The 72,089-nt window shown below is 46.1% G+C and overlaps 1 protein-coding gene and 1 pseudogene across 2 annotated transcripts; both read left to right on the plus strand.

Annotated features, from left to right (window-relative positions):
* The first annotated feature begins 27,551 nt into the window (after positions 1 to 27,551).
* Positions 27,552 to 49,211, plus strand: LOC309565584 (annotated as a pseudogene). The gene is made up of 3 exons: positions 27,552 to 27,621; positions 46,388 to 47,169; positions 48,599 to 49,211. The product of its transcript is annotated as an uncharacterized misc_RNA (transcript).
* Positions 49,212 to 49,774: 563 nt separating this feature from the next.
* Positions 49,775 to 51,181, plus strand: LOC309565382 (uncharacterized protein). The gene has a single exon (XM_082270310.1). It carries the CDS (start codon positions 49,790 to 49,792, stop codon positions 51,086 to 51,088), a length of 1,299 nt encoding a protein of 432 aa, XP_082126436.1. The 5' UTR covers positions 49,775 to 49,789; the 3' UTR covers positions 51,089 to 51,181.
* Positions 51,182 to 72,089: the final 20,908 nt, after the last annotated feature.

The following is a 72,089-nucleotide window of genomic DNA, read 5'->3' on the forward strand; positions in this document are numbered from 1 at the left end:
TAGATAGACAGACAAACAGACAGACAGACAGACAGACAGACAGACAGACAGACAGACAGAAAGATAGATAGATAGATAGATAGATAGATAGATAGATAGATAGATAGATAGATAGATAGATAGATAGATAGATAGATAGATAGATAGATAGATAGATAGATAGATAGATAGATAGATAGATAGATAGATAGATAGATAGATAGATAATAGAAAGATAGAAAGATAGATAGATAGATAGATAGATAGATAGATAGATAGATAGATAGATAGATAGATAGATAATAGAAAGATAGATAGATAGATAGATAGATAGATAGATAGATAGATAGATAGATAGATAGATAGATAGATAGACAGATAGATAATAGAAAGATAGATAGATAGATAGATAGATAGATAGATAGATAGATAGATAGATAGATAGATAGATAGATAATAGAAAGATAGATAGATAGATAGATAGATAGATAGATAGATAGATAGATAGATAGATAGATAGATAGATAGATAGATAGATAGATAGATAATAGAAAGATAGATAGATAGATAGATAGATAGATAGATAGATAGATAGATAGATAGACAGATAGATAATAGAAAGATAGATAGATAGATAGATAGATAGATAGATAGATAGATAGATAGATAGATAGATAGATAGATAGATAGATAGATAATAGAAAGATAGATAGATAGATAGATAGATAGATAGATAGATAGATAGATAGATAGATAGATAGATAGATAGATAGATAGATAGATAGATAGATGTTAGTAATCACTCGCGCCACTGGTGTGTGCAATGTGGATACCAATTAAATAGATAAAAATAGGAAGCTGCTAGTTCAAAACAATAGGTATTGTAAAAAAATGTGCAAATGGATAAAACTGCGCTACCTCTATGTTAAAAATGATAGTATATAATTTACTTGGTGTTAATGTGATAATAGATATGTTTTATAACAAGTTATGTGTACCATCCATAGAAAATGATTTTTAAAGTGCAATAAAGGAATCACCGGAAAAAATATCACCATACATATGTCAATTCCTTCCAAACAATAAAGTGCAATGTGCTATTCTTGATTGCTCAATAGATAAATCATGCAATTATAAACGTGAAATAATGAACCAAAATATGCACTGAAAATTCCAACATGTAAACTGAATAGAGATAAAGTGCAGAAAAACACAGCGGTGTCCCACAAATTAACCATACATTAAGTTCATAAAGTCCGTGATGCAATAGTGCCGATACAAAATAGTGCAAATAGTGCAGTAAACAAAGTCTTTTCATGTGACTGTAGAAAGTGCCGGTGCCAGTGCATACATATATGCAACAGTGATGTGACCCTCCGCTTCGGTATAGGATGGTAAGAGTTCCCACTTACCAGATCTGGTGGATTCCAGGTGGCATATGCCAGCAGGAATCTGTAAAGGCTTGGTCACAATAGTTCCGGTGTTCTGGTGAAGGATGGCGGTCCGCAGTTTGCGCCTATGTGTACTCGGGATAAAAAGGAAGAAGACTCCTCGTAGTGTAGACGGTAAAAATCCTCTTTATTTAAAAAACATCACGCCAATCACACGAAAATAATATAAATAGATATAGGATAGATAGATAGATAGATAGATAGATAGATAGATAGATAGATAGATAGATAGATAGATAGATAGATAGATAGATAGATAGATAGATAGATAGATAGATAGATAGATAGATAGGAAAAAAACATTGCTTATATAAATTACTTATATCACCTATGTGCCCTTTTTATGAGGGGACTTTGTTTGAATACTGTTTGTTTTAATGAAATGGTCTCCTTGCAGATGTTGGTTATCAGCCTGAAATTTGCTCTGTTTCCTGATGAAGTGAACGAAACGCGTTGAGAAGCAACTTAACCAGTTCTGGACCGGAAGGATTTGCCGCCTTAATGACCAGGCCATTTTTTTGCGATTCCGCACTGCGTTACTTTAACAGACAATTGCACGGTTGTGCGATGCTGTACCCAAATAAAATTTATGTCCTTTTTCTCCCCCACAAACAGAGCTTTCTTTTGGTGGTATTTGATCACCTGTGCCATTTTTATTTTTGCACTTTAAACAAAAAAAGGGCGACAATTCTGAAAAAAAAAAAACAAAAAAAAAAACAATAATTTTCGCTTTCTACTATATAACAACCCCCCCCCCCCCCCCCAAAAATTAAAAAATCTAAATTTTTTAACATTTTAGGCCAATTTGTTATCTGCTACATATTTTTGGTAAAAAAAATCCCAATAAGCGTATATTCATTGGTTTGCACAAAAGTTATCGCATCTACTATGGGAAAGATTTATGTCATTTTTATTGTTTTTGTTTTTTTTTTTACTAGTAATGGCGGCGATCTGCGATTTCTTGCAGGACTGCGACATTGCGGCGGACAGATCGGACCCCTAACTGACATTTTTGACACTTTTGGGGGGACCAGTGACATTACTACAGTAATCAGTGCTATAAATATGCACTGCGACTGTACTAATGACAATGGCAGGGAACGGGGTTAACACTGTGGGTGAGCCTAAGGGAGTGATTCTAACTGTATGGGGGCGGGGCTTGTGAGATGATCACAGAGACCTGTGATCCTATATAGAAGGATCACATGAGCTCTGTGATCATTCCAGAGAGAACAAAGGTCAGCACGGGGGCAGGCGGCTCCGATTGCCGCCTGACACCCGCGATCGTTCCCCGCTGAGAGAGAAGAACGGTTGGCTGTTGTAAACACAGCTGACGTTCTTCTCTCTGGAATGATCACAGAGCGCCTGTGATCCTTCTATATAGGATCACATGTCTCTATGATCATTTCACAAGCCCCCCCCCCCCCCCCCATACAGTTAGAATCACTCCCCTAGGGTCAAATTTAACCCCTTGATCACCTATACTGTTAACCCCTTCCCTGCCAGTGTCATTATTACAGTAATGCTCCATTCACACTACCGCGACTTGTCAGCCTGACAAGTCGCGGTCCATTGCGGTCCATGCAGTGCTACAGGACCCGTTCTAATAGGAGCGACACAAGTCGCTCAGTCTTAGAAAAAGGGTCCTGTACTACTTCGGGGCGACCTCGGAGCGACTTGCATAGACATTCATTATATGAAGTCCGTGCAAGTCGCGCCTAAGTCGCGGTGCACGGGACTTCACAGGTCGCCCCTGAAGTCGGAGCGACCTAATGTGAACCGGCACTAACAGTGTATATTTTTAGCACTGATTACTGTAGTAATGTCACTGGTCCCCCCAAAAGTGTCAAAAATATCAGTTAGGGGTCCGATCTGTCCGCTGCAGTGTCGCAGTCCCGCTAAAAATCACAGATCGCCGCCATTACTAGTAAAAAAAAAAAAAAAAAACAACAAATGGCATAAATCTGTCCGCCACAATGTCGCAGTCCCGCAAAAAAATTGCAGAACGCCGCCGTTACTAGTAAAATAATAATAAAAATGACATAAATCTTTCCCGTAGTTTGTAGACGCAGTAACTTTTGTGCAAACCAATCAAAATACGCTTATTGCAATTGTTTTTACCAAAAATATGTAGCAGAAAACAAATTGGCCTAAAATTTAAAAAAAAATTTGATTTTTAAATTGTTTTTTTTTTTTGGGAATGAAATATAGCAGAATGTAAAAAATATTGATTTTTTTTTCAGAATTGTCATTTTTTTTTGTTTATAGCGCAATAAATAAAAATCGCACAGGTGATCAAATACCCCAAAAAGAAAGCTTTATTTGTGGGAAAAAAAGAACATCAATTTTATTTGGGTACAGCATCGCACGACCGCGCAATTGTCCGTTAAAGTAATGCATTGCCGAATCGCAAAATATGGCCTGGTCATTAAGGGGGGAAAATTCTTCCGGTCTTAAAGTTAACTTACCTCCTTCAGGTCTGCGAATGATGAACCCTGATTGGCTGATATGGAACCATTACTGAATACTCCCAGCCATGTGCTCCTGCCAGTGGTTTTGTTATAATAAAATTTATCATTGCATTTTTCATGCTACACTTTCCGTTGTCACCATACATAACACTGACTGTAGCCAGCGCTCAGCCGAATCAAAGGCAACAGATACAAAAAGAAACATATTTTCCACTGTTATGGAAACACAGAACAATTATCCTGCAAATGATTAGAAGTGATACAGCAGAACGAATCCTGGAAAACGAACAGCCCACAAAGCTCTGTTCTGCTGCTGTAAGAGAGCGATGTTTGCACCATGTCCTCCACCTTCTGTAGCTGGCTTCAATTTCTTGCAGCTTCAAAAAAATACACAATAATATAAATACTGATATTATGGAATAATACAAATTGAAGAGGACTCCAAAAAAGAATTAGTCACAAAGCAAAATTCCTGTGTGAGAAACTGCAGAAGGAAGCTGTCATTCTTTGACTCCATTGACTCTTTCCCCACCCTTACATAACTTTCTTTTTACAGCACTGGGGCTCAGTGAAAACACAATAGACTCCATTCACAAAGCTATACATCAGGATAAGTATCCTTATTTTTATTAAAAGTGACAGGTATTTTCATTTTCATTCAATGAGATTTGGAAATTGCAGTCACATGACTAAACATAGACAGTGGGACTCATTAAGAGTATAGCAGTGACAGTTATTTTCATTTGAATCTAATTTGATTCAGAAATTACAGTCACTTTGCTGAGCATAGGCAATGTAAAAAGTAACAGTTATTTTCAATTGCATCCAAGGAGATTGGGAAATTGCAGTCACATGACTGAACATAGACAGTGGAATTCATAAAGAGTGTAGTAGTGACAGTTATTTTCATTTAAAGCGGAGTTCCACCCAAAAGTGGAACTTCCGCTTTAGGGAGTCCTGACCCCCCGGCATGCCACATTTGGCATGTCATTTTTTGGGGGGGGGGGGGAGCAGGTACCTAGTTTTGACAGGTACCCGCTCCCACTTCCGCTCGGAGCGCCGCGGCGCCCTGAGCGGAAGTTCTCCTCTCCCCCTCCCTCCCTGCAATCTTCTGGGACACGTCAGAGGTCCCAGAAGATTGCCGGCCAATCACGGCGCGCAGCGCGACTCGCGCGTGCGCAGTGGGTACCCAGCTGTGAAGCCGCAAACTGTAACAGCCGGGTGCCCACAGCAGTGATGCCGGCGCCGAGGGAGAGGATCGAGGCTTCGGGCGGCCGCATCGCTGGACCGTTGGACAGGTGAGTAAATGGCTGGAACTCCGCTTTAAGTCCAATGAAATTCAGAAATTACAGTCACATGACTGGCCATATGCAGTGTAATTCATTGAGTGTCTTACTGCCGGTTCACACTACGTTGCTCCGACTTCGGGGGCGACCTGTGAAGTCGGGTGCAGCGCGACTTCGGCGCGACTTGCACGGACTTCATAAAATGAATGTCTATGCAAGTCGCCTCCAGGTCGCCCCAAAGTAGTACAGGACCCTTTTTCTAAGTCGGAGCGACTTGTGTCGCTCCTATTAGAACGACTCCTGTACCGCACAATAGGAGCGTGACGGACCGCGACTTGTCAGGCTGACAAATCGCGGTCCAAGTCGGACTAATGTGAATGCGGTCTTAGTGACAGTTATTTTAATTTGCATCCAATTAAATTTGGAAATTTCAGTCACATGACTGAACATAGACAGTGTAAAAAGTGACAGTTGTTTTTATCCAATGAGATTGGAAAATTGCAGTCACATGACTGAGCATAGACAGTGGAATTCATAAAGAGTGTAATAGTAACAGTTATTTTCATTTAAGTCCAATGAAATTCAGAAATTACAGTCACATGACTGACAATAGGAAATGTAATTCATTGAGTGTCTTAGTGACAGTTATTTTCATTTGCATCCAATGAAATTTGGAAATTTCAGTCACATGACTGAACATAGACAGTGTAAAAAGTGACAGCTGTTTTTATTTCCAATCCAATGAGATTGGAAAATTGCAGTCACATGACTGAACATAGACAGTGGGACTCATAAAGAGTAAACCAGTGACAGTTATTTTCATTTGAATCCATTTAGATTTAGAAATTACACTTTACTGAGCATAGGCAGTGTAAAAGTAACAGTTGTTTTTAATTGCATCCAATGAGATTGGGAAATTGCAGTCAATGACTGAACATAGTGAAATTCATAAAGAGTATAACAGTGACAGTTTTTTTTTTATTTAAGTCCAATGAAATTCAGAAATGACAGTCACATGACTGACCATAGGCAATGTAATTCATTGAGTGTCTTAGTGACAGTTATTTTCATTTGCATCCAATGAGATTTGGACATTTTAGTCACATGACTGAACATAGACAGTGTAAAAAGTGACAGTTGTTTTTATTTCCAATCCAATGAGATTGATTACAGTCACATGACTAGCTATAGGTAGTGTAATTAAACGAGTCTCTTAGTGACAGTTATTTTCATTAGCATCCAATGAGATTCAGAAATTACAGTTACGTGACTGAACATAGGCAAAGTAATTTGTAAAAAGTCTAATAGTAACAATTATTTTTATTCAAATCCAATAAGATGTGAAAATTACAGTCACTTGACTGAACATAGACGGTGGAACTCATAAAAAGTGTAGTAGGGACAGTTATTTTCATTTGAGTCCAGGAGATTTGGAAATTACAATCACATAGCTGAACTTAGACAGAGGAATTCATCAAGAGTGTTGTAGTGACAGTTATTTAACTTCAATCCTATGAGATTTGAAAATTATAATTATGTGATTGAACATAGACAGCGGAATTATTAAAACTTTTCTTAATGATAGTTATTTTTACTCAAGTTCAATGCAATTTTAGAAATTACAGTCTCATGATTGAACATAGACAGTGAATATCATACAGAGTGTTGGAGTGACAGTTATTAAGTTATTTTCAGTCCAGTAATCTGGAAATTGTTTCATTGGAACATAGATGGTGGACTGACGGTCCTTCCTATATGCTTTGGGGGCATTCAAAAGGAGGGAGGGACCAGGAGTTCCAGCCATGGACCCGAGAAGAGGAGGATCTGGGCTGCTCTGTGCAAAACCAACTGTACAGATGAGGTAAGTGTTTGTAAATGTTTGTTGTTTTATTAGAAAGAAAAAACGAGACCTTACAATCTTTTTAAGTCTAAAATTGTATCTAATAATTCCAACAAAATTAAAAGTGAGTGCTCCATACAAAATGAAAGTGAGTGCTCCACTGTGTCAGGGAGGTGGTCGGGCATCCAAAGGAAAATACTGCACCACGGCATACAGGAAAAGTTGGCTTATCTCTTCACTTTTTCTTTCCTAACCCAATCCAGACTTTCTATGACAGCTGTGTGACATCACTAATTGGTGACCTTCCTTCCTAATGAATGGACATCAACATTTCCTAATATCAGATGCCTATTGTAGATACCAATGCCTTGTCTCTCTGGGAACATGACAACTCTGCAAACAGTACTGGATTCTAATATTAGCTGGCTTTTCTTTAGATGCTGATGTATAAAACGGCCAATAAATTTATTGTCATCTAGATTTATTTTCACTCAGGGCTTTTTTTCCTCCGAGAATAGATGCAGGTACTCCATGTCACACTTACCCCTAATGCAGGTGGCCAGACACTTCAGCTGGCTTCTGTATTCTTCCCCTATAGCAGCCTCCTTTTCCGTGAGGCAAGCGAGCCTACCAGTACTCAGTTGCCCCAAGGACTTATACACAATGTTGTAGTGCCTGGCCACCACCCCGGGGCAGGCGCAAACTGAGCAAAGCATACAGGTACTTGCGGTTGGCAGACAGGCATAGTGGTTCAATGAAAGTCCAGGTACAAGGCAGGCAAGGTTCAGAATAGTCAGGGTCAAATCTGTAGACAAAAGGCAGGCAGAATTCAGAGAGTAGTCAACGTGTGATCTGAGGTCATAGACGATGGAATCCAACCTGGCAGAGCAGGACAGACAAACAGAGAGCTTGGTTGGAGCATGTGTAATAAATGCAATATCACAAGCATGAGAGTGCAGGCTTGGCTGGCTTAAATCAGGTTTGGTCTCCACCCAGAGTCTGGCCACATCAATCACCTTGCAGGTGGACAGACAGACAAGGAGAATGCCAGAGCCAAAACCAGGATGCTGGAATGAGAAGCAGGAGCATTACACGCTCCTGGTACTCCCCTTTCTAAGTTAATCCTTGTCTCCGCCCCTACCAACCTTTGGGCACTGTCCATTGGTTCGATTCCCTACCCACCACCCAGTATCGCTCTCTGTAGAGAATACAGAACCAAGTATCATTTTGTGGTGCTAAGTAATTTAAAAGGAATTTGTTAATGATAACAAGAAAAGCAGTAAAATAGATCCCCCGCAACCAGAAAAAATAGACCACATCAGCAACAACGGACCCGTCCCTCAACAATAGACCCCCACCAGCAACAATAGACCCCTCCTTCGACAATAGACCCCACCAGCAACAACAGACCCTTCCCTCAACAATAAAACCCACCAGCAATAATTTACCCTTCCCTTAACAATAGACCTCCCACCAGCAACAATAGACCCAACCAGCAACAATAGACCTCTCCCTCAGCAGTAGACCCCACCAGCAACAATTAACCCCCCCCCATAAAGAATATATCAATAATGTGTGTTCAGCTTGAGCCCATCAGAAAAATTGCATGAGAAAGAACGGTGGGATGGGCAATAAAGGCAACTGGCAGAAGTCTCCTGTTTCACTGTTCATGGGAAGACATCTGCAGTCCATGACTATGCTAAAATAATGATAAATATATAAAAAAAAAAGATTTAATGCGAGTCTAAATCACAGACACAATGACTTTCAGAATCATCTCCTGATTTACAGTGAAAGGGGGCACACGGGAAGGGGGAGGGTCAGAAGCAGGCAGAACAGGGAGGGGGATCGGTGTCGGAGAAACAATTACAGGAATGATGCCCTGTGTCTGTGTCTCTCCCTGCAGCAGGTGAAAGTTGGCAGGAGGGGGAGAAACTGGCTTTCAGCTGCTGCAGAGAGCCGCACAGGGCATCCTTCTGTAATTGCCCCTCTGTCCCACCGCACCGATTCCCTGTGCTGTTGGGGCCCCCTTGTGTGCCTGGACCCCCTACAGGAGGACTATCGGTCCCCCCTATCAGCGGCCCTGTGTATGACTGTGAGTTAGGGACCTTCCCAGATAGCAAACAATTGTGCTGCAAGTTTGAAAATGACTTGCTAAGCTATTGCTAGACTTGCCAGGCTTCACAAGTTTGTTGCACAATTGCAGCAAGTCCGCATTTCATGACTCCACATCAACATTCTTTGCAAATATTCTGCAAGTCTGCTGCAAGTTCTGGTTCAATTATGTTGTGCAATAGTCATCCCACCACAGGGGGCACTGTGGCTGAATTTCCATGCTGTAGGCTTGCAAAGCTCTTGCTGTAGACTCACCTCTGCAACTTTGCTTTTGCTAGAGACTTGCCATGCAAATTTGCTACAAATTGGAAAAGTGTCAACTAGAACTTGTGCTTCAAGCAGGGCCGGTGCTTCCCCTAGGCAAACTAGGCAGCCGCCTAGGGCGCATTGCAACCAAGGGGCGCAGCCATGAGTTGGCACTCTCTGTCCATCATGAATGATCCTTGTGAGCTGAGGGGAGGGGGTGGCAGTGGGGGAGGAAGAATGGACAGAGGAAGATGCCAGGTGTCTGGGGCAGTGGATGAACTACCAGGCCCTGGCTTTCCACCACTGTTGGGGGGGGGGGGGGATGTCCAAGAGGCAGGAAGGGAGCCCACACAGGTGTGCTGCCTGCATGATGATCCTCTTTGGCTGGAGCTGCATGGTGTAAACCCTGGGCAGGAAGTGACTCTCTTCACTGAACTGGTGGGGAGCCGTTCATTTCCCTGGGTCGGTATTAAGCAGGGAGTGGAGGAGAGCTGAACCTGACCCCAAGCTTGGCACTGGAGGGCGGCACCTTTACTGGAGCAGAAACGACAAGGCACCGGAATGGTCTGAGGAGGTTTGGGATTAGGGACGTGCGGAGTTCTCGGACTGCTGATTCTCCCTTCACCAGGAGCCGGTTGGAGCTGTGGGGAGCACTGTGGTCCAGAAGAGGCGCAACCTAGAAGAAGGAATCAGCAGGATCACGGTGAAGGAGGGCAGAGTTCGGGCCGCTCTCTTCATACCACCCAGTAAGTGTCCCCAGAACAGGGGATCAGGGTCCCTGGGTGTGACATGGAGGTTCCCTGGTGTGAAAGGGAATTAGGGTCACCACGTGTGCCATGGGGGATAGGGGTCACTGGGTGTAACAGGGTTTCGGGGTCACCAGGTGTGCAATGAGGAATTGGGGTACCTGGGTGTGCCATGGGGGACTGAGGTCCCCAGGTGTGACATGGAGGAACATCAGGGTCCCCAGGTGTGACATGGAAAAACATTAGGGTCTCTGGGTATGACATGGAGGAACATCAGGTGCCCCTGGTGTGACATGGAGGATCATCATCGGGGTCCCTTGGTGTGGCATAGAGGGACATTAGCGTCCCCAGGTGTCACATGGAGGAATATGGGGGTCACTGGGTATGACAGCATAACATAGAGGAGCCATCAGATCAGGGTCACTGGGTATGACATAGAGGAGTTTTTAACCCCTTCCCTTTTTATTTTTTTGGGGGCGAGGGGGGGCGCAAGTAGCTGGTCTTGCCTAGGGCGTAAAATAGTCTAGCACCGGCCCTGGCTTCAAGTGCTCTGCAAGTGTACAACATGCCAGTGAAAATGTGCAGCAAGTTAACAGACTTACAATTTAATACTGCCACAAATTTTATGGCAAGTTATCCATGCCATCTGGGTTAGATTGCAAGCTCCTTGAGGGCAGGGACTGATGTGAATATAGGTAAAGAACTGCAAAAATTGATGGCACTATATATTAGTACCTATAATAAATAAATAAATGAGAAATAAATAAACTACCGGCTCGTTGTATGAGCGGTGCTCCGAATTTGTACCTTGCTGTCGGAGAAGTACAGTTTTGTTATAGCACTAAAGCAAGAAAACAGTAAAAAAAACTGACACATCCTTTACTTTTAAGCCGGCCTGACTTTATCATCCTATTCAAAAAATAGAATTCAGTCAGGCTTAAAAAAAAAATGTATTTATTTTATTTTATATTAATATATATATTTTTTTATTTATTATTATTATTATTATTATTATTATAGACGAGCCATGGACTGTAGACCTCTCCCTAAGAATGGTGAATCAGGGAGACATCTTCCATTCATCTCTCTTGCCAGTTCCTGTCATTCTTTCTCATGCCATTCATCAGAATCTGAAGCATGATGTTGATATCTGGCAATTTAAAGCAGTTGTATCCCCATAAAACAAACAAACCTGCAGGACAATGTCATAATGTGCTAGTATGCATCGTATACTAGCACATTATGAAATACTTACCTTAGAATGAAGCCCCCATACGGTCGCCCGGACACCACTGAGGGAGCTGACATGTTCCCTCGGCATCTCCCCTGGGTTCAGCGGCTCCGGCGCTGTGAGTGGCCGGAAGCCGCGATGACATCACTCCTGCGCATGCGCGTGGGAGTTCACTTTCCGGCAAGGAGCTCTGAAGGTCCAGCAAGATACGTCTTACCTTCAGAGCGCATGTGCCACTGGTGTCAACGGCTGCATGCATGGTTTAGGAGATATTAATTTCACCTACAGGTGAGTCTTATTATAGACTTACCTGTAGGTAAAAATTAAAAAGCGGAGTATACTACCGGTTTAACCACTTGCCGACTGCTCACCGCATATTTACTGCAGCAGTGTGGCTCTCCCAGGCAAACCACGTAGGTCTACGTCGGTCACTTTGTGGCAACTAGGGGGCTGCCGCGCGCTCCCGCTCGTCAGCGGGAAAGCCGATGCACGGGGCAGACGGCTTCGATTGCCACCTGACACCCGCGATCGCTCCCCGCTGAGAGAGGAGAACAGTCAGCTGTTGTAAACACAGCTGACCGTTCTTCTCCCTGGAATGATCATAAAGCCCCTGTGATCCTTCTATATAGGATTACAGGTCTCTATGGTCATTCCACAAGCCACGTCCCCCACAGTTAGAAACACGCCCCTAGGTACACATTTAACCCCTTGATCACTTATACTGTTAACCCCTTCCCGGCCAGTGTCATTATTACAGTAACAGTGCATATTTTTAGCACTGATTACTGTAGTAATGTCACTGGTCCCCCCCCCCCCCCAAAAGTGTCAAAAATGTCAGTTAGGGGTCCGATCTGTCCGCTGCAGTGTCGCAGTCCCGCTAAAAATCACAGATCGCCGCCATTACTAGTAAAAAAAAAAAAAAAACAACAAATGGCATAAATCTTTCCCGTAGTTTGTAGATGCGATAACTATTGCGCAAACCAATCAAAATACGCTTATTGCGATTTTTTTTTTTTACCAAAAATATGTAGCAGAAAACAAATTGGCCTAAAATGTTAAAAAAATTTTGATTTTTAAATTTTTTTTTTAAGATTGTCATATAGCAGAATGTGAAAAATATATAGCGCAAAAAAATAAATATCGCGCAGGTGATCAAATACCACCAAAAGAAAGCTCTATATGTTGGAAAAAAAGGACATCAATTTTATTTAGGTACATCGTCGCACGACCGCGTAATTGTCTGTTAAAGTAACGCAGTGCCGAATCGCAAAATATGGCCTGGTCATTAAGGGGGAAAATCTTCCAGTCCAGAAGTGGTTAAAATAGCTCAGTACGGCTTTTTTTTTTTCCTACAAAACTAAAATCCAGCCCATTCATTGCAATGTGTCTATGCACACAGGCGCATAAACGAGCGCCGTGCATTCTTCAGTAAAAACAAAATAGAAAAATCTGCATTTTTTGGCCAGTAATTTACGCCTCATGCGCACATATGCGTGCAAATATGCGCAATTGCGCACAAATTGGGCGGCACAGTGGTGTAGTGGTTAGCACTTTCACCTAGCAGCAAGAGGGTTGCTGGTTCAAATCCCAACCACGACACTACCTGCCTGGAGTTTGAATGTTCTCCCTGTGCCTGCGTGGGTTTCCTCCGGGTACACCGGTTTCCTCCCACACTCCAAAGACATGCTGGTAGGTTCATTGGATCCTATATAAAAAAAAAAAAATTGGCCCTACTGTGTATGTATGTGAGTTAGGGACCTTAGATTGTAAGCTCCTTGAGGGCAGGGACTGATGTGAATGTGCAATGTATATGTAAAGCGCTGTGTAAATTGACAGCGCTATATAAGTACCTGAAATAAATAAATAAATAAAAATGTGTGCAAATTAGGCATTTACATAATACACAAAATAAGAACATGAGAATACGTTTCCGCGCATTTGCACAAAAATGCGCGCAAAATTGCACGAACGCTTGTGTGTGAAAATAAGCGCAAATACATAAAAAAGAAAAAAAAACATGAAAAAGTAGATGCTCAAACAGGAGTATCGTGTGCAAGAGGCCTAAGTGCCGGTTCACACTTATGCGATGCGGGAAGGCTGCGAATTCGCCAGCCTGTTCCCGCATCGCAAACGCACCCCTGGCAGTTCACACTGCCATATGCGATACGCTGGGGGTGTCAATGTAATCTTAACGACACCCCCAGTTTGATCGCATATCGCAGTGCGATCTTGCAGTTCGCACAGGATCGGATCGCACAAGTGTGAACCGCTGTGCGATCCGATCCTGATGCGGCTGCAAAAAAGGGTCCTGTGCGTGTTTGCTGCGGGTGCGGTGCAAATTTAGCCATACAAAGTGTATGGCTAAACTCGCACCGCACAGCCGATCGCATGTAATGAAGGAGCAGTGCGCTCCGACATTACATGCGAACGCCGCACCCGCATAAGTGTGAACCGGCTCTAAGTGCCGGTTCACACTATAGCGTGTTTATTTTTGTTTTGTTTTTCATTTTTCCAGTAGCCAATAGATTTTTATTTTAACAACTTTGTTTTGTTTCACTTTTTTATTATCATTTTTAGTAGCTAATTAGTCTTTTTTTACAGCCATTTGGCTCCTTGGGTTTCTTCTTTAGCAATTTAGCCTTTTTTACAGGAGTTTTGTTCGTGCTTCGTTCACTTCGTGTTTTTTTATTTATTTCTGCAAGGGTCACTTAGTGCCGGGTCACACTTGTGCGATGCGGGAAGGCTGCGAATTCCCACATCGCAAACGCACATCTGGCAGTTCACACTGCCATATGCGATACGCTGGGGGTGTCAATGCGATCGCATGTAATATCGGAGCGCACTGCTCCTTCATGCGATCAGATGTGCAGTGCGCATTCAGCCATACACTTTGTATGGCTAAATTCGCACTGCACCCGCACAAAAGTCGCACATGACCCTTTTTTCCAGCCGCATCAGGATCGGATCGCACAGCGGTTCACACTTGTGCGATCCGATCCTGTGCGAACTGCAAGATCGCACTGCGATATGCGATCAAACTGGGGGTGTCGTTAACATTACATTGACACCCCCAGCGTATCGCATATGGCAGTGTGAACTGCGGGAATTCGCAGCCTTCCTGCATCGCACAAGTGTGACCCGGCACTAAGTGACCCTTGCAGAAATAAATAAAAAAACACAAAGTGAACGAAGCACGAACAAAACTCCTGTAAAAAAGGCTAAATTGCTAAAGAAGAAACCCAAGAAGCCAAATGGCTGTAAAAAAAGACTAATTAGCTACTAAAAATGATAATAAAAAAGTGATACAAAACAAAGTTGTTGAAATAAAAATCTATTGGCTACTGGAAAAATGAAAAACAAAACAAAAATAAACACAATGAAACAAAAAAACAAAGACTGTTTTGAAATGGACAGTCCTATTTGGTTAGCGGTGCGGCCGTTGGTTGGTTGCGGCGTGCACCACAGACAGATCTCGCTCCAGGCAGCAGCCCGATAAATGAAGTCCATATTGGTAGGAATGGCGGTCACTGTTTATGCGTAGAACATATAAACAAAGTATAACATGTCAGATCCTTTCTCCCCGCTGCTATGGATGGTGAATGTATACGTTGATGACGACCAGACTTGAAGATGCTATCAGACAGGGGGGCCCGAGACTGCCAGTGTGGGGCCCTTTTTCATGCTGACCTGACCTGCAGATCATTGATAAGATGCCATATGAAGGAAACTTCTACCACGTGTCACCTGGCTTTGCCAATCTGGGGTTCCGGTACATCTCCCTGACACCGGGCTGAACTTATACTAATAAACCGGCTGTCATCATGTCCAAAAAAGCCGCCGAAACATGGACCTGCCAGGCTGGAAGACATTAACCCCTTCAAGGCCAGCAACTGAATGTGCCTCCATGAGTTGGCTTTACATGAGTAGCTACAAATGATGATGTCTTTAAAGTGGTAGTATACTCCGCTTCTTAATTTTTACCTACAGGTAAGCCTATAATCAGAGTTGTATAAAGTACTCAAAACCCATACTTGAGTAAAAGTACAAGTGCTCGATCAAAAAGTGACTTGAGTAGAAGTGGAAGTGCTCGATCAAAAAGTGACTTGAGTAGAAGTACTAAAGTATTCAACATTTTTTGTACTTAAGTATTGCAAGTAGTTTTTTAAAAAATTTTGCTACTCAAGTACTGAAAGTAAAAGTACAAGTACTGTGTTATGTAGTTATTAAAGAAAGAAGTCAAAAGTTTGAACATCATATTGTTTTTTATTATTTCCAATGCAGCTTTTATTTATACATACAGTAGCATTTATTTTCGTATGCGCCGATAATACACATGTTTTGAGCCTCATGAAACCTGCCATCTACTGTTCTGGCAGTGGTAATTTTTATAATTGTAACGAGTAACTATGCAGCACAAAAAAAAAATACTGGAGTAGAAGTATTGAAATCATTGAAAAAATGTAGTGAAGTAAAAGTGGAAGTAGGAGAAAAAAATTCTACTCCAGGAAAGTACAGATACCGCCTTTCGGTACTTAAGTACAGTAGTGAAGTAGTTCTACTTAGTTACTATACATCTTTGCCTATAATAAGTCTTACCTGTAGGTAAAATGAATATCTCCGAAACCTGCAGGGTTTAGGAGATATTCACCCTGCATGTATCCGCTGACGCCAGCGGCGCATGCGCTCTGAAGGTCTGGCGTATCTTGCCGGACCTTCAGAGGTCCTTGCCGACTCCTTGCCGGTGACGTGACATCATCGCGGCTCCGGCCACTCACAGTGCCGGGGCCGCCGAACCCGAAAGAGACACCGAGGGAAAATGTCAGCTCCCTCAGCAGTGTCCGGGAGACCACGCGGGGGCTTCGTTCTAAGGCACAGGTGTCAAACACAAGGCCCGCGGGCCGAATGCGCCCCCCCCCCAGGCCATTTCATGTGGCCCTCGCACCTCTCCTGCAGCTGCGGCACCCCCCTTGTCTCTGTCCCCACCTTGTCTCAGTAGTCTGCAGCAGAGAGGACAGAACTCCTTTGCCAGATCCTACACTCCTCTGTGCAGCTGAAGAAAGGCTCGTCTTTGCCCACAACCCCCCTTCTCAGCAATCCACAGCAGAGAGGAGCTCAGAACTACTCCTACAGAGCCTGCACCTCTCTGTGCAACTGCAACACCACCTTGTCTCTGCCTCCCCTGGTCTCAGTATTCAGCAGCCTCTGGAAGCTGACTCCAACCCTCCTCTGGTTCTCCTCCAGACCCTGCATTTCTTCCCAGATCCACCAGCATCTTCTTCCTGGCAGCAGCACAAGGGGGTGCACTGTGATGTAAGGAAGGGTGGGTGACTCTTGACTTCTGATGGTGGGGGCTCTTGACATCTCATGTAAGGGTGTAAGGGGGGTGTGGGGTGCTCTGGACATCTAATCTTACAGATATAACCGGCTCTTTGAGGGCAACCATAATGCTGATGCGGCCCGCGATTAAATTTAATTTGACGCCCCTGTTCTAAGGTAAGTATATCATAATGTGCTAGTATGTGATGCATACTAGCACATTATGCCATTGTCCTGCAGGGTTTTTTGTTTTTCCACAGGGGATAAAACCGCTTTAATAGAACCTGATAACATATATACACTCACCGGCCACTTTATTAGGTACACCTTGCTAGTACCGGGTTGGACCCCCTTTTGCCTTCAGAACTGCCTTCATTCTTCGTGGCATAGATTCTACAAGGTGTTGGAAACATTCCTCAGAGATTTTGCTCCATAGTAACATGATAACATCACACAGTTGCTGCAGATTTGTCGGCTGCACATCCGTGATGCCAATCCCCCGTTCCACCACATCCCAAAGGTGCTTTATTGCAGGGGTCTCCAAACTTTCTAAGCAAGGGGCCAATTTACTGTCCTTCAGACTTTAGGTGGCCAATGGGGGTAGAAAATATCCTGGAGTCTTAGGGAGTAAACAATGCCACATCTTTAGTGGAGGACATAATGCCCCATCATTGGTGTCATTGGGAGGAATAGTGCCCCATCATTGGTGTCATTGGGAGGAATAGTGCCCCATCATTGGAGTCATTGGGAGGAATAGTGCCCCATCATTGGTATCAGTGGGAGGAATAGTGCCCCATCATTGGTGTCAGTGGAAGGAATAGTGCCCCATCATTGGTGTCAGTGGGAGGAATAGTGCCCCATCATTGGTGTCAGTGGGAGGAATAGTGCCCCATCATTGGTGTCATTATTGGGAGGAATAGTGCCCCATCATTGGTGTCAGTGGGAGGAATAGTGCCCCATCATTGGTGTCATTATTGGGAGGAATAGTGCCCCATCATTGGTGTCAGTGGGAGGAATAGTGCCCCATCATTGGTGTCATTGGGAGGAATAGTGCCCCATCATTGGTGTCAGCGGGAGGAATAGTGCCCCATCATTGGTGTCAATGGGAGGAATAGTGCCCCATCATTGGTGTCATTGGGAGGAATAGTACCCCATCATTGGTGTCAGTGGGAGGAATAGTGCCCCATCATTGGTATCAGTGGGAGGAATAGTCCCCCATTTTTGGTGTCAGTGGTAGGAATAGTGCCCCAAGAGCCGGATAAAGGCAAGCAAAGGGCCACATCAGGCCCCCAGAGCTGCAGTTTGGAGACCACTGCTCTATTGGATTGAGATCTGGTGACTGTGGAGGCCATTGGAGTACAGTGACCTCATTGACATGATAGCATCAGGCAGTTGCTGCAGATTTGTCGGCATGACACATCCATGATGGGAATCTCCCGTTCCACCACATCCCAAATGTGCTCTATTGGATGAGATGAAGTGTGGAGGCCATCGTAGTACAGTGACCTGATCGGGTGAGTGTGGAGGCCATTGGCGTACAGTGACCTGATCTGGTGAGTGTGGAGGCCATTGGAGTACAGTGACCTGATCTGGAGAGTGTGGAGGCCATTGGAGTACAGTGACCTGATCTGGTGAGTGTGGAGGCCATCCGAGTACAGTGACCTGATCTGGTGAGTGTGGAGGCCATCGGAGTGCAGTGACCTGATCTGGTGAGTGTGGAGGCCATTGGAGTACAGTGACCTGATCTGGTGAGTGTGGAGGCCATTGGAGTACAGTGACCTAATCTGGTGAGTGTGGAGGACATTGGAGTACAGTGACGTGATCTGGTGAGTGTGGAGGCCATCGGAGTACAGTGACCTGATCTGGTGAGTGTGGAGGCCATCGGAGTACAGTGACCTGATTCGGTGAGTGTGGAGGCCATTGGAGTGCAGTGACCTGATCTGGTGAGTGTGGAGGCCATCGGAGTACAGTGACCTGATCTGGTGATTGTGGAGGCCATTGGAGTACAGTTACCTGATCTGGTGAGTGTGGAGGCCATCGGAGTGCAGTGACCTGATCTGGTGAGCGTGGAGGCCATTGGAGTACAGTGACCTGATCTGGTGAGTGGGGAGGCCATTGAAGTACAGTGACCAGATCTGGTGAGTTTGGAGGCCATTGGAGTACAGCGACCTGATCTGGTGAGTGTGGAGGCCATCGGAGTACAGTGACCTGATCTGGTGAGTGTGGAGGCCATCAGAGTGCAGTGACCTGATCTAGTGAGTGTGGAGGCCATCGGAGTACAGTGACCTGATCTGGTGGTGTGGAGGCCATCGGAGTACAGTGACCTCATTGTCATGGTGAAGAAACCAGTGGTGAGATGATTGGAGCTTTGTGACATGGTGCATTATCCTGCTGGAAGGAGCCATCAGAAGGCCGCGGTGTTTAAACGATGCTCAATTGGTACTAAGAGGACCTAAGTGTGTCAAGAAAATATCCCCCACACCATTACACCATCACCAGCCTGACCCGTTGACAGGGCCGGACTGGCTAACCGGGATACCGGGAAATTTCCCGGTGGGCCGCCGGCCCTGGGGCCGCTGTAACATGGGGCCGCTTTAACATGGGGCCGCAGCGCCGCTTTAACATAGGGCCGCGGCGCCGCTTTAAGCATTGGGGCCGCGCCGCTGTGATGATGGCCGCCGCAGCCCCGCCCCCGGCCCCCGCTGCGCTATGCTACAGAGTGACGGACGGTCCGTCCGATATTTACTATTCCACGTCAGCCGCTGTGAGCGGCATGACGTCACGCAGCGGCTGCACGGCGGGGTGGATGATGGACCAACTGACTCTGACTGCCTGTGCCAGCAAGACTGACACGGGCGCGCCGAAGCCGATCCCTCCTCCCACACTGTCCCACACAAAACTTCTTGTGCCAGCAGCAGCAGCAGCAGCATGATGTGATTGCAGCAGGTGAGCCTGAGAGTGTGCCTTACTGCTGTCCCCTTAGATGTCCATGTCAGCTCTCTCTGTATAATGTCTGCAGCCTTTGACCTCTCCTATATTATGTCTGCAGCCTCTGACCTCTCCTGTATAATGTCTGCAGTCTCTGACCTCTCCTGTATAATGTCCACAGCCTCTGACCTCTCCTGTATAATGTCCGCACAGCCTCTGACCTCTCCTGTATAATGTCCACAGCCTCTGACCTCTCCTGTGCAATGTCCACACAGCCTCTGACCTCTCCTGTATAATGTCCACACAGCCTCTGACCTCTCCTGTATAATGTCCGCACAGCCCCTGACCTCTCCTGTATAATGTCCACACAACCTCTGACCTCTCCTGTATAATGTCCGCACAGCCCCTGACCTCTCCTGTATAATGTCCGCAGCCTCTGACCTCTCCTGTATAATGTCCACAGCCTCTGACCTCTCCTGTATAATGTCCACAGCCTCTGACCTCTCCTGTGCAATGTCCACACAGCCTCTGACCTCTCCTGTATAATGTCCACAGCCTCTGACCTCTCCTGTGCAATGTCCGCACAGCCCCTGACCTCTCCTGTATAATGTCCGCAGCCTCTGACCTCTCCTGTATAATGTCCACACAGCCTCTGACCTCTCCTGTATAATGTCCACACAACCTCTGACCTCTCCTGTATAATGTCCGCACAGCCCCTGACCTCTCCTGTATAATGTCCGCACAGCCCCTGACCTCTCCTGTATAATGTCCGCAGCCTCTGACCTCTCCTGTATAATGTCCACAGCCTCTGACCTCTCCTGTGCAATGTCCACACAGCCTCTGACCTCTCCTGTATAATGTCCACAGCCTCTGACCTCTCCTGTATAATGTCCACAGCCTCTGACCTCTCCTGTGCAATGTCCACACAGCCCCTGACCTCTCCTGTATAATGTCCGCAGCCTCTGACCTCTCCTGTATAATGTCCACAGCCTCTGACCTCTCCTGTGCAATGTCCACACAGCCTCTGACCTCTCCTGTATAATGTCCACAGCCTCTGACCTCTCCTGTATAATGTCCACAGCCTCTGACCTCTCCTGTGCAATGTCCGCACAGCCCCTGACCTCTCCTGTATAATGTCCACAGCCTCTGACCTCTCCTGTATAATGTCCACAGCCTCTGACCTCTCCTGTGCAATGTCCACACAGCCTCTGACCTCTCCTGTATAATGTCCGCACAGCCTCTGACCTCTCCTGTATAATGTCCGCACAGCCTCTGACCTCTCCTGTATAATGTCCGCACAGCCTCTGACCTCTCCTGTATAATGTCCGCACAGCCTCTGACCTCTCCTGTATAATGTCTGCAGCCTCTGACCTCTCCTGTATAATGTCTGCAGCCTCTGACCTCTCCTGTATAATGTCCACACAGCCTCTGACCTCTCCTGTATAATGTCCACACAGCCTCTGACCTCTCCTGTATAATGTCCGCACAGCCTCTGACCTCTCCTGTATAATGTCCACACAGCCTCTGACCTCTCCTGTATAATGTCCACACAGCCTCTGACCTCTCCTGTATAATGTCCACACAACCTCTGACCTCTCCTGCATAATGTCCGCACAGCCCCTGACCTCTCCTGTATAATGTCCACACAGCCTCTGACCTCTCCTGTATAATGTCCGCACAGCCTCTGACCTCTCCTGTATAATGTCCGCACAGCCTCTGACCTCTCCTGTATAATGTCCACACAGCCTCTGACCTCTCCTGTATAATGTCCGCACAGCCTCTGACCTCTCCTGTATAATGTCTGCAGCCTCTGACCTCTCCTGTATAATGTCCACACAGCCTCTGACCTCTCCTGTATAATGTCCGCACAGCCTCTGACCTCTCCTGTATAATGTCCACACAGCCTCTGACCTCTCCTGTATAATGTCCACACAGCCTCTGACCTCTCCTGTATAATGTCCACACAGCCTCTGACCTCTCCTGTATAATGTCCACACAACCTCTGACCTCTCCTGTATAATGTCTGCAGCCTCTGACCTCTCCTGTATAATGTCCGCACAGCCCCTGACCTCTCCTGTATAATGTCCACACAGCCTCTGACCTCTCCTGTATAATGTCCGCACAGCCCCTGACCTCTCCTGTATAATGTCCGCAGCCTCTGACCTCTCCTGTACAATGTCCGCACAGCCTCTGACCTCTCCTGTATAATGTCTGCACAGCCCCTGACCTCTCCTGTATAATGTCTGCACAGCCTCTCACCTCTCCTGTATAATGTCCGCACAGCCTCTGACCTCTCCTGTATAATGTCCGCACAGCCTCTGACCTCTCCTGTATAATGTCCACACAGCCTCTGACCTCTCCTGTATAATGTCCGCACAGCCTCTGACCTCTCCTGTATAATGTCCGCACAGCCTCTGACCTCTCCTGTATAATGTCTGCAGCCTCTGACCTCTCCTGTATAATGTCCGCACAGCCTCTGACCTCTCCTGTATAATGTCTGCAGCCTCTGACCTCTCCTGTATAATGTCCGCACAGCCTCTGACCTCTCCTGTATAATGTCTGCAGCCTCTGACCTCTCCTGTATAATGTCCGCACAGCCTCTGACCTCTCCTGTATAATGTCTGCAGCCTCTGACCTCTCCTGTATAATGTCCGCACAGCCTCTGACCTCTCCTGTATAATGTCTGCAGCCTCTGACCTCTCCTGTATAATGTCCACACAGCCTCTGACCTCTCCTGTATAATGTCCACACAGCCTCTGACCTCTCCTGTATAATGTCCGCACAGCCTCTGACCTCTCCTGTATAATGTCCACACAGCCTCTGACCTCTCCTGTATAATGTCCACACAGCCTCTGACCTCTCCTGTATAATGTCCACACAACCTCTGACCTCTCCTGTATAATGTCTGCACAGCCTCTGACCTCTCCTGTATAATGTCCGCACAGCCTCTGACCTCTCCTGTATAATGTCCGCACAGCCTCTGACCTCTCCTGTATAATGTCCGCACAGCCCCTGACCTCTCCTGTATAATGTCCGCAGCCTCTGACCTCTCCTGTACAATGTCCGCACAGCCTCTGACCTCTCCTGTATAATGTCCGCACAGCCCCTGACCTCTCCTGTATAATGTCCGCACAGCCCCTGACCTCTCCTGTATAATGTCCGCAGCCTCTGACCTCTCCTGTATAATGTCCACAGCCTCTGACCTCTCCTGTATAATGTCCACAGCCTCTGACCTCTCCTGTGCAATGTCCACACAGCCTCTGACCTCTCCTGTATAATGTCCGCACAGCCTCTGACCTCTCCTGTATAATGTCCGCACAGCCTCTGACCTCTCCTGTATAATGTCCGCACAGCCTCTGACCTCTCCTGTATAATGTCCGCACAGCCTCTGACCTCTCCTGTATAATGTCTGCAGCCTCTGACCTCTCCTGTATAATGTCCGCACAGCCTCTGACCTCTCCTGTATAATGTCTGCAGCCTCTGACCTCTCCTGTATAATGTCCGCACAGCCTCTGACCTCTCCTGTATAATGTCTGCAGCCTCTGACCTCTCCTGTATAATGTCCACACAGCCTCTGACCTCTCCTGTATAATGTCCACACAGCCTCTGACCTCTCCTGTATAATGTCCGCACAGCCCCTGACCTCTCCTGTATAATGTCCGCAGCCTCTGACCTCTCCTGTATAATGTCCACAGCCTCTGACCTCTCCTGTGCAATGTCCACACAGCCTCTGACCTCTCCTGTATAATGTCCGCACAGCCTCTGACCTCTCCTGTATAATGTCCGCACAGCCTCTGACCTCTCCTGTATAATGTCTGCAGCCTCTGACCTCTCCTGTATAATGTCCGCACAGCCTCTGACCTCTCCTGTATAATGTCTGCAGCCTCTGACCTCTCCTGTATAATGTCTGCAGCCTCTGACCTCTCCTGTATAATGTCCACACAGCCTCTGACCTCTCCTGTATAATGTCCACACAGCCTCTGACCTCTCCTGTATAATGTCCACACAGCCTCTGACCTCTCCTGTATAATGTCCACACAGCCTCTGACCTCTCCTGTATAATGTCCACACAACCTCTGACCTCTCCTGCATAATGTCCGCACAGCCCCTGACCTCTCCTGTATAATGTCCACACAGCCTCTGACCTCTCCTGTATAATGTCCGCACAGCCTCTGACCTCTCCTGTATAATGTCCGCACAGCCTCTGACCTCTCCTGTATAATGTCCACACAGCCTCTGACCTCTCCTGTATAATGTCCGCACAGCCTCTGACCTCTCCTGTATAATGTCTGCAGCCTCTGACCTCTCCTGTATAATGTCCACACAGCCTCTGACCTCTCCTGTATAATGTCCGCACAGCCTCTGACCTCTCCTGTATAATGTCCACACAGCCTCTGACCTCTCCTGTATAATGTCCACACAGCCTCTGACCTCTCCTGTATAATGTCCACACAACCTCTGACCTCTCCTGTATAATGTCCGCACAGCCCCTGACCTCTCCTGTATAATGTCCGCACAGCCCCTGACCTCTCCTGTATAATGTCCGCAGCCTCTGACCTCTCCTGTACAATGTCCGCACAGCCTCTGACCTCTCCTGTATAATGTCTGCACAGCCCCTGACCTCTCCTGTATAATGTCTGCACAGCCTCTCACCTCTCCTGTATAATGTCCGCACAGCCTCTGACCTCTCCTGTATAATGTCCGCACAGCCTCTGACCTCTCCTGTATAATGTCCACACAGCCTCTGACCTCTCCTGTATAATGTCCGCACAGCCTCTGACCTCTCCTGTATAATGTCCGCACAGCCTCTGACCTCTCCTGTATAATGTCTGCAGCCTCTGACCTCTCCTGTATAATGTCCGCACAGCCTCTGACCTCTCCTGTATAATGTCTGCAGCCTCTGACCTCTCCTGTATAATGTCCGCACAGCCTCTGACCTCTCCTGTATAATGTCTGCAGCCTCTGACCTCTCCTGTATAATGTCCGCACAGCCTCTGACCTCTCCTGTATAATGTCTGCAGCCTCTGACCTCTCCTGTATAATGTCCGCACAGCCTCTGACCTCTCCTGTATAATGTCTGCAGCCTCTGACCTCTCCTGTATAATGTCCACACAGCCTCTGACCTCTCCTGTATAATGTCCACACAGCCTCTGACCTCTCCTGTATAATGTCCGCACAGCCTCTGACCTCTCCTGTATAATGTCCACACAGCCTCTGACCTCTCCTGTATAATGTCCACACAGCCTCTGACCTCTCCTGTATAATGTCCACACAACCTCTGACCTCTCCTGTATAATGTCTGCACAGCCTCTGACCTCTCCTGTATAATGTCCGCACAGCCTCTGACCTCTCCTGTATAATGTCCGCACAGCCTCTGACCTCTCCTGTATAATGTCCGCACAGCCCCTGACCTCTCCTGTATAATGTCCGCAGCCTCTGACCTCTCCTGTACAATGTCCGCACAGCCTCTGACCTCTCCTGTATAATGTCCGCACAGCCTCTGACCTCTCCTGTATAATGTCCGCACAGCCTCTGACCTCTCCTGTATAATGTCCGCACAGCCTCTGACCTCTCCTGTATAATGTCCGCAGCCTCTGACCTCTCCTGTATAATGTCCGCACAGCCTCTGACCTCTCCTGTATAATGTCCACAGCCTCTGACCTCTCCTGTATAATGTCCGCACAGCCTCTGACCTCTCCTGTATAATGTCCGCACAGCCTCTGACCTCTCCTGTATAATGTCTGCAGCCTCTGACCTCTCCTGTATAATGTCCGCACAGCCTCTGACCTCTCCTGTATAATGTCCACAGCCTCTGACCTCTCCTGTATAATGTCTGCACAGCCCCTGACCTCTCCTGTATAATGTCTGCAGCCTCTGACCTCTCCTGTATAATGTCCGCACAGCCTCTGACCTCTCCTGTATAATGTCCGCAGCCTCTGACCTCTCCTGTATAATGTCTGCACAGCCTCTGACCTCTCCTGTATAATGTCCGCACAGCCTCTGACCTCTCCTGTATAATGTCCGCACAGCCTCTGACCTCTCCTGTATAATGTCCGCACAGCCTAAGATGTCTCCTGTTCCATCCAATATGCAGCCTCTAACCATCTGTCCTGTGTTGCTATGCTGTAGCATATATTGCCAGAACATATCTGTCTTATCTATATATAATACAGTTTTCAAATGTGCTTTAAAATGCATGGTTTTCCCTTTTATGAAGAAGAAAATAATGGCGCTATGCTGTTGGGCCGGTATAATAATGCTATGGGGCTGGTATGAAATTATTTCCAGGGCTGGTTTTCATTCCCAGTCCGGCCCTGCCCGTTGATACAAGGCAGGATGGATCCATGCTTTCATGCTGTTTACGCCAAATTCTGACCCTTCCATCTGAATGTCGCAGCTGTAATCGAGACTCATCAGACCAGGCAACGTTTTTCCAATCTTCTATTGTCCAATTTTGGTGATCCTGTGCAAATTGTAGCCTCAGTTTCCTGTTATTAGCTGACAGGAGTGGAACCCGGGGTGCTCCTAAGGTATGCTTTCTAACTGTGGGGGGGGGGGGGGAGACCCAATCACAGGTAGAGAGAAATCTGTGTCTCAGCGTAGCATAGCTGAGTCACAGGATCTCCCTCTGCCTGTGTGACAGCAGAGCCATCTGCCTTGTTTACATAGGCAGACGGAGCTCCTGTCTCTCTAGCCGATGATCGCGGGAGGCCGGCGACGATCGTGCCCGCCCCTCCCACGGTTCGGCTACCGCTGTGTCTAATCAAAGTGGAAGCGCGGCTCCGAGGGAGCATGCGCTCCCCCTGGAGCCTTAAAGGCATATCACATACATATACGTGAATATGCGCGGGAGGGCCGCCCTGCCGCAGTATATCTGCGTGGGGTGGCCCTTAAGTGGTTAATCTCTGTATATCGGCCAGTCACCTCTGTATATGTAAAGGTTTAGAACCACTTTATGTAACACTTACAGGTCTTGTCCTTTCCCCATCCTGTCAAAGAATAAGCAATAGACTAATAAGCTCATCTCTATGTCACTCTGCTCTCTCCTCCTATCCACATGTTTCTTGTTAGCACATGAGCACAGCATGACAACTAAGTGGCTCCTTGTACTGCTTCTCCCTCTCCAAGTCTGAGCTCTGCTACACTAGGATTGCAAAAGGCCGAAACCAAGTCATATCCAGATATTTACACTGCTTGACTTCTAAAATGTACAAAAATTGAATTATATCTTTATGCTGCAAGTGGTGCCTGGGGTTCAGCATTAAAATAAAACTGTACTTTGCCCATGCAGGACAAGTTCACTTTATTATAGACCTCCACAGGAGGATATACACATTTTATTTTCACTCACTCACTATTAATTTCAGGTGCCCGAAGCTAAAGAAAAGAAAAGTTGTAGCTTACACAGAGCTGTAGACTCCCTATGTGCTGATTGGCCCAGTATTGCCACATGCTAACCCATACCTGGAAGTACTGGCAGAGAGCAAAGAATAGAGGAGTATATGATAAGTAGGGGGACTTAAAGCAAACATGTTGCTTTGCCTTGCTTGGCTCAGTGGCGGGAGAAGATCAGCCAGTGAGTGCCCAGGGCAAAGATGCCAAATTGTGCCCCCCTCCCCTCAGTTCATTATATGTGAATCTATGAGGAAGAGAAGGAGAGAGAGCACAGCCTGCACCTCCTTCTGGCTCTCTCCTCCTCTGCTTGCTGCTTCCAGTGCTGGGCTAACAGAAGTAGGGATGCCGCTGTCACTAATGCACAGCGACAAGGGATGAAGTCCCCATCCATACAATACATGGCATACATCCCTTCTGCCCATCCCTTGTCCCCGCCCTGGCATGGCCAAAGCCCGGGTTTACTTAAAATGAGCTCATCTCGTGTCTTGTCTAGAGTCTTCTTCTCCCTGAAAATGACGGATGTGAGTCTAAGCATTGCAGGTGGATAATGACCAGCAAGTTGAAGGCTGAAGCCGGCTACCATGACAAGCCACCCCTTTGTCCCAAGTGCCCCGGAGGTACCAGTTGCTGGAGGAGCAAATTTATTGCGGTACTTAGTACAGCTTTTTATTTCAGGCCATGTAATTATCAATTACAGAAAGGGAAGCTCCTCATAATTCGAACCATGAAGCTGTCTCCTTTCCTCCAATGGAACTCCGTCTTCTGTAGTGAATTAATGGCCCTATTAATTGGCTGCATGTGACCACTTCAGGGGAAATATATGAGATTTCTGTGTGCTGGGAGCTGTAAGCCGCCTCCACTGACCCATGTCATGCGATAATGGAGGAAGGTCTGGTGCTGGGAAGCTCTGTGGGATATCTCAAACAGGAAATGGATCAGATTTTTCTATTTTTTTTTTTTTTGGAATTGTACATTTGATAAAAAAAAAAAAAAGTATGTTGTGCAATCAATGGAATATAAGAGAAACAATAGAGAAAAAGGTGGTAGAAATTAAAGGAGGTAAATTTCTAAAGCATTGAATCTGACATTCACCAAACATTCACTGCAGGTGACCTTTCTTCATGTGTTTTCCAGGCCATTTATTTTATTTATTTTTTTTTAAAGTCACTTTTTTATTTTTTTTTATTTGTTTTATTTATTTATTTTTTTTACATTGAAGTTTGGTTTATATAATTAAACTACTTTGTTTGTTGTAAACTTAAGCTCTGTCTTTCAAATTTTTTTAAAGTCACTTTTATATATTTTTTTTATTTTTTATTTTTTTTTCTCCTTTAGGCTGCATTCACATGTCAACTTATAATCGCGGGCAGAACCGCCGCGGTTCCGCCCGCGATTCGGAGATTTATTGCAAATCGCGGGACGCCTAGCGTTGCCCGTTGATTTGCAATAGCCCCCCAAACGCCGAGCGATGTTGCCGCGATTTACGCCCGCCGAATCGCGGCAACATCGCGCAAACAAAATCGCGGGACGTAATACGCTCCAAAAAAGTACAAGAGCTTCTTTGGAGCGTATTGCGTCCCGCGATTTTGTTTGCGCGATGTTGCCGCGATTCGGCGGGCGTAAATCGCGGCAACATCGCTCGGCGTTTGGGGGGCTATTGCAAATCAACGGGCAACGCTAGGCGTCCCGCGATTTGCAATAAATCTCCGAATCGCGGGCGGAACCGCTGCGGTTCTGCCCGCGATTATAAGCTGACATGTGAATGCAGCCTTAAGGCTCCATTCACACCTGGGCGTTTTCAGCTCCAAAAACGCTCAAAAGAAACACTTCCAAAACGCCCAACAAGTAAAACCCCATTCATTTAAATGGCCCCTGTTCACATCTGAGCGTTTTGCAAAAGGCCTGTAGCTGAAAAAAGTACATGAGCTTCTTTTTGGGCTGATTACCAGCGTTTTTGATAGATGTCAATGAAAAACGCCTGAAAAAATCGCGGTAAAATCGCGGTAAAAATCGCGGTAAAATCACGGTAAAAAACGCTACGCTCAAGTGTGAATGCAGCCTTACATTAAAGTTTGGTAAACAAATCCAAAATAAATAATACACACGTAGATGTGTCCCCCAATGCAATTTTGGAATATATGACTATCCAATTTTTAATTAGATTACCTGATCTCAAGTATTGAGGCAATTTTTTTTTCTATTTTTTTTTATAAAGTACTTCGGTAAAATAGAATCTTGGGAATCACTAGATATACATTGTATCTCGAATGTATGTAATTGTTTTTTTGTTTTTTTTTTAATTGAACTGCTTTGTTTATTGTAAATACTTTGTCTTTCAAAAATGTTTAAAGTCACTTTATTTTTTTATTTTTTTCTCCTTTTACATTGAAGTTTGATAAACAAATCTAATATAAATAATACACACATAGACGTGTCCCCCAATGCAATTGTGGAATATATGACTACCCTACTGCTTTGTTTATTGTAAACTTAAGCTCTGTCTTTCAAAAATTTTTAGCCCCGGTTCACACTAGGGCGACCTGTGAGGCGACCCGGTCGCCTCACAGGTCGCCGCAGGTCGCCTCCCATAGGAAAGCTGCGGACCCGTTCTAATAGGAGCGACACAAGTCGCTCCGACCTAGAAAAAGAGTCCGGAGCTTCTTTGGGGCGACCAGGAGGCGACCGCCATAGACTTCAATGTTATGAAGTCCGTGGCGGCCGCTCCGAGGTCGCGGCGCGCTGCTCGCACCGCGATCTCGGAGGTCGCCCCTGAAAGTAGCGTCGCTCCTATGTGAACCGGCGCTTAAAGTCACTTTATTATTTTTTATTGTTTTTCCTTTTACATTGAAGTTCGGTAAACAAATCCAATATATATAATACACTCGTAGATGTGTCCCCCAATGCAATTGTGGAATATATAAGCAGAGATGTATAGTAACTAAGTAGAACTACTTCACTACTGTACTTAAGTACGGAAAGGCGGTATCTGTACTTTCCTAGAGTATAATTTTTTTCTCCTACTTCCACTTTTACTTCACTACATTTTTTCAATGATTTCAATACTTCTACTCCGATATATTTTTTTTTGTGCTGCATAGTTACTCGTTACAATTATAAAAATTACCACTGCCAGAACAGTAGATGGCAGGTTTCATGAAGCTCAAACCATGTGTATTATCAGCGCATACGAAAATAAATGCTACTGTATATATAAATAAAAGCTGCATTTGAAATAATAAAAAACAATATGATGTTCAAACTTTTGACTTCTTTCCTTAATAACTACATAACACAGTACTTGTACTTTTACTTTCAGTACTTGAGTAGCATTTTTTTTTCAAAACTACTGGTACTTTTACTTTCAGTACTTGAGTAGCAAAATTTTTTAAAAAAACTACTTGCAATACTTAAGTACAAAAAATGTTGAATACTTTAGTACTTCTACTCAAGTCACTTTTTGATCGAGCACTTGTACTTTTATTCAAGTATGGGTTTTGAGTACCTTTTACAACTCTGTATATAAGTATCCAATTTTTAATTAGATTACTTGATCTCAAGTATTGAGGCAAAACTTTTTTTTTTTTTTTAAAGTACTTTTGTAAAGTATACTCTTGGTAATCACTAGATGTACATTGTAGCTCAAATGTATGTAATTGTTCTTTTATAATTGAACTGCTTTGTTTATTGTAAACTTAAGCTCTGTCTTTCAAACATGTTTAAAGTCACTTTATTTTTATTTTTTTCCTCCTTTTTACATTGAAGTTGGGTAAACAAATCCAATATAAATAATACACACGTAGATGTGCCCCCCAATGCAATTGTGGAATATATGACTATCCTATCCTATAATTGAACTGCTTTGTTTATTGTAAATTTAAGCTCTGTCTTTCAAAATTTTTTAAATGTACTTTTTAATTTTTTTTTGTTTTTTTATTTTTTTTTCTCCTTTTACATTGACGTTGGGTAAACAAATCAATATAAATAATACACACGTAGATGTGCCCCCCAATGCAGTTGTGGAATATATGAATATCCAATTTTTAATTAGATTACCTGGAATCAAGTATTGAGGCAACATTTCTTTCTCTTTTTTTTATTTTTTTATAAAGTACTTCGGTAAAGTATACTCTTAGGAATCACTAGGTATACATTGTATCTCAAATGTATGTAATTGTTTGTTTATAATTGAACTGCTTTGCTTATTGTTAACTTAAGCTCTGTCTTTCAAAAAATGTTAAAATCACTTTTTCATTTTTTTTGTATTTTTATTTTTTTTTCTACTTTTACATTGAAGTTCAGTAGACAACCCCAATATAAATAATACACACGTAGATGTATCCCCCAATTGGATATTTATACAAAAATCTTTAGCTTTAGATCAGCCATTCTCAACCAGGGTTCCTAAAAAGGCTGTTAGGGGGATCCTAGAGCTGTGTTTGATTGATCTCAAATATGACGGCTCAAGAATAGTTCAAGGGGCAATACCACATGGCAGAGCCAGCAGCATGACACCAATTATGTTTTAGCTGTCTGCATAGGCGGCTCTCTAATTAGGCAAATTAGGCGGTCGCCTAAGGCCTTGCACCTACAGGGGCCTAGCGGCCAGTGACGGAGCATCAACATTTAGAAGGGCGCAGTCAGGGAAATCTCCCAAGTAAAAGATTGCTTTAAATCCTCAGATATAAAAGTTGCAGCAGTGTGAGAATGAGAAGGAGATGGCCCCTGGGTGCCTGGGGGAAAAGGAGATAGCCCCTGGGTGGCTGGGGGAGAAGGAGATGGCCCCTGGGTGGCTGGGGGAGAAGGATTTGGCCCCTGGGTGGCTGAGGGACAAGGAGATGGCCCCTGGGTGGCTAAGGAAGAAGGAGAGGGCCCCTGGGTGGCTGGAGAAGGATAGAGCCCCTGGGTGGCTGGGGGAGAGGGCCCCTGGGTGGCTGGGGGAGAGGGAGAGGGCCCCTGGGTGGCTGGGGGAGAGGGCCCCTGGGTGGCTGGGGGAGAAGGTGAGGGCCCCTGGGTGGCTGGAGAGAAGGAGAGGGCCCCTGGTGGCTGAGGGAGAAGGAAAGGGCCCCTGGGTGGCTGAGGGAGAAGGAAAGGGCCCCTTGGTGACTGAGGGAGAAGGAGAGGGTCCCTGGGTGGCTAGGGGAAAAGAAGAGGGTCCCTGAGTGGCTAGGGGAAAAGGAGATGGCCCCTGGGTGACTGGAGGAGGAGAAGGATAGAGCCCCTGAGTGGCTGGGGGAGAGGGCCCCTGGGTGGATGGAGAGAGGAAGAGGGCCCCTGGGTGGCTGGGGGAGAAAGTGAGGGCCCCTGGGTGGCTGGTGGAGAAGGAGAGGGCCCCTGGGTGGCTGAGGGAGAATGAAAGGGCCCCTGGGTGGCTGAGGGAGAAGGAAAAGGCCCCTGGGTGGCTGAGGGAGAAGGAAAGGGCCCCTGGGTGGCTGAGGGAGATGGGGAGGTCCCCTGGGTGGCTGAGGGAGACAGAGAGGGCCCCTGGGTGGCTGTGAGAGAAGGAGATGGCCCCTGGGTGGCTGAGGTAGAAGGAGAGGGCCCCTGGGTGGCTGAGGGAGAAGGAGAGGTCCCCTGGCTGGCTGAGGGAGACAGAGAGGACCCTTGGGTGGCTGGGGGAGAAGGAGAGGGCCCCTGGGTAGCTGGGGGAGAAGGAGAGGGCTCATGGGTGGCTGGGGGAGAAGCAGAAGGCCCCTGGGTGGCTGGAGGAGAAGCATAGGGACCCTGGGTGACTGGAGGAGAAGAATGAGAGGGCCCCTGGGTGTCTGGAGGAGAAGAAGGAGAGGGACCGCGGGTGGATGGAGGAGAAGGAGAGGGCCCCTGGGTGGCTGGAGGAAGAAGGAGAGGGCCCCTGGGTGGCTGGGGAAGAAGTAGAGGGTCCCTGGGTGGCTGGGGGAGAAGGAGAGAGTCCCTGGGTGGCTGGAGGAGGAGGAGAGGGCCCCTGTGATGCCAGAGTCAGTTGCCAGGGAAGAAAGTGGAGCTGAGCCAGTCCTGCATATCTGACATCAAAGCCAAACATGGTGGAGCTGGAGCCCTTTGCCCTACACAATGACAGCACCCGAGGTGGAAGGTGAGGGGTAGTGGGGCTGTGACATTATATAGCATATTGTTAGTTTTGTTTGGAATTGTCTTTCAGATGTTTAACTCTGTGTTTTGTTTTTCCCCCCAGCTGTGAGGGACTGAGGAACGACAGCCCACTATGCTGGGACTTATACTGCCCTAGAATGTGGAGGACTGAGGAATCCTCAGTTCCACACAGAGGGCACTACAAGTTCCAGAATAGCAGGCTGCCATGCCTTAGTCCCCACAGAGGGCACTACAAGTCTTAGCATAGCAGGCAGTAGTTCCTCAGTCCCCTACAGAGAGCAGCACAAGTCCAAGCATAGCAGGCCTCCATTCCGCAGGGAGGAATGGCAGTGCACTATACTGGAATTTACAGTGCCCTCTGTGGGGACTCAGGTATGGCAGCCTTCTGCATTGGGACTTGTCGTGCCCTAGACTGTGGCGGACTGAGGAAGGGAAATGTAAGGGGGACTCTGGAAACTCTGATGCAAGGGGGAGCTTTAGTGACCACAGAGTTCCCTTTTACACCAAAGTCCCCAGCTTTCCCCCTCAAATCAGGGTTCCCAGAACTCTCCTTACATCAGAGTCTCCAGCATTCCCCCTTAAATCAGGGTTCTCAGAACTCCCCTTACTCCAGAGTCCCCAAAATTCCCCCTAAATCAGGGTTCAGAGAACTCCTCTTAGATCAGAGTCTTCAGCGTTCCCTCTTACAGTGTAAGGGGGAAACTGTGGAGACTCTGATGCAAAGGGGGCTCTGTGAAATTTGATTTAAGAGGAGGACTCGAATGTATATAGGAATTCTGTGGACTCTGATGTAAGGAGGAGATGCTGGGGGGGATCTGATTTAAAGGAGAACTCTTATGTAAGGGGGGGGGGACAAGGAACTCTGATGTAAGGAGGGACTCAGGGAATCATGACCTATAGGGAAATGCTGGGAACTGTGATGTAAGAGCAGACATATACAGTATATATATATATATATATATATATATATATATATATATATATATATATATATATATATATATATACATACATACATACATACATACCCAATGTGTAATGATCTTTGATTAAAGAAGAATTGGTTAGAGAAAATTCTAGAAACTGTGAATTCATAGTACAAAGGTTAAGGCTCTTAATATATGCAATTTATATAGTTAATTTTTATCGCTTGAATTATTTTTCCCATTATGGGCGTGAGTGGGGCCTCATGTCGAAGTTTTGCCTTAGGCCTCACAAAGCCTAGAGCCGCCTCTGGGCCTGTCTGTAATGGTGACATCCTTCCCTCTGACCACCAATGTAAGGGGCAGCCTTCACTATGACCACCAATGTAAGGGGTATTCATCCAATGACCAGAAAGTTCAGTAGATAAAACCAATATAAATAATACATATTAAGGCAACATTTTTTTCTCGTTTTTTTTTTTTTTTTTATAAAGTACTTTGGTAAAGTATACTCTTGGGAATTACTAGACATACATTGTATCTTAAATGTATGTAATTGTTTCTTTTTTTTTATAATTGAGCTGCTTTGTTTATTGTAAACTTAAGCTTTGTCTTTCAAAATTCAAAAACCTTACAAAAAAAAAAGATTGGATCATAAAGATATTTCCAAAAATAAAATCAGTTTTACCACTTTTTAAATAAACCTCCAAGTTTTAACCATAACACGGTTATATGACGACAAAGTGGCTCTCCTGTGCCAGATCACATACCTAGTACATGATCCGGCACTTTCGGGAAGGGGACACCTATGCTGTGGCTAGTCACAGACCAAGCTGATCAGCGGATATAAGGCAATGGGTGACCGCTGATCTGCGAGGAGATAGAAAGAACAGAGCTCTGCCTACAGTATGTAAACAAGGCGGAGCTCTGTCCTGTCAGCGGGGATGTGCTGGTTTTTGTTTCCCTGCAAAGCAGGGAATAAAATCCAGCATATACCTTAGTAAAAGCACCACATAGTAAACAAAAAAACACTAGTTAGGCACACATTTAACCCTTTGATCGCCCTAGATGTTTAACCCCCTTCTTAGCCAGTGTCATTAGTATGGTGACACTGCATGTTTTTAGCACTGATCACTGTATTAGTGTCACAGGTTCCCACAAAGTTCAAAAGTGTAAGTTAGTGTCCGATTGTTTGTCGCAATATCACTGTCCCACTATAAAATGCTGATCACTGCCATTTCTAGTATATAAAATAAATAAACAAATAAAAATTTCAGTATACAGTGCCTTGCGAAAGTATTCGGCCCCCTTGAACTTTTGGACCTTTTGCCACATTTCAGGCTTCAAACATAAAGATATAAAACTGTAATTTTTTGTGAAGAATCAACAACAAGTGGGACACAATCATGAAGTGGAACGAAATTTATTGGATATTTCAAACTTTTTTAACAAATAAAAAACTGAAAAATTGGGCGTGCAAAATTATTCAGCCCCTTTACTTTCAGTGCAGCAAACTCTCTCCAGAACTTCAGTGAGGATCTCTGAATGATCCAATGTTAACCTAAATGACTAATGATGATAAATAGAATCCACCTGTGTGTAATCAAGTCTCCGTATAAATGCACCTGCACTGTAATAGTCTCAGAGGTCCGTTTAAAGCGCAGAGAGCATCATGAAGAACAAGGAACACACCAGGCAGGTCCGAGATACTGTTGTGGAGAAGTTTAAAGCCAGATTTGGATACAAAAAGATTTCCCAAGCTTTAAACATCCCAAGGAGCACTGTGCAAGCGATAATATTGAAATGGAAGGAGTATCAGACCACTGCAAATCTACGAAGACCTGGCCGTCCCTCTAAACTTTCAGCTCATACAAGGAGAGGACTGATCAGAGATGCAGCCAAGAGGCCCATGATCACTCTGGATGAACTGCAGAGATCTACAGCTGAGGTGGGAGACTCTGTCCATAGGACAACAATCAGTCGTATACTGCACAAATCTGGCCTTTATGGAAGAGTGGCAAGAAGAAAGCCATTTCTTAAAGATATCCATAAAAAGTGTCGTTTAAAGTTTGCCACAAACCACCTGGGAGACACCAAACATGTGGAAGAAGGTGCGCTGGTCAGATGAAACCAAAATCAAACTTTTTGGCAACAATGCAAAACGTTATGTTTGGCGTAAAAGCAACACAGCTCATCACCCTGAACACACCATCCCCACTGTCAAACATGGTGGTGGCCGCATCATGGTTTGGGCCTGCTTTTCTTCAGCAGGGACAGGGAAGATGGTTAAAATTGATGGGAAGATGGATGGAGCCAAATACAGGACCATTCTGGAAGAAAACCTGATGGAGTCTGCAAAAGACCTGAGACTGGGACGGAGATTTGTCTTCCAACAAGACAATAATCCAAAACTTAAAGCAAAATCTACAATAGAATGGTTCACAAATAAACATATCCAGGTGTTAGAATGGCCAAGTCAAAGTCCAGACCTGAATCCAATCGAGAATCTGTGGAAAGAACTAAAAACTGCTGCTCACAAACGCTCTCCATCCAACCTCACTGAGCTCGGGCTGTTTTGCAAGGAGGAATGGGCAAAAATTTCAGTCTCTCGATGTGCAAAACTGATAGAGACATACCCCAAAGCGACTTACAGCTGTAATCCCAGCAAAAGGTGGCGCTACAAAGTATTAACTTAAGGGGGCTGAATAATTTTGCACGCCCAATTTTTCGGTTTTTTATTTGTTAAAAAAGTTTGAAATATCCAATAAATTTTGTTCCACTTCATGATTGTGTCCCACTTGTTGTTGATTCTTCACAACAAATTACAGTTTTATATCTTTATGTTTGAAGCCTGAAATGTGGCAAAAGGTCAAAAAGTTCAAGGGGGACGAATACTTTTGCAAGGCACTGTATATATATACATCTGTATATATATACACACATACACCAAGGTTTGCAAACACTATAACTTTTGCATAAACCAATCAATATACTCTTATTGGGATTTTTTTTTATCAAACACATGTAGCAGAATACATATTGACCTAAATTTATGAAGAAATTTAAGTTTTTTATTGGATATGTTTTATAGCAGAAACTAAAAAATGTTGTTTTTATTTTTAAAAAATTGTCAGTATTTGTTTGTTTATAGCGCAAAAAAATAAAAAAACCCAGTGGTGAGAAAATACCACCAAAAGAAAACTCTATTTGTGGGAATAAAATGAAATACATTTTATTTATGTGACTGCACAATTGTTAGTTAAACTAACGAAGTGCCGTATAGCAAAAAATGCTCTAGTCATAAAGGAGGGTAAATCTTCCAGGGGTCAAGTGGTTAAAGTAATCATTTATAAAAGTAATAATCAAATTGTTAAAGTGTATCTAAACCATGTTTTTTTTTTAGATTTGGATGGAGTGTGGAAGGGTTAGAACCACTGTTGGGTTTTTTTATTGCTGGAGAGATTCACCCTTTCTATCTGTGTTGTCACCAAACTGAAAATGGTAAGAAATCCAAAATCTTGAGTGGCTGACAGAATAGGAATGAAGGGGAAATCTTCCAATGGGAACACTTGACCCAATGTCAGCCTTCTAATATAGGATTTCCTTTACTTCAGGGAGATCACTTCTTACTATCTGTTGTGTCTCCGAGAACAGATGTGAAAGTAAATCTCTACAATAACGCATACACTAAAAAGAAAATGATTAGAGCTTTACCATCTCATATTCTAAACAAATTAAAAAAAAAGAAAGAAAAAAATGAAGCTTTAGATCAGCCATTCTCAACCAGGGTTCCTAAAGAGGCTGTTAGGGGATCCTAGAGCTGTGTTTGATTGATCTCAAATATGATGGCTCATGAATAGTTCAAGGGCCAATACCACGTGGCAGGGCCAGCAGCATGAAACCAATTATGTTTTAGCTGTCTGTAATGGTGACATCCTTCCCTCTGACCACCAATGTAAGGGGCATCCTTCAGCATGACCATCAATGTAAGGGACATTCTTCCCACTGACCACCAATGCAAGGGGTATTCATCCAATGACCACCAATGTAAGGGGCATCCTTCACCATGACCACCAATGTAAGGGACATTCTTCTCACTGACCACTAATGTAGGGGCTTTCTTCTCACTAACCACCAATGTAAGGGACATTCTTCCCACTGACCACCAATGTAAGGGGCATTCTTACCATTGACCACCAATGTAAGGGGCATTCTATCTGCTGACCACGATTGTGTGGAGCATTTTTTCCACTAACCTCCATTGTAAGCAGTCTTCTTTTTACTCACTCACCACCAATGTAAGGGGCATTCATCCCACTGACCACCAATGTAGGGAGGATTTTTCCCACTGAACACCAATGTAAGGAGCATTCTTCCCACTGGCCACCAATGTAAGGGGCATTCCATCCAATGACCACCAATGTAAGGGGCATTGCATCCAATGACCACCGATTTAAGGGGCATTCTTCCCACTCACCACCAATGTAAGGGACATTCTTCCCACTGACCACCAATGCAAGGGGTATTCATCCAATGACCACTGATGCAAAGGGCTTTCTTCTCAATCACCACCAATGTAAGGGGCATTCTTCTCACTGACCACTAATGTAGGGGCTTTCTTCTCACTAACCACCAATGTAAGGGACATTCCATCCAATGACCACCAATGTAAGGGGCATTGCATCCAATGACCACCGATTTAAGGGGCATTCTTACCACTGACCACCAATGTAAGGGACATTCTTCCCACTGACCACCAATTTAAGGGACATTCTTCCCACTGACCACCAATGTAAGGGGCATTCGTCCCACTCACTCACTCATTACCAGCTTAAGGGGCATTATTCCCACTCCCCACCAATGTAGGGAGGATTTTTTCCCACTGACCACCACTGAAAGGGGCATTCTTCCCACTGACCATCAATGTAAGGAGTATTCTTCCCACTGACCATCAATGTACGAAACAATCTTCCTACTGACCAACAATGGAAGGGGCACTCTTCCCTTGACCACCAGTGTAACAGGTATTCTTCTCACTGACCACTGGTCACTGGAATCTACCCAGAGTGGTCAGTTGTAAAAACTTCCATAGAATTGAAGAGTCACATCATCATGTTAAAGTCCACATGCAGATTAATTCCAATAAATAGTAACAGGGTAACTGGGCACAAAGCCAATGTGTTTTGGGGACCAAACCTTGCCCCCTTCATCAGGGTTTGAAATAAACTTTCAAGCTAGTTAACAAGGAGCCCTGATGAAAAGGGGAAGACTTGGCTCCTGAAATGTATTGATTTTCCACACACTTTTTTTAATTCTTGATAGGAGGAATTTGGCATCTACAAAAAGTTTAGGAATTTGAGCACCTACAGAGTTTGACAGTGGTCCTCTGATAAATATATAAAGCTAAATAAACAGACAAAACTATTTTATTTGTAAACCTGCTTCAATAAAAAATAATAATAAAAACAATAATAATAATGATAATAATAATATATAAACCCCAAAGCAAATATTGTATATAACTGCTTTTCCAATCCTTAACCACTTCTGGACCGGAAGATATTCCCCCTTAATGACCAGGCCCTATTTTGCGACTCTGCACTGCGTTACTTTAACGGACAACTGCGCGATCGTGCGATGCTGTACCGAAACAAAATCTACGTCCTTTTTTTCCCCCAAACAGAGCTTTCTTTTGGTGGTATTTGATCACCTGTGCGATTTTTATTTTTTGCTCTATAAACAAAAAAAAAGCGACAATTTTGAAAAAAAAAACCCAATATTTGTCACATTCTTAAATATAACATTCCCAAAAAAATAAAAAAATGTAAAAATCTAAATTTTTTAACATTTTAGGCCAATTTGTTTTCTGCTACATATTTTTGGTAAAAAAAATTGCAATAAGCGTATTTTGATTGGTTTACGCATTGATTGATTGGTTTTATTGCTTCTACTAACTACGGGAAAGATTTATGTCATTTTTATTGGGTTTTTTTTTTTTTATACTAGTAATGGCGGCAATCGGCAATTTTTTGCGGGACTGCGACATTGCGGCGGACAGATCGGACCCCTAACTGACATTTTTGACACTTTTGGGGATACCAGTGACATTACTACAGTAATCATTGCTAAAAATATGCACTGTTACTGTAAAAATGATACTGGCAGGGAAGGGGTAACTCAGGGGCGATCAAAAGGGTTAAATGTGAGCATAGAGGGTGTTTTTTAACTGTGAGGGGGAGGGGCTTGTGGAATCAACACAGATGCCTGTATTCCTAACTGTATGGGGGTAGGACTTGTGAAATGATCACAGAGATATGCGATCCTACATAGCAGGATCACATGAGCTCTGTGATCATTTCAGGGAGAAGGACGGACGGCTGTGTTTACATCAGCCGACCGTCCTTCTCTCTCAGCGGGGAGTGATCAATGGTGACAGGTGGCAATTGGAGCCACCTGACACAGGCATCGGCTTCCCCACTGATGATCGGGGGCGCACGCGCGCCCCCTAGCGGCCTTCAGGCGAGCGACGTAGGTCTACATAGTTTTGTCTACCTGAGCTACCCTGCCGCAGTAAAAAGGCGGCGGGTGGTCGGGAAGTGGTTAAATGTGATGGCTGCGTGTTTTTTTTTTTTTTTTTAAGGGTTTTTTTTTTTTTCTTAATTGAAACCTGGTAATTCAGGCAGTAAGTCAGTTACTTTTCAACTTCCTGTAACAGACCAAGCTGTCCATCAAAAAAAAAAAAAAAGCAGTTAAAGGGCTGGCCAAACCATTTACCACTGATAAGGGTGCTTACAATGTTTAGCTTTTATTGATTTATATAAAAGCTTTATCCCAAACAGGGAAAAAAAAAAAAACATGTTGCTGTAACTGAATAAAAAGTGTTAGCTGGAAATCTGACTTTGATTTGTTAATCGAGACCATCTAAATTTCCTAGTGCATCCACCACTACCTTAGCCACAGGTTGTCAATGCTGCTGTCCAAGGTTGTCTTTGTTACCCCTCCAGTGGAGTGGAGTCATCCGAGGACAGGAAGTGGGTTCCTGGCCAGATCACCAGGTGAGAATAAAGAAAAAAAAAAAGTCTAAAAAATGAATGCAGCTACCACATTTAAAGCTTGGTAAATGTTTTTTTTGCAGTTTAGATATACTTAAAGTGGAGTTCCACCCTATTTTTATACTTACCTCCATCTTCTCGCTCCGGGTCACCTGAAAAAGAAATGGATAATCGCATATTTTTTTTTTTTTTACTTACCTCGTAGCGAAGAAAATATACTTACCTTACTTCCTTCTTCCTCCTTCCTCGGCCGCGGCCCGTCGTCACTTCCTGGCTCTGCAATGATTCCTGGGAGCTGAACGTCATAGCTCCCAGGAATCATTGCGCCTGCACCGGCCCCGACGTCAGTTCCGGGTCGCGCGCGTCATCCCCTTCTAAACAGCTTCTGGGCATGCCCAGAAGCTGTGGAGGGGTGACGCGCGCGACCCGGAAGTGACGTCGGGGCCGGCGCAGAGCATCGTGGGACCACAGAAGGCGGAAGAAGACGCCGAAGAGGACGCGCTGGCTTCAAGCTGCCCACATCTGAGATGGCAGCGCTGGACAAGACGTTTGCAAGGTAAGTATTTCGTCTTGCAGGTAAGTGCAACCCGGGACAGATCAGAGGCTAGCCATTGTGGAATGCACTAGCCCTGACTGTCCCGGGGGTATTAAAAAAAAAAAAAAAAAATCCAGGGTGGAACTCCGCTTTAAGACTGATTATTCATTTTTTTAAAAAAAGAGGGGCAACAAAAATATACTTTTTAATTATCGCCCCTTTTTAAAATCACCTGGAAAACAATAATAACACCCCTCATTCTACTGTTGCTTACATTAATTTTCAGACTCTGAGCAGGAAAATACAATAATTCCCATAAATAAGCTATTTTGGGGGCTCGCTGCAGTACCAGATTTCACCAGCGGTGGTGCAGGGGAAATTGGTAACTGCATCTGTCTGTACCAAAAGAAATTGTGCCCTATGTGTTGGGGCCATGTTGCACTAGAGATCCAGTGTCGCAGAATGTTGCATGCTATACAGGGACATTCCCCTCACTATTTTGGCTTTAGTGATCCCGTCGCTGTCAAGTTGCCTCCAATGACATGATTTCTAGTGCAACATGAACTTACTTCACAGAGTATTCCAGGGTCTAGTTCATTTTTAAAATTATTTTTTTCTCAAGACCAAAGACTGTCAAGGATACGTCTTCTTGTACAATAACTTTCATTTAAATTTTTTATGTACAACTGTATATTCATTTTTATGTTACAGTCAATAAATAATACGTTATGGCAGAATTACTGTATATCTAGTATTGTCTGTTATTCATACCTTGTCTGCTTTGGCTAAAAAAAAAAAACAAACAAACCAAAATTCCACATGCTTACCTTCTTGTGCATTCCAGTGAATTCTGGCAAATCCTGGGCTGAATATTCATGCAGCCTCAGCCAATCCCCGGTCGCAAGAGTGACCAGCAGGGGGCTGAGGTGTGCATAAACATTTCTGGAGCCTGTATCAGCAGGGTCCTTTGCCCTGGTGGAGAAAGATCCAACCTGGAGGGGCTGTCTGCCCTCTTGGGCTAGTGGCTGAGGCCTGCAGGAGGTTTGAGGTCCTAGATTAGGGACAGCTGGAGGCCTACTGCTAAAGTGTGGAGAACGGTCAGGAGAAAGTCTGTTAAGTATCTGGCCTGAAGAATTATGACTCAGGGTCTGGCTGGTAATGGAAGAAGGCGTCCATGTATACAGGAGCACAGTGAGTAGCCAGAGAGTGAGAGATCCTAGAGAGACTGATGCTGCTTTACCGCTTCTGCTCCAGACTGCTGGCTCAGGGCTGTTTCCAGTGTGGGGTCACCCTAAAGCTGTATGTTCACATTTTCTGCTCTAGAAGCCTATCTGGAGAAGGTTAACTGGTACTACAAAGAGCCCTCTGTTAACCACTAAAGCCCCGGAAGATTTTACCCCCTTCCTGACCAGGGCCTATTTTGCGATTCGGCACTGCGTGACTTTAACGGACAATTGCGCGGTCGTGCGATGCTGTACCTAAACGAATCTGACGTCCTTTTTTTCCCACAAACAGAGCTTTCTTTTGGCGGTATTTGATCACCTGTGCGATTTTTTTGATCATGCGCTATAAACAAAAAAAGAGCGTCAATTTTGCAAAAATAACAATATTTTTCAAATTTTTTTATATGAAATTCCCCAAAAAAAATGTAAAAATCAAAATTTTTTAACATTTTCGGCCAATTTGTTTTATGCTACATATGTTTGCTAAACAAAATTGCAAAAAGCGTATTTTGATTGGTTTGCGCAAAAGTTATCACATTTACTAACAAAGGGAAAGATTTTTGTTGGTTTTTTTTTTAACGCGTAATGGCGGCGATCTGCGATTTTTTTTTGCAGTACTGCGACATTGTGGCAAACAGATCGGACCCTTGACTGACATTTTTGACACTTTTGGGGTTACCAGTGACATTACTACAGTAATCAGTGCTATACATATGCACTGTTACTGTAAAATGACACTGGTAGTGAAGGGGGTTAACTTTTTTTGAGAGGGAGGGGCTGTGTGTGTCCCTAGGAGCGTGATTCTAACTGTGATTGGCTGTGTCTTGAGCTGTAGGAACAGTGATCACGGTCCTACATAGTAGACATATGATCACTGTTTCTACACAGGGGAGAATCACAGGCGGCTTTGTTTACATCAGCCGCCTGCCTTTCTCCCTCTGCAGTGACAATCTCTGAGTGACCGGCGGAAATCGGGTCCACCGGTCACACGCGGGGGGGCCCGTGACCACGCGGGAGCGCGCGCTCGCTCCCTAGACCCTCACAGGCTAGCGACGTAGATCTACGTCACTCTGCCTGTGAGGGGCTGACTGCCGACGTAAATAGTCGTGCGGCAGTCGGCAAGTGGTTAAAGCTGCACTAGTCCCAGGGTATCCCAAGGCTCACCCTATACCAGTGATGGCAAACCCTGGCACCCCAGATGTTTTGGAACTACATTTCCCATGATGCTCATGCACCCTGCAGTGTAGTTGAGGATCATGGGAAATGTAGGTCCTAAACATCTGGGGTGCCAAGGTTCGCCATCACCGCCCAATACCATATCCAAGTTTTCCCGAGCAATATATTTGAGAAAGACACTTTCCTGGTTATTTGGTAGAGAGACCAAGAAACTGTTGTACGCCTGGCTGCCATGCATTAAATAGGGACAAGAACCTGGGATAATATTGCCAGTCCAGACTGGGTCTGTGCTACACATGTTTTATTTATTAGTGCTAAATCTTCAAAACCAGAGACCTGGAGCCCCAGCACAGCTGACAGCCAACCCCACTGGAGCACCAGCCAGCTTTGGAATCCTCAGACACTCACCTCTGTGATTGGGAACAATACGGCACCATTGTGGACTGTGTGATCTGCCCAGTCCTATCTGCCCCACTAATCAAGTTCACAATTTCCCAGAGCAAGGGGGCCAGAGAGCATGGGGATTCCATGAACCAGCTGGGCACACAGAAGTGCTGGTAAATAGCTGGCAGTCTTTTACACAGACTGTGTCCTCACGGGAAGGATGAAAGTAATGGGCAGCGTAACATTTTTTTCTGGTGCCTTCAAAGTGGGGCTTCTAATTGAATTATGCGGAATGGAAGTCCGTCTTCCTAAAGCCAAAGGGCTGCCAGTGACCCCAAGGTCTATTTTTAAATAGAAGAACAAGGACTCGGCTCATAGGAGATGCCCTGTCTAGCTCAGTGATGGACAGGCGCTTTGCGGTTTGTTAAGTCGATTATTAACAAAAACTGGTTGGGTTACTGAGCAATCCCCATGTTTGTTGTAGAAAAGAAAAACATATCTGTCCAACTACATACACTACCAAGTATTTGCTGGTCTGAGCATCTCTGCAGTAACTCAATATTGTTAAAGGGAACCTATGCACAAGATGGAGCCTGGCAATGCTGACCTCCGCTGTAAAGTGTACACTGGTTGGCAAAAGTTTGTGACCATCAAACCTTTACAAGCTTGTTGGATACCCAATTCCATGACCATCGGCATCAACATGGAACTGCCCTCACGCCCCTTTATGCTCCACTCTTCTGGGAAAGCTTTCCACTGAATTTTGGACAATGTCTGTGGGAATTTTCAGCCAAAAGAGCATTTGTAACGTCAAGAGTTGGTGATGTTGATGTTGAATGAGAAGATTTGGCTCGTAATCAGCATCTTAATCCTTTCCAAAGGTGTTCGGTAGGGTTGAGGTCAGTGCTCTGTGTAGGACACTCGAGTTCCTTCACACCAAACTGCTCAAACCATCACCATGTCTTTATTGAGCTGGCTTTGCTGGAACAACAAAGGGTCTTCCACAAACTATTACCACAAAGCTGAAAGGGCAAAATTGGCAAACATATCTTATTAAAAAAGTGATTGCAAAGTAAACATTTTTTTTAAATAACAAAACAAAAATTTCTTACCTGCTCTATGCAATGGTTTTGCACGGAGCAGCACCGATCCTCCTCTTCTGGGGTACCCCGATGGTGCTCTGGACTCCACCACTTCTCCGTGTGCCACCATAGGAAGTCGCTTCCTATGATGGAACACATGTGGGCTTGATCTCTAGCCACACTCTGTGTGTCCATTGACACAATGCGGCACCGCCCTCGCCCCCCCCCCCCACTTTCTTGTCACTGGAGTTAGTTGACATCAGCGGGGAGCCAAGGGCTCCAACTGCTCTCACTAAGTGGGATCCTTCTCTTCTGGGGTCCCCCGATGGCACTCTGGGCCCCACCTCTTATCCGTATGCCACCATAAAAGTCGCTTCCTATGATGGAACACGTGGGCTTGATCGCTTGATCGCTTCTCGGCCTTTTGGCTAAGATCAAGTGTAGTATCGACTTTAGCCCTTAGGGGTGTCTCTGCTTTACGGCTAGGACGTTGAGAAACATTTGTATCTATCCAAGCCATTTGGTCCTTGTGGGGTACCCTCTGCTCGGCCTTGTAGGATCGTTGATTAAATTCAGCTTCACCTACTCGCTGCTATTGGGTTAGAGGCTTAGCCCCCACAAGGAACGAGATTGCGATCTTCCCTCCTCCCCCCCCACTCTGCGCTACTACCTTCGGGCAGTAGGCGCACAAGGGCCTTTTTAAAGGCTGCGAAAGAGTGAAGACGCCGAGGAATAAGAAGGAAGCCGCCAAAGTTCTCCTGAAGCGACTGCCAACGAACTCCTCCGTCATGGGGAAGAGCACCGGGAAGAGAAAGCACGTCCCCGCTACTTCTGCCAAGACTCCGGGAGAAGTCGCTTCAACCTCCACCCCCACCCCGGCGGCCGTTAGCCAGTCGGGCTCAGCAAGGCCAACCAGGTCCGCAGACGGGCTTCCTACCCTGGAACCCTGGATGAGGCAGACAGTGGTGCTGCAGCTGAAGGAGGTGGATGGAAGAATCCCCGACATGACCCCGGAAATCTTTGGCAAGAAAATGATCCTCGAGCAGGGGTTCAGCAAGGCGGAGACCCTGTCCGTACAGACCTTCATGAAAGGTATATTTTATATAACTTTTGTGTCTCTACAGGTCTGTAGAAGGTACTGGGAAGCGGTGAAGAATTGTGGCCCGGATTCCCCTTTCCGCAACTTTGTTGCAAACACTCCCATTCAACGGGATGAAAGGCGGGTGACGGTGTCCATGAGGAATCCCCATACCCCAGCAAAAGACATTGCTACCTACCTCCAGAGGTTTTGCATCGTGGCCAAAGACCCAGTCCGAATCCTCGATGTCAACGGCTTCTGGACAGGTAAGTGGGCAGTTTCTTGCAGGTTAAGGAGAGAGCCTTCGGGGGATCTCCAACACCTGAAGCCCTCCTTCTCTCTGGGAGCCTCCGCAGGACTCCTTTACTACGCAGACATGCCCCAGACCTGTCGCAGGTGTGGCATGCAGGGTCACGTAAGTTTTGGTTGTCAGGAACCTTCTTGCAGGTTCTGTCGGGCTACAGGCCATGAGACCAAGGATTGCCCGAGGTCCAAGACCTGTAACCTCTGCGGATTGGCTGAGCACGTCTACAGAGACTGCCCCCAGAGATCCCGGTCCTACGCTGGAGCCCTGATCAAGGGCAAAGCTCCAGACAGCGCTGGGAAAAAGAAGCCAGGGGAAAAGACTGCGAAGGAACCCCGGAAAGCCACTGGTGAGTCCCCCCCTCCCCAGGCCCCTACCACCTCCTCCGACCCATCCTTCCCCACCCCCCCTGAGTCGGAGGTGACCGCACCTGCCCCTGCCCCCCCCCTCCCAGTCCCCCCCCGCCCTGTCCTCCATGGAGGACTTCCCCACCCTGCCCACCCCCACCCCCACCCCCACCAGCAAAGGCCGAAAACGGAACCTAGATAGTCCGACAACTGATGAACCCACCAAGCGGCCCACCGTGGCCCAGCAACATGACATCGCTGGACTGGACCCAGTGGTGGAGGACCTCGAGGACCTCGAGTCTGCGGGGGAAGACGAAGGAGAAATGCAGGATGGTAAGGATCTGGCCCCCCCAGGGACTGACCTCACCCAGGACCTGATGGACAGCATCCTCGAGGAGAACGGCCTGAACCAGGACACAGGACAGGCACAAGAGGCAGTGGAGGAACCACCCCCCCCCCCCAGGGGAGGTAAGTTCGGCCCACCTGCTGACTAGCCCCTTTATCTCCTTTACATGATGGCAGAGATCTCCATCTTTTCCATTAATGTTAGGAGCATCAAGGATGTGTCTAGAAGACAGGTGGCGCTGACTTTTCTTTCCACTCAGCAGAGTGATGTCTACATGCTCCAGGAGTGTGCCCTACCCTTCTCGAGGAGGTACACTCATCTGTCCTCCCAGTGGACCCATGGTCCCTCCTACTGGTCTGGGGGTGTCGATTGTAAGTCTGCGGGGGTAGCCATTCTTGTCAGGGGTAGTCGTTTCACGCTTGACTCCGTCCAGGAGCTCGTCTGTGGCCGTCTTTTGGTCGTAGACGGCTCGTGGGCGGGAGAGCCAGTTAGGCTCATCAACGTGTACGCCTCCCCAGATAAGAATGAGCGACTGGAGCTTTTCCAGACCCTGCGGACTCAACTCGTCACCACCAGGGCAGTAGTAATCGGCGGTGATTTTAACTGTCCGATTGAGGAGGATGGGCGCAGCTCCAGCATGTACGCAAAGCTCGACACCACGTCTAGGCTGCTCAAGGAGATGATTGCGGAGGCTTCCTTGAAGGACGCCGTGGGATCCATAGGGAAAGGTTCCGTGAACTATTCGTGGTGCCGTCCTGATGGATCTGTGCGTTCTAGGATAGACTTCGTGCTCACCTCCAAGACAGTCAGACATCGCGGGTTCTCCATGGTCCCCTGCTTTTTCTCTGACCACAGGGCCATTCACTTTCGGGGTGACCTGGGCGAGGGCTTTGCCCCCGGCCCGGGCTCCTGGAAGCTGAATGGTACCCTGCTGGAAAATGAGGAACTGCTGGAGGAACTCAGGGAGGCCTACATTACCTGGAAGGAGGACAAGAGGTTCTTCGGAAAGGTAAGCGACTACTGGGAGTTTGTGAAAGTCAAGCTACGCAGCTTCTTTCAGGCAAGGGGACGCCAGCAAGTGTGTGCCAGGAAGAGGGAACTCAGGAGACTGCAACGCCAGATGCAGTCCCTGCAGGACCTTCACCACTGCGGCTGGGACGTTAGGCAGGACCTGGAGGACACCAAGAAGAGCCTGAAAGGACACTTCGAGGAAGAATCCAGGCACCTCGTCTTCCGTTTCAAGGTGGAGAATCTTGAGAAAGGTGAGAAATGTAACTCTTTCTTTTTCAGGAAACTCCACTCAGGACACACTCCCTTGTCTGAGCTGCGGGACGAGACCGGAACACTCCAGAAGGGGAAGGAGGCTGTGATGCAAGTGGTCAGCGACTACTACACCAACCTCTACTCCCCGAAAGAAACAGATACGGCTGAGGCCGACAGGTTCTTGTCAGGTATCACTAACCAAATTGATCCTGCAGGTATGTCGGCAATCAACGCCCCCTTGGCGCTGGAGGAACTGCACTCTGCCGTCAGATCCTTTAGGCAAGGCAGGACCCCGGGCTGCGACGGTCTCCCAGCGGAGCTCTATGTAGCGCTGTGGGATCTCGTTGGCCCGGACCTGCTCGAGCTGTACGAGGAGATGGTGGTGGAGGGCACAATGCCTCCGTCGGTGAGGGAGGGGATGATCACGATTTTGTATAAGCGTAAGGGGGAGAGAGGGGATCTGAAAAATTGGCGTCCCATCTCTCTCTTGAACGTGGACTACAAAATCCTCGCCAAGGTTCTGGCCAACAGGCTGAAATCTGTCATCGGACAGATCATCCACCCAGATCAGACTTGTGGCATTCCTGGTCGCAGGATTGCGGACAGCCTTGCGCTTGTCCGGGACACGGTCCAGTACATTCGAGGCCGCCGTGTGCACGCGGCCCTGGTCAGTCTTGACCAGGAAAAGGCCTTTGACCGTGTCTCCCATGAGTTTATGTGCAGAGCTCTGCGCAGGTTTGGTCTTGGGGACATGTTTTGTTCGTATGTGAATGTGATGTATAATGACATTTGTAGTACGGTGTTGGTGAATGGCTGGAAAACTGACCCTTTCCCTGTTCTCTCTGGGGTCAGACAAGGCTGCCCTCTCTCACCTCTGCTTTTTGTTTGCTGTATAGAGCTCTTTGCCGAATGCATCCGACAGAACCCAGAGATCAGAGGGATCACCGCACCGGGACCGGACAGAAGGGTTGTCAAGTGCTCACTCTACATGGACGACGTAACGGTGTTCTGTGCTGATCAGCGCTCCATCGACTCGCTCGTCCAGACCTGTGAGGACTTCGGCAAAGCTTCAGGGGCAAAAGTCAACTGCGGGAAGTCAGAGATCATGCTCTTCGGAAAGTGGTTCCTGCCTTCTTCTGCATCAATCCCTTTCAGCATCAAGGCGGACTTCATCAAAATTCTTGGAGTTTGGTTTGGAGCTGAGGGCGCAGCCCTGAAGTCTTGGGAGGAGAGACTGTCCAAGATGAGACAAAAGTTTGGACTATGGAGCCTCAGAGAACTCACCATCGAAGGGAAAACACTGGTACTCCGCAGCGAGATCCTCCCTGTGTTGCAGTACCTCGCCCAGGCCTGGCCCCCCCGGGTCAACACCTGCAAGGCCATCACCAGGGCGGTGTTCCACTTCATCTGGGGCTCCAAGATGGACAGAGTGAAGCGAGCAGTCATGTTCAAGGAACCCCTCAAGGGCGGTAAGGGCGTGCCCGACATCGCAACGTTACTGGGGGTGTTCTTTGCCTGCAACTGCATCCGCAGAACTTTGATTGACAGAACTTCGGACTCTGGAGGCAACTCCATGTCCCGTTTTTTCCTCCTGCCTCTCTGGAGGTCCCTTGGATGGGACAAATGGGACAGCTCCATCCCCTACAACTGGGACACTCCTTGGTACTACTTGGACACTTTCAAGTTCATCAAGGAGCTGGGGCTACATGGAGTTAAGCCCGACTTGTGGAAGCCAAAAACTATCTACAAGTTGATCAGAGCATCGGACATTGCTGAGACTGTTCCAGACCTCCCTTCAGCCACTTGCAAAGTGGTCTGGAGGAATGTTTCTTCAAAGAAACTCACCAACAGGCATAAAGATCTGGCGTGGATGGCTGTCCAGGGAGGGCTGCCACTCAGGACATTTATGCATGCCAGAAACTTGTGCAGATACAGGCACTGCCCCTTTTGTATCATCCACGAGGAAACGTCTTTTCACGTTTTCTGGGAGTGCTCATTTGCACAGAGCCTGTTGAGGGCCTTGGAACCTGAACTTAGAGACTTTGTTTCACAGACTGCCATCACACATTTTGCTGTGCTGAATGGACTTTTTCATGGGACTTTTTCACAGGAGGACATTGACAACGCCTGGCGGGTGTTGTGTTGCTTTAAGGACGCTTTATGGTGCGCCAGAAAGCGCCTTATCCACCAGCGGGAGAGGATGTCCATTGAGGACTGTCGCAGACTGGTTCACAGTCTGCTCAGAGACTATAACCTGATGGATCTCATGGAGGAAGAGGAGGTCTGAAGATTTCCCCTTCCCCCACTCTCCCTTGTGTGTCTTTGTCCATTCAATAAAGCTTCGGGCCTGTGATTTCATTCCCCTCCCCTTACCCCTCTCTCCCACCCCCCCATCACACCTGTTGCTTTTTGAAAATGTTATAGTATTGATGCAGTTATGAGTAATGCAACGTATAGACAATGTTTTTAGTTTCATGCTTCAGGGGTATTGCGGCGTCATGCATGATGTGATGGCACGGGGTATCCTTACTCCGCACACCACATCAGGCATCATACCGCAGAATGAATGTATGTGATTGAATGTATTTATTAGTATGACCGGAAATGTATTGTAATGTAGTGTATTTATGCGCTGCATCGCAGTACAGGGGAGAATGTACCCCGACAAAAGTATTGTTTTTTGTATATCTTTTATGCAAATAAAGATTACATTTTCAACCAAAAACATGTGGGCTTGATCTCTAGCCACACTCTGTGTGTCCATTGGCACAATGCGGCTCTGCACCGCACGTGCCCCCCCCCCCCACCTTCTTGTCACTGGAGTTAGTTGACAGCAGCGGGAGCCGATGGCTCCAACTGCTCTCACTAAGTATGATCCTTCTCTTCTGGGGTCCCCCGATGGCACTCTGGGCCTCACCTCTTATCCGTATGCCACCATAAAAGTCGCTTCCGATGATGGAACACATCAAAGGCGCTTCTCGGCCTTTTGGCTAAGATCAAGTGTAGTATCTGTTCTTATCAGTGTTGGAATGGAACCTGATGGTTAGTATCGGTGGTGGCCGAAGTATACCGGGGCGCTCTGGGCGTAACTGGAGGACCGGAGTAGGCCAAACCAGAGAAAGCTGGAGGGTTCCAATGCCTTCCTGATTTGAATGGGTCCGCCCCTACCAGTTTGAAGGGAGCGAGAAAACTGGATCTGCGGCCAGTTAGTACTGCTCCTGGATGTGATTGGTAAGGAACGGCGGTGGCGGTGGGGGAGCCTTTCCTCCTGGGTTGAATCTGGCCTTGCAAAAGGCTTGTCCCCAGTTGAAGGCAGGTTCTCCCTAAGCTGTCCAAAGTTCTGATGCCTCCTGGTAGGATAGGGCTACACTTGGTCTGGCCTTTGGGCCGGGGTAGAAAAAGCCCGTAGTGTATGTGCCCCTGGGGTGGCAGCCCAGGGGTGCCTTAATTCTCACTGGTGAGGGGCAGCTCGCCTTGAGTTTTTCGGCACCATGGTCACTGCACTTACGCACACTAAGCACCTGCCTCTTGGGCAAGGCCTTTTGGCTTCGACCAGAGGAATTTTTATTCCGGCCGGAAGGCCTGCCTTTGTTTTTCACTTAGGCACTAATTCACCTCTCCACTTCCCCTCCCCCACCTTTTTGTTTGTGTGTGCCTTTTCTTTGTGGTTTGTCACTTTTCTATCACCTTTTTTCACTTGGCACGACTTGTAGGGTGTGGGTCCTCGGGCCCTACCTTGAGTCTTGGGAGGGGGTGGATATGGCCTTTTGGCTTGGTCCGCCCTCTCTCATGGGGTCTCCCTTCGGGGGAGCCCCACTTAGTACTCGGTGGGGGCTGTTTCGGCAGTCCCCCTGAAGAACGGGGTCAGTCTGGTTCTGGCCAGACAGACCATGAGTACCTCAAATCCCTATCAGGAGTCTTGCGCCCCGGGGGATCGAGGTTCGGGTCCTACCTCTTCGGAGGGAAGACCATTTGTTCGCACACCCTGTGCACTTTTTGTGTTCCTCACGTTTGTGTGTGTGCACTTTTTTATGCACCGGGTGAAGTCTTTTGAGTGTGTTTCACACGCTACGGGCTTTAAAAAAAAAAAAAAAAACATGTGGGCTGGAAGGCCTGCCTTGGTTCTTCACATGGCACCAAAGCACTTTCCCCACTCCCCTTCCCCACCTTTTTGTTTGTCTGTCTTTTTATTTGGAGTCCGTCACCTGCACTTTCACCTTTTTTCTTTATTTGCACAGACTGGAGTGTGTGGGTCCTCGGGCCCAGCCTTAAGTCTTGGGAGGGGGTGGATATGGCCTTTTGGCTTAGTTCGCCCTCTCCCACGGGGTCTCCCTTCGGGGGAGCCCTACTTAGTACTCGGTGGGGGCTGTTTCGGCAGTCCCCCTGAAGAACGGGGTCGGTCTGGTTTCGGCCAGACAGACCATGAGTACCTTATGTCCCTGTCAGGAGCCTTGCGCCCCGGGGGATTGAGGTTTCGGGTCCTACCTCTTCGGAGGGAAGACCATTCGATTTCGCACACCCTGTGCTTTTTTGTGTTCTCACCTTGTGTGTGTGCACTTTTTTATGCACCGGGTGGAGTCTTTTGAGTGTGTTGCACACGCTACGGGCTTTAAAAAAAAACAAAAAACATGTGGGCTTGATCTCTAGCCACACTCTGTGTGTCAATTGACACAATGCAGCTTGGCACCGCCCACGCCCCCCCCTCACTCTCTTGTCACTGGAGTTAGTTGACAGCAGCGGGAGCCTATGGCTCCCACTGCTCTCACTGAGTCCAGTGAGGAGTGCTGGATTGAGATCAGGCTCAGGTAAGTATTTGGGGAGGCTGGAGGGGGAGCTGACATTCGAAGTTTTTTTTTTTTAAATGATTGCAGAGAATGCCTTAAGGTAAAAAAAAAAAACCTTTAGCCTTTATAACCACTTTACCAGTACCTTTTCCTGGAAAGATTTGAACCACATACTCTTGTTATATATATATTGTTTTTCTAGATGGTCTTTTTAGTTTTGGATAGCGTAGGGAATGGGGTAAAACCCTTGTCACATTTTCTGGTAGTTTGGGTCCCATTGCGGAGAATTATTTCACTTCCTGTGCCAGGGACTTAACAGGAAGTGAGTGGAAATCTCTTCAAAGGCAGGGGAAATCCCCTTTTAGACAGTTGTCACTGGAAAACCTGTTCCCGTTTTCAGAAATTCTGCTTACCTCCTGTTCAATTGTCAACAGTAAAATTTCAGTGACAATGTCACAGAACACCGCCCCTTTTCTAATCTACATAATATAACAGGAGGTGTTCTGTAGTCCAGCTAGGGGGTACTTGGCAGCAATGCCGTCTTTAATACCGACTGGACCCTGGGCAAATATTTTCTTGAGCCATCCCAAATCCACTTATCAACTATTTGCAGGCAGTGCAGGCTCAAGGGGCAACTGCTTTGGGCCCCACAACAATGATTGGGCCCAGGGCAGCTGCCCCTTTTGACCTGTGTTAAAGACGGCCCTGACAACACTGCTTGGGCTTCCAGGGTAGCAGAGGCAGCCTTGTCAGACTAGCTGACAACAGGTCGTTCTCTAAAATCGTAGTGTTTTTAAGGATACAAAATATGAAATTGTATAGTAGAGATGTACTGCATATTTTTATTTATATATATATATATATATATATATATATATATGAACGAATGATGATACTTAAATTTAATGAGAAGTTGCTGGTGGCTGCTGTCGGAGTTGAAAACTTCCATCCTTTTTCGGGTGTTGTGGGGGTTATTACAGCCATTGGACTTGTCATAGGCACTCATCAAGAGTGTTGACTAGTCGACCTTTCATTAATCTGCCTGTCCTCCATTCATAGAACACTTTTCATTGATGGAAGCAATAGTAAAGCTTTTATGAGTGGAGGAGGGGGACGGAAAGGATGGGCATAGTCCACACTCTTGATGAGTGCCTATGGCTGTATTAACCCCCACAACACCAGAAAAAAGGATGGAAGATTTCGACTAGGATAATTTCTACCAGCACAAGGGACAATTCTCATTAAATGTAAGTACCATCCCTTGTGCTGATTTTTTTTTTCTTTTTTTTTTTTTTTTTTTTTTCTTAAACTTAGGCTTTACGATGCAGATTTGTGCATAGAAATTAATTTTTTTTTTTTTTTTCATATTTCATGCAGTCCCTAAAGAAAAAATTATATCCAGTTGGAGTTTTTTTTTAAAGAGGAATTCTTGCTTTATATTTAATTAGATTTTGTTCAGAAAAACTAAAAACAAAAATGATCTCATGAAACATGAGATGAAGTGGACAGAAGAGTTTATTATTCTTCATTGAAGAATGACATATTGGAGAAGCCTGATAGAACAGCGATACTCTCAATGTTTTACAGTAAACATTATTTCTTTTAACTATTGCTTTTCTTTTCTTTTTTTTTTGCAAAAAAGAAGATTGTGTTCTGCTTAAATATTAGTAATAAAATTACATTTGAAGACGAGTCTAGCTGAGGGTTTGGCAGAGATTTTCAAAACTGAGTCCAAAAAGTTGAGAAATATTGAAAAAAATACGTGAATTTTTTAAAGGAAGCTGCTGACCAGAAATCATGAAGCTTTTTTAATTCTTTGCAATATTATAGTGTTAAACAGGGGCGTAACTACAGGGGTTGCAGGGGTTGCAATTGCAACCGGGCCCCATGCTCCAGGGCCTGTGCGGCTCCCCTGTACACCTGGATAGGAGGGGCAGCATGTAGAGAAATCACTGTCCTCCTTTTTTCTCCTGTAGCTGCAGGAGTAAAATGGAGGAGATTGGTTCCTCTATATGCTGCCCCCGCCCCTCCTCCTATCCAGTTCACTTGTGTTCTGCTGTCTCTGGGACCCTGTGTGCTCCCCTGGTCCCCCCCCCCCCCCCACTGTGCTCCCTCCCCTCTCCTGCCAGCTGCTGCAGGGGGTGTGTCACAATAGAGAACCAGGAAGGGGTCAGTAAATATGTAATTTACCAGCTCCTTCCTTTTCAGAATGGACAGAGTCATAGTCAGTGACATTGTAAAAAAATAAAATAAAATGATAAAAAAATAATACAATTAAAATACCAAAAAATAAAAACTACTGACACCAGTGGGTGAACTTTCAGGATCGCAAAGGTCACACTTGTGACCGGGCCCTGGCATGCCACCACCGTGGGGAGGCCCCAAGATGGCAGGAAGGGGGCCCACTGCAAAACTTGTGAAAGGGTGCCACAACAAGAGTAAAGGGCCCCAGGATCAGTGGGAAGGCTTGAAAGGAAGAGCCCCGGCCAGGGGTCCGGGGGGCCCTTCATGGTTTCTTGCGCTGGGGCCCTGAAGGTTCTAGTTACACCTCTGGTGTTAAAGTTTCTATAAACAGTACATACAACTATGGGTTACTGCTCTTAGGGGTCTATTTATCATTTTTTTTCACCTACGATTCACATTCACACAACTTTCACCCGATTTCTCCAAATGGACATAAGAATATAAATTAGAATTAAGGTGTGAATCTTAGGTGAAAACATTAATAAATAGACCCTTTAGTATTTGCTTTACTTAAAGCCCAATTCCAAATATTAAAGCTGAACCTTTGGCTCCCCACCCACCCTTTAACTAGTCGCTGGTACCTACCGAAACCTATCCAAATGAACCTGCTACTCAATGAAATGCATGCTTCTACATGACATGGACACTTCCTATTGGCTGTCCAGTGGTGGAGTCCTCTCAGGATTCAGAAAACGAGACTCAGTGATGACATTGGCAAAATGGGCCTGGCGGGGAACGACCAGAATGGCACATCTGCAGATCCCCCCAGACCCAGAAACTGCAACAGTGAGGGACCTGAATGGTGGACATGAATTAAACTTTGCCTTTCATGATGATGGGTGAGCGGAAGAAGCAATGGGAGTTATCCTCCAACCCCCCCCCCCCCCCCCCCGGAAATGGGTTTTAACCTGTCCACCACCCATTAGTTCTAATACACTATATTGTCAAAAGTATTGGGACACCTGCCTTTACACACCCATAAACTTTTCCACTGCATGGTACCGCATGGTACGTGTTAGAACGGTTCGGTACGGTTTGGTACAGCGGCGCTTTTCCACTACATGGTACGGCTCGCTTAAACAATACCACCTCGGTTGGGGTTCCAAGCGGGCCGTACCTATAATCAGGGCCGGCGTTAGGGGGGGGGCAACCTGGGAAACTGCCCAGGGCCCCGAATGTCCAGGGGCCCCGGCCCGTGCAGGGCCGGACTGGCCAATCGGGATGCCTGGGGCCGGTTTCAGATGGAGCAGTAGCGGAGCCAGAGGGTTGCCCTGTTGCCACCCCGATCCTGGGCCGGTGCATGGTAGTGGAGGAATCACAGGGGATCACTGTAGGAGAGCTGCTGAGGGTTGGGGCGGCTGCAAAGTAAGAGAGTGGAGCTGTCAAAATGGAGAACTGATGTCGGGGTGGGCGGGGCCGATATGCGGGGCTCCGCCCCCTTTTCAATTTACCTTATAGACCGAGGTAGCAGCTAGTTACTGCCCAGTAGAAGGACCTTTGTGATGTCAGCAGACCATGTGACTCTTTGGTCACATCGTACAGAGAAGTACAGGAAGTAGACAGGAAGTGGTCACATCCCATGTAGCTGCTCTGCAAGACAGGTGTGTTCTTGGGCTTTTATCTGCTTAAAGGTTTGGAATCTCTGATAAGGACTGTCTCAAGGGGTGGCTCTGTCTGTATATTGGGGGGTGGCTCTGTCTGTATATTGGGGGGTGGCTCTGTCTGTATATAGGGGGGGTGTCTCTGTCTGTATATGGGGGGGTGGGGATATGTATTTATATGGGGGGGGGTGGCTCTGTCTGTATATAGGTAGGGGGGTCTCTGTCTGTATATGGGGGGGGTGGGGATATGTATTTATATGGGGGGGGGTGGCTCTGTCTGTATATAGGGGGGTGTCTCTGTCTGTATATAGGGGGATGTCTCTGTCTGTATATCGAGGGGATGTCTCTGTCTGTATATAGGGGGGTGTCTCTGTTGTATATGGGGGGGTGTCTCTGTATATGGGGGGGGTGTCTCTGTATATGGGAGGGTGTCTGTCTGTATATGAGGGTTGTCTCTGTATATGGGGGGGATGTCTCTGTCTGTATATAGGGGGGATGTCTCTGTCTGTATATGGGGGGATGTCTCTGTCTTTATATGGGGGGGTGTCTCTGTCTGTATATCGAGGGGATGTCTCTGTCTGTATATAGGGGGGTGTCTCTGTTGTATATGGGGGGTGTCTCTGTCTGTATATAGGGGGATGTCTCTGTCTGTATATAGGGGGGTGTCTCTGTCTGTATATAGGGGGATGTCTCTGTCTGTATATCGAGGGGATGTCTCTGTCTGTATATAGGGGGGTGTCTCTGTTGTATATGGGGGGTGTCTCTGTCTGTATATAGGGGGGTGTCTCTGTCTGTATATAGGGGGGTGTCTCTGTTGTATATGGGGGGGTGTCTCTGTCTGTATATGGGGGGGTGTCTCTGTATATGGGAGGGTGTCTGTCTGTATATAGGGGGGTGTCTCTGTCTGTATATGAGGGTTGTCTCTGTATATGGGGGGGATGTCTCTGTCTGTATATGGGGGGGGATGTCTCTGTCTGTATATAGGGGGGATGTCTCTGTCTGTATATAGGGGGGATGTCTCTGTCTGTATATGGGGGGATGTCTCTGTCTTTATATGGGGGGGTGTCTCTGTCTTTATATGGGGGGTGTCTCTGTCTGTATATCGAGGGGATGTCTCTGTCTGTATATAGGGGGGTGTCTCTGTTGTATATGGGGGGTGTCTCTGTCTGTATATAGGGGGGTGTCTCTGTCTGTATATAGGGGGATGTCTCTGTCTGTATATAGGGGGGTGTCTCTGTTGTATATGGGGGGTGTCTCTGTCTGTATATTGGGGGGTGGCTCTGTCTGTATATTGGGGGGTGGCTCTGTCTGTATATGGGGGGGTGGGGATATGTATTTATATGGGGGGGGTGGCTCTGTCTGTATATAGGGGGGTGTCTCTGTCTGTATATGGGGGGGTGGGGATATGTATTTATATGGGGGGGGGGGGGTGGCTCTGTCTGTATATAGGGGGGTGTCTCTGTCTGTATATAGGGGGATGTCTCTGTCTGTATATCGAGGGGATGTCTCTGTCTGTATATAGGGGGGTGTCTCTGTTGTATATGGGGGGTGTCTCTGTCTGTATATAGGGGGGTGTCTCTGTTGTATATGGGGGGGTGTCTCTGTATATGGGGGGGGTGTCTCTGTATATGGGAGGGTGTCTGTCTGTATATAGGGGGGTGTCTCTGTCTGTATATGAGGGTTGTCTCTGTATATGGGGGGGATGTCTCTGTCTGTATATAGGGGGGATGTCTCTGTCTGTATATAGGGGGGATGTCTCTGTCTGTATATGGGGGGATGTCTCTGTCTTTATATGGGGGGGTGTCTCTGTCTGTATATAGGGGGATGTCTCTGTCTGTATATCGAGGGGATGTCTCTGTCTGTATATAGGGGGGTGTCTCTGTTGTATATGGGGGGTGTCTCTGTCTGTATATAGGGGGGTGTCTCTGTCTGTATATAGGGGGATGTCTCTGTCTGTATATCGAGGGGATGTCTCTGTCTGTATATAGGGGGGTGTCTCTGTCGTATATGGGGGGTGTCTCTGTCTGTATATAGGGGGGTGTCTCTGTCTGTATATAGGGGGGTGTCTCTGTCTGTATATAGGGGGGTGTCTCTGTTGTATATGGGGGGGTGTCTCTGTCTGTATATGGGGGGGTGTCTCTGTATATGGGAGGGTGTCTGTCTGTATATAGGGGGGTGTCTCTGTCTGTATATGAGGGTTGTCTCTGTATATGGGGGGGGATGTCTCTGTCTGTATATAGGGGGGATGTCTCTGTCTGTATATAGGGGGGATGTCTCTGTCTGTATATGGGGGGATGTCTCTGTCTGTATATCGAGGGGATGTCTCTGTCTGTATATCGAGGGGATGTCTCTGTCTGTATATAGGGGGGTGTCTCTGTTGTATATGGGGGGTGTCTCTGTCTGTATATAGGGGGGTGTCTCTGTCTGTATATAGGGGGATGTCTCTGTCTGTATATCGAGGGGATGTCTCTGTCTGTATATAGGGGGGTGTCTCTGTTGTATATGGGGGGTGTCTCTGTCTGTATATAGGGGGGTGTCTCTGTCTGTATATAGGGGGGTGTCTCTGTCTGTATATAGGGGGGTGTCTCTGTCTGTATATGAGGGTTGTCTCTGTATATGGGGGGGATGTCTCTGTCTGTATATAGGGGGGGTGTCTCTGTCTGTATATGGGGGGAGGGTGGCTCTGTCTGTATATGGGGGATATGTCTGTATATGGGGGGGGCTCTGTATATGGGGGGGGGATATGTCTGTATATGGGGGGGTGGCTCTGTCTGTATATGGGGGGGGGGTGGCTCTGTCTGTATATGGGGGAAAGCTCTGTCTGTATATGGGGGGATATGTCTGTAAATGGGAGGGGGGGTGTCTCTGTCTGTATATGGGGGGATATGTCTGTAAATGGGAGGGGGATGGCTCTGTCTGTATATGGGGGGGTGGCTCTGTTTGTATATGGGGGGGATGGCTCTGTCTGTATATGGGGGTGGCTCTGTCTGTATATGGGGGGATATGTCTGTAAATGGGGGTGTCTCTGTTTGTATATGGGGGGTGGCTTTGTCTGTATATGGGGGATATGTCTGTAAATGGGAGGGGGGGTGTCTCTGTCTGTATATGGGGGGGGTGTCTCTGTCTGTATATGGGGGGGGGGTGTCTCTGTCTGTATATGGGGGGGGTGTCCCCGTCTGTATATGGGGGGGATATGTCTGTAAATGGGAGGGGGGTGTCTCTGTCTGTATATGGGGGGGATGTCTCTGTCTGTATATGGGGGGGGGGGGTGTCTCTGTCTGTATATGGGGGGATATGTCTGTAAATGGGAGGGGGGTGTCTCTGTCTGTATATGGGGGGGATGTCTCTGTCTGTATATGGGGGGGGGGGTGTCTCTGTCTGTATATGGGGGGATATGTCTGTAAATGGGAGGGGGGTGTCTCTGTCTGTATATGGGGGGGATGTCTCTGTCTGTATATGGGGGAATATGTCTGTATATGGGGGGGGGGGTGTCTCTGTCTGTATATGGGGGGATATGTCTGTATATGGGGGGGTGTCTCTGGCTGTATATGGAGGGGTGGGGGTCTCTAGCTGTATATATGGGGGGTCACAGCCTCTGGTCAGGAAGGAAGCTGGCAGGGGGCGGGACCAATCTCATATCCTCAGCCTGTGAGGTGGTTCTTCGTCCTGCATCTTGTGACCTCACCACACTCTCTCCCTTCTCCTGTCAGGCGCTTACATAACGGAGTTCAGGAACGGAGCCTCCTTCTCTACTGAACAATCAGATCCCCCAAGACAGGTCCCACCCTTCTACTTATTTCTTTTACTTTAAATAAACCAAGCTGCGCTAAACGATATAACAGTGCTATGACCACACGTGTGTATGTGATGAAAAAAAAATGTTATATCGTTTAGCGTAGCTTGGTTTATTTTATTTATTGTTTGGTGTTGTCACACTTGAAGCTGCTGCTTCATTTTCTTTCACATAGCGCGGTTATCCTTTTTTACACTTATTTCTTTTAATACTTTTTTTTATCAAGCCCCTTTTTGCTTTTATGGGTCAAACTGGGAGGGTCTGTGCTTCATTGGTGTACCACCCCATGTCTGACCTCACCTCTCCTCTGTTCTCTCTCCTCTCCTCCTAACCCCCTGTTCTCCTCTCCTCTGTTCTCTCCTCTCCGTTCTCCTCTCCTCCTGACCCCCTGTTCTCCTCTCCTCCTGACCCCCTGTTCTCCTCTCCTCCTGACCCCCTGTTCTCCTCTCCTCCTGACCCCCTGTTCTCCTCTCCTCCTGACCCCCTGTTCTCCTCTCTGCTCCTCTGTTCTCTCCTCTCCTCCTGACCCCCTGTTCTCCTCTCTGCTCCTCTGTTCTCTCCTCTCCTCCTGACCCCCCTGTTCTCATCTCCTTTCCTCTACTCCTGACCTCTCTCCCTGCGGCCCACGGGGCGCTATTGTCACACGGATCCTCCTCCTGGCCAATCAGGAAGCGGGTCCGAGACCCGCTCCCTGATTGGCCGAAAGGCGAACTCATGCCATTGGTCGAGGAGGAGGTGGAAGGACTCGAGGAGAACCGCTGCAGATAAGTGCACTGGCTTTCTGCATTAAAAGGGGGCACGCTGTGGTCAGTCTGCATTAAAAGGGGGCACGCTGTGGTCAGTCTGCATTAAAAGGGGGCACGCTGTGGTCAGTCTGCATTAAAAAGGGGGCACGCTGTGGTCAGTCTGCATTGAAAGGGGGCACGCTGTGGTCAGTCTGCATTGAAAGGGGCATGCACTGCATGATTTTACCTTTTATGAACAAGAAATCAACGTTGTGCTGGTATGACGACGCAATGCTATGGGGCTGGTATGTAATTTTTTCCAGGGCTGGTTTTCATACCCAGTCCGGCCCTGGCCCCGTGTCACTGTCAGCAGCGGGCTCCATTTTACAAAGGGGCCCCATCACTGTCAGGAGCCGGCTTCATCTTCCAAAGGGCCCCCAGCCGCCCCCTGTCAGTGTCACGCTGCCTCCGCTGCGCTATGTGCCGGCGGGCGGATACAATGCGCTGCGCAGCGCTGTGCTGCCTGTGGCCTTAAAGCCTTGTCTACACTGGATTTTTTCTCGATGAAAAATTCATAGTTGCATTGATTTTGTTATATTTTATTTATTCTATTTAATGTTATTTAATTAAAGCATATTTTCATGTAGTTGTATGTTTTATTTGGCTAAATTGATTAAATGCGCCTATATTTTTGGTAGAATATAAAAAAATTTGGGGCCCCACTTTTAGGTTTGCCCAGGGCCACACTTTGTCTAAAACCGGCCCTGCCTATAATCCCACAATCCCACAATCCTTTGAATGCAGCCTTGATTGTTTGTCACTGCTAGCCACTGATTGGTCAGAGAATCGTTGTAATCCCACCCACTTACCACTTTAGTGGAAAAGCAAACCGAGCCGAGTAGAGCCTATACAGTGCTGAAAGGTGCCGACTCGTACCACGCGGTGGAAAAGCAAACTGAGCCGGGCTGGGCTAAGCAGTGCTGAGTGGAGCCGAGTCGATACTTGCAGTAGAAAAGTGCCATTCATTTATAGGGAACACCTTTGGGATGAAATAGAGCGGAGACTGCGAGCCAGACCTTCTTGTCCAACATCAGTGCCTGACCTCACAAATGCACTTCTGCAAGAATGGTCAAACATTCCCATAGACACACTCCTAAACCTTGTGGACAGCCTTCCCTGAAGAGTTGAAGCTGTTATAGCTGCAAAGGGTGGGCCAACTCAATATTGAATCCTACGGAGTAAGACTGGGATGCCATTAAGGTTCATGTGTGTGTGGCGTCCCAATACTTTTGACAATATAGTGTAGATGCTAATGGCTTATCTTTTATCTCTCTTCTAGTGTCAGTCTAGTGCACCGATCTCTCCCTTGGTTCCAAAGAATGAAATGTCCTGGCACACCCTCCACTAGCATATTTTCTGTATCTTTATTATTCTACCCAGGCTTACTGGAGTTTCTATTTTCCATACCGGTATCTGATCCCTATATAAGTTCCGGGAGACTCCAAATGGCCTTTCTCCTGTCCCTCTACTCAGGGCTTTGTTTCTCAGGAAATAGGTGCAGGAACTCCCCCTTTCTGAGTCGCCCCTTGTCTCCGCCCCTACTTTACTTGGTTCCACCCCCTACCTATCTCCCAGTACCACCCCTTTTAGAGAACACAGAGATACGTATCATTTTGTGGCGCAAAAAAAAAAAGTAATTTGTAGCAACAATGGGTTCTTCTTGCAACAAAATACCACCCCAGCAACAATAGACCTCCTGCAGCTACAACAAATCTCCCAAAAGCTTGTATCAATAGACCCTCGAGTAAGCCCGCAAAAATAGACCTCTCCCTCAACAATAGATCGCTCCCAGCAACAATTGACCCCCCCCACCAGCAACATAAGACAGCCCGCTAGCAACAATAGACCTCCCCAGCAACAATAGACCCCCATTCAAAAATAGATCCCCACCAGTGACAATAGATCCCCCAGTAGCCATCATCAAACTCCTTGCCATTACATACATTCAGTGGCGGAGGTGCCGGAACTGCGTTCCCCCACGTTCCTGTTGAAAAAAAGCCCTGCCTCTACTAGTACCAGTCTCAGCACTGGTCTCTCCAATGGATCCACAGAACTAAACGTCCTGCTACATCCTCCACTGGCATCTCTAATTTATCTGCAGACTTAAAGTTTTCAGTGAGTCTCAGTGATGTGTCTCCTGTCTGTGTAGCCCAAATGCGTCCTTCTCTGGTGACCCTCCTTTCCACACAGACCTACAAATCTCATACTCCACTCACAATTGTCAGACACAGGTCAGCCCACACCTTCTTGGATAATGCCCACCAGGGCCACCATTAGAAATCATTGGGTTCTGTACAGAGCACCTCCACCCAAAAGTCCTGTACAGGCTGGTGCTACCCCCTTGTCAGCAGCCCTAATGCCCACCTTTATAAATCACACCCATCACAAGACATATCCTCATTCAATATATACAGTATTCTCATTCATTATATTCAGAGATGTATAGTAACTAAGTAGAACTACTTCACTACTGTACTTAAGTACCGAAAGGCGGTATCTGTACTTTCCTAGAGTAGAATTTTTTTCTCCTACTTCCACTTTTACTTCACGACATTTTTTCGATGATTTCAATACTTCTACTCCAATATTGTTTTTTTGTGCTGCATAGTTACTCGTTACTATTATAAAAATTACCACTGCCAGAACAGTAGATGGCAGGTTTCATGAAGCTCAAAACATGTGTATTATCAGCGCATACGAAAATAAAAGCTACTGTATGTATAACTAAAAGCTGCATTTGAAATAATAAAAACCAATATGATGTTCAAACTTTTGACTTCTTTCTTTAATAACTACATAACGCAGTACTTGTACTTTTACTTTCAGTACTTGAGTAGCAAAATTAAAAAAAAAAAACTACTTGCAATACTTAAGTACAAAAAATGTTGAATACTTTAGTACTTCTACTCAAGTCACTTTTTGATCGAGCACTTGTACTTTTACTCAAGTATGGGTTTCGAGTACTTTATACAACTCTGATTATATTCTCCATTTTATATTCCAGCTGTTCAACATCACACTTTTACTATAAAAGTGGAATGATCCTTGAACACATAAATAGGTATGGAATAGCAATTTGCCAATTCTGCTGAGACTATTCAATAAAGCAATGTAAAGGGGAATGAAACTATGAAAAAATAAAACAAACACAAGTCCACAGCAGCCAATCAGTTTTCAGTTTAGTGATTAGTTTCGGTTAGATGGTATTGGTTACTGGACCTGTAAGTCCTTATTACACAATGGGGTTGATTTATTAAAACTAGAAAGTGCAAAATCTGGTGCAGTTCTGCATTGAAATCAATCAGCTTTCAGATTTTTTTTTTTTTTTTTGTCAAAGCTTAAAGGGTAACTCCACTTTCATGGGGGAAAAAAATAGCAAATGAAGAAAAAAACAATATAGCGTATACAATTGCGACACAAATCATATTGTAATTGAATGCTATTAAAAATTACCTTTTCTTTTCAATCTGCAGCTGCTGTAATTTTCTGAAAATGCAATACAATATGGCTGCCTGGAGCTGTTCTGTACACAGAATGTATACTGACCACACCCCCAGAAACATCATTTCCTGCTTGTGTGATTGGCTCACCAATTTTCCCAGAAGTCTGCACTAAGATACAAGTCAGATTTCTGGCATCCCCTGCAACATAAATGTCATTTTTGGTGAGATACTCCCAATAGGAACACGTCTAAAGGGATGCAGGCCCAGCAGCTTTCCTCATTAGAGCCCTGCAGCTGCCACAGCTGATAGATAATTATGAAACCACTCCCATTAGACGCACTCAGCACAGAGGAACAAACAATGATTTCTTCAGAATAACAAAAAGTAGGAATCTGCAACAAAGTTTGTTATAATCCCTGCAATGTACAGAGATCACCCAGAGGGGAATGTTTTTTTCTCAACAAAAGTGGAGTTATGCTTTAACCACTTCTGGACCGGAAGGTTTTGCCCCCTTAATGACCAGGGCGTTTTTTGCAATGCGGCACTGCGTTATTTTAACGGAATATTGCGCGGTCGTGCAATACTGTACTGAAATAAAATTGATGTCATTTTTTTCCCCACAAACAGAGCTTTCTTTTGTTGGTATTTGATCACCTGTGCGATTTTTATTTTTTATACTATTAACAAAAAAAGAGCGACAAAAAAAAAAACAAAAACATTTTTTCACATTCTACTATATAACATTCCCCCCAAAAAAATGTAAAAATAAATTTTTTCATTCTTTTAGGCCAATTTGTATTCTGCTACATATTTTTGGTAAAAATTAAAAACGCAATACACGTATTTTGATTAGTTTGCGCAAAAGTTATCACGTCTACAAACTAGGGAAAAGATTTATGTAATTTTTATTTATTTTTTGCTAGTAATGGCAGCGATCTGCAATTTTTAGCGGGACTGCGACATTGCGGCGGACAGATCGGAACCCTAACTGACCTTTTTGACACTTTTGGGGGGACCAGTGACATTACTACAGTAATCAGTGTAAAAATATGCATTGTTACTGTAATAATTGACACTGGCAGGGAAGGGTGGGTGATCAAAGGGTTAAATGTGAGCCTAGGGGAGTGTTTACTAACTGTTGGGGGAGGGGCTTGTGAAATGACCATAGAGACATGTAATCCTATATAGAAGGATCATAGGCACTCTGTGATCATTCCATGGAGAAGAACGATCAGCTGTGTTTACAACAGCCGACCGTCCTTCTCTCTCAGCAGGGAGCGATCGCGGGTGGCCGGCGGCAATTGCGGCCACCGGCCCCGGGCATGGGCATCTCTGCTGCCTAGTGGGGGCGGGAACGCCCCCAGCCGAGCCAGCCTGCTGCAGTAAAACTGCGACGGGCAGTCAGCAAGTGGTTAATTGAACAAGCTAAAGTTAGAAGGTGATTGGTTACCATGCAGAGCTGCACCAGGTTTTCTACAGTTTTAGTAAATCTCCTAGAAATGCACTGCCTTAGTGAATGCATTAACCACTTGCCGACCGCCGCAAGTACACATACTGCGGCGGTCAGCCCCTCACAGGCAAAGTGACGTACCGGTACGTCACTAGCCTGTGAGGCTCTGGGGAGCAAACGCGCGCCGCCGGAGGCGCGCTCCCGCACGGCCACGGACCCCCCCCGCGCTTGTGAGCGGCGGACCCGATGTCCGCCGCTCACTCACGATCGTCCGTGACAGCGGGAGAAAGGCAGGCGGCTGATGTAAACAAGCCGCCTGTCAGTCTCCCCTGTGTAGAAACAATGATCATACGGTTCTACTATGTAGGACCGTTCATCAGTGTTCCTACAGCTCAAGCCACAGCCAATCACAGTAAGAATCACGCCCCTAGGGACACACACAGCCCCTCCCTCTCAAATAAAGTTAACCCCTTCACTACCAGTGTCATTTTACAGTAACAGTGCATATGTATAGCACTGATTACTGTAGAAATGTCACTGGTAACCCCAAAAGTGTCAAAAATGTCAGTCAAGGGTCCGATCTGTCCGCCGCAATGTCGCAGTCCCGCAAAAAAAATCGCAGATCGCCGCCATTACGCGTTAAAAAAAAAAACAACAAAAATCTTTCCCTTTGTTAGTAAACGCGATAACTTTTGCGCAAACCAATCAAAATACGCTTTTTGCGATTTTTTTTTTTTTTTTTTTTTTACCAAACATATGTAGCATAAAACAAATTGGCCGAAAATGTTAAAAAATTTAGATTTTTACATTTTTTGGGGGGGAATTTCATATAAAAAAATTTGAAAAATATTGTTATTTTTGCAAAATTGATGCTTTTTTTTGTTTATAGCGCATGATCAAAAAAATCACACAGGTGATCAAATAGCACCGAAAGAAAGCTCTGTTTGTGGGAAAAAAAGGACGTCAAATTCGTTTAGGTACAGCGTCGCACGACCGCGCAATTGTCTGTTAAAGTCATGCAGTGCCGAATCGCAAAATACCCCCTGGTCAGGAAGGGGATAAAATCTTCCGGGGCTTAAGTGGTTAACACCGTGTAAGTATGGAGAAGCTATATGCAAATTCTGCTGAGCTTATTCAATAAAGCAATGCGAAGGGAATGGTGATAATAATAATAATAAAAATTAATGCAAAGCAGCCATTCAGTTTATTGATAGGTTCTGATTGGATGGTATGGTTCCGATTGGATGGTATGGTTCTGATTGGATGGTATGGTTCCGATTGGATGGTATGGTTCTGATTGGATGGTATGGCTCTGATTGGATGGTATGGTTCTGATTGGATGGTATGGCTCTGATTGGATGGTATGGTTCTGATTGGATGGTATGGCTCTGATTGGATGGTATGGCTCTGATTGGATGGTATGGCTCTGATTGGATGGTATGGTTCTGATTGGATGGTATGGTTCTGATTGGATGGTATGGGTTACCGGACTTGCACATCCTCATTACTCCATGCGCTATCTATGTGACTAATCCAGTGTATGTGCGCTGCTCTATATGCTTGGCTATCCATTCTTTCCCAGAATGCAACAGGTTAACACATTTGGTTCTGGTCTCTCCCTTGCATTGGCTTGTGATGCAAACTAGTTCTGTATTTCCACACAACAATAGGGGCTTTGTCACTGGCAATGATGGTAATTGTCTCTCAGCTTGTCTCTAAGAAGCCACTAATTTAATAGGTGAAATGTCAGGCCAAGACTCGGGCTGTTCTCCCTTCTTCTCCCTCCGTTGCATCACTTTGCAGCATCCTAATAAGCTATTATGGTTTCTTTCTTTTGCAAAAAAACATTTAGGTTGTAACACAAAAAAAAAAAGAGAGAGGGGTAAGAAAATGAGAAGGGGGGAGTCTGGGGGGAATGGAGGAAGCGAAGTACAATGTATAACTGAAGGGCTGGGAGCAGTTTAGAGACAAAAAGTCACATTTTAAATCATTTATTCATCAAGTTTTTTTTTAATAAGAGTGAACTTTTTATTAACTTTACAATTCTGCGTGAATAAATTCCTGACACAGCAACAGTTTCACTTTTTATCCATGAATAGCCGCCCTTCAGCTCTCATTCTGTGTCTTTACCTAGGCTGAGATGAAGTCATAAGTCTGCTGCAAGCAGCAAAAACAAGAGAAGGGCGCACCGACTTAGTGCAAAATCATTACCACTTCTGGACCGGAAGGATTTGCCCCCTTATTGACCAGGCCAATTTTTGGGATTAGGAAGAATTGTGCCCATTTGTTGATATCAGTAGAAAGAATAGTGCCCAATCATTGGTGTCAGTGTTTGAAATAGTGCCCAATCATTGGTGTCAGTGTTTGAAATAGTGCCCAATCATTGGTGTCAGTGTTAGGAATAGTGCCCCATTCTTGGTGTCAGTGTCAGGAATAGTGCCCCATTCTTGGTGTCAGTGTTTGGAATAGTGCCCCATTCTTGGTGTCAGTTTTAGGAATAGTGCCCCATTCTTGGTGTCAGTGTTTGGAATAGTGCCCCATTCTTGGTGTCAGTGTTAGGAATAGTGCCCCATTCTTGGTGTCAGTGTTAGGAATAGTGCCCCATTCTTGGTGTCAGTGTTTGGAATAGTGCCCAATCATTGGTGCCAGTGTTAGGAATAGTGCCCCATTCTTGGTGTCAGTGTTAGGAATAGTGCCCCATTCTTGGTGTCAGTGATTGGAAAAGTGCCCCATTCTTGGTGTCAGTGTTTGGAACAGTGCCCCATTCTTGGTGTCAGTGTTTGTTTGGAATAGTGCCCCATTCTTGGTGTCAGTGTTTGGAATAGTGCCCAATCATTGGTGCCAGTGTTAGGAATAGTGCCCCATTCTTGGTGTCAGTGTTTGAATAGTGTCCTATTCTTGGTGTCAGTGTTTGGAATAGTGCCCCATTCTTGGTGTCAGTGTTTGTTTGGAATAGTGCCCCATTCTTGGTGTCAGTGTTTGGAATAGTGCCCAATCATTGGTGCCAGTGTTAGGAATAGTGCCCAATCATTGGTGCCAGTGTTAGGAATAGTGCCCCATTCTTGGTGTCAGTGTTAGGAATAGTGCCCCATTCTTGGTGTCAGTGTTTGGAATAGTGCCCCATTCTTGGTGTCAGTGTTAGGAATAGTGCCCCATTCTTGGTGTCAGTGTTTGGAATAGTGCCCAATCATTGGTGCCAGTGTTAGGAATAGTGCCCCATTCTTGGTGTCAGTGTTAGGAATAGTGCCCCATTCTTGGTGTCAGTGATTGGAAAAGTGCCCCATTCTTGGTGTCAGTGTTTGGAACAGTGCCCCATTCTTGGTGTCAGTGTTTGTTTGGAATAGTGCCCCATTCTTGGTGTCAGTGTTTGGAATAGTGCCCAATCATTGGTGCCAGTGTTAGGAATAGTGCCCCATTCTTGGTGTCAGTGTTTGGAATAGTGCCCTATTCTTGGTGTCAGTGATTGGAATAGTGCCCCATTCTTGGTGTCAGTGATTGGAAAAGTGCCCCATTCTTTGTGTTATTTGGAGGAATTAAGCCTCATTCTTGTTATTGATGGAAGGAATCACACCCAATCTTTGGTGTCAGTGAGAGGAATAGTATCCCATCGCTGGTGTCAGTGGGGGGAATAGTGCCACATCATTGATATCAGTGGATAGTATAGTGCCCCGATGTTGATGTAAGTGGAAGGAATAGTGCACCATTGTTGGTGTTAGTGGGAGGAATAATACCTCACTGTTGATATCAGTGGGAGACATAGTGCCCCATCCTTAGTGTCAGTGGGTGGTATAATGTCCCGCTATTGGTATTAGTAGAGGAAGTAGTTGTATCCCATCATTGGTGTCTGAGGGAGGAATAGTGCCACATTGCTGTTATCAGTGGAACAAAAGTGAAACATCATTGGTCTCGGTGAGTGGTATAGATGTCCTATTGTTGGTATTAGTGGAAGGGATAGTGCCCCATTGATGGTATACGTGGGAGAAATAGTGCCCCATCATTGGTATATGTGGGAGAAATAATGCCACATCATTGGTGTCAGTGGAAGGAATGGTGCCCCATCATTGGTGTCAGTGGGAAGAATAGTGCCCCATCATTGGTGTCAGTGGGAAGAATAGTGCCCCATCATTGGTATATGTGGGAGAAATAGTGCCCCATTGTTGGTATACGTGGGAGGAATAGTGCCACATCATTGGTGTCAGTGGGAGGAATAGTGCCCCATCATTGGTGTCAGTGGGAGGGATAGTGCCCCATTGTTGGTATACATGGGAAAAATAGTCCTCCATCATTGGTATATGTAGGAGAAATAGTGCCCCATCAATGGTATACGTGGGAGAAATGGTGCCCCCATCATTGGTGTCAGTGAGCGGTATAGTGCCCCATTGTTGGTATTAAAGGGAGGAAATAGAGCCCTATCATTAATATCAATGGGAGTAATAGTGTCCAACTGTTGGTATCAGTGGGGAAATATTGCCCCATTGTTGGTATAAGGCTGGTTAAAGGCCCGCAAAGAGCAGAAGTAGATTGCTGACCTTCACATGTAAGTTCCTGGATAATGTCCCACTTCTGACTGTTGGTAGACACCACTGAAACATAGCACAACAAATGACTTTTCTCTTGTCACATAAACACTCTCTTCAAAGCTCTGTGGAAATTTTATGGTACCCTGATGCAGGGCCGTCTTTAACACGGGGCAAAAGGGGAAGCTGCCCCGGGCCCAGTCATTGTTGTGAGGCCCAAAGCGGCTGCCTCTTGGGCCCGCACTGCCTGCAGATAGTTGATAAGTGCATTTGGGAGGGCCCAAGAAAATGTTTGCCCAGGGTCCAATCAATATTAAAGATGGTCCTGCCCTGATGTCCTGATGCAATGTGTTCCTCCCCTATGGTCATTATCTTTAATCCATCCTGCTTTCCCTGAATAAATCCTGGATCCACCATGTCCACACTTCTTTCACATAACCCGCAGCCACAAAGTTACAGTATATCTGCCACTTGGCACCCAAAGGCCACCAATTATGGTCAAGGCTAAATTCCAAGCGGTCAGTGATATTGTTCTAGTCCGTGGTTTTTAACATATCACAGAAGCCTACAGAAACCAGCCAACTACAGTTCCAAAACATTTGGAATTTATGGATGATTTGTGGCTGCTTTAATCTTGGCTTTATCCCTTTTTTTTTTTTATTGCGGCTTAA

The sequence above is a fragment of the Pelophylax lessonae genome (assembly GCF_965119305.1).
Source record: "Pelophylax lessonae genome assembly, chromosome: 10".
In the NCBI taxonomy this organism is placed as follows: domain Eukaryota; kingdom Metazoa; phylum Chordata; class Amphibia; order Anura; family Ranidae; genus Pelophylax; species Pelophylax lessonae.

What these genes read in the sequence shown, in the direction of transcription:
- LOC309565382 (XM_082270310.1), top strand. Translation starts at nt 49,790, where the DNA reads ATGGACGACGTAACGGTGTTCTGTGCTGATCAGCGCTCCATCGACTCG.